We start from the raw sequence: 72,089 nt of genomic DNA on the forward strand, positions 1-72,089 counted from the left end.
AGAACATTTTTAAAAAAATAAAAAAATAGTTAATAAAAATACTGTTATAGTTTTATTTCTTTTAAAACAATTCTTTTCAATTATTCTTTATTAAAACATTTTTTATAATTAATTCAGTGAGCTTTGTAGTTATTGAAATAAGATCTTATTGTTTGTAATAATAAGAACACACTGATAAGCAGTATTTGTGTCAGTAGGTTAATTTAGGATCTGAACACGTCTTATGTTTTTCTTTTTGAATGTTTTGTTTCAATCGATTTTTAAAATTCAAATATTTAATTTTTTAATACATGGTCTGAAATCGTATTCATTCAGAGCGGCTTCAAATTAATGAAATAAATTAAGATCATTTGTCGCTATAAGAACCAACAGAAGAAGTGTGTCTATGTTTCTTTATTTAGCTTGAAACTATTATATGTTTAATCAGTTTAGCATGTTCAGTAGAACATTCTCTGAGCAGAATAGTTTCAGATATGATAGGTCACCTACAAGTTAAGCTTTGTGTATATTTGAAGTTTGGTTCTGTTACTTTAACTCCCAATGGAAAAAGTTTATCCCCGAACAAAGGCCAACTAACAAAGGACAATGCATCTATGTGAACTTCTGCAGTTAATCTAGGATGGATTTCAAAGACATTAGTCATTAATCTTACAGTTCATAAAAAAATCTTTTTTTTTTAAACACTGGACCTTAACACTTACTTAGTTTACTAATCTTAAACCATGACTTGCACTACACATAAATATCTAATATTGGCATTATATTCATGATGTTTAGTCGGAGGGGAACTGGCCCCCACAGTGAGCCTGGTTTCTCCCAAGGTTATTTTTCTTCATTAACCAACATCTTATGGAGTTTTGTTTTCCTTACCACAGTCGCCTTCAGCTTAATCACAGGGGTTCTAAATACAATTATTATTTAATTATTAATTATAAATTTGTATACACAATTCACTCTAAAATTTGTATCAAACTGCACAATGATGCCTCTAAGACTTTATAGATGTTACAGTTTCATTTTTTGTTAATGCATGATTTTCTGTAAAGCTGCTTTGAAACGATGTGTGTTGTGAAAAGCGCTATACAAATAAAAATGATGACTTTTGTTGCTCTTGCTCACACACACACGCACACACACACACACATTCTCTGGGATGGATGGTTCCGTTGCTCTGCTACTCTGATTCCAATTTTAGCTACATTCAGATGCAGACGGAACTTCCTTCCTCTGTTTGTGACTTTTTTCCACACAGGGGAGAAAACAGGGAGAGGGGAAGAGCTACGAGAGATTAGGGCAATGAGAAGAGAGAGATTGGGATCTGTCCTGACCTTATGAACGGGTTGGGATGGCTGTTGTCTTTTATTTACTTTTAAGAGCACTTCAGGTGCTCTATATAGAAATAGTTTGCTTGCCTCTGTTTTATTGTTATCTGAACAATCGAGGAATAATTTAGGCAAAGGTATTCAGGTATTATATTCTTTGTAATTCATAATTCTGTTTTGAAATGGACGATTTTTGGATTATATGAGTTCACACTGTCCACACTGAAATTCTGTGATACAAAATCTATTCTTAACATGTAATTAACAAGAAAGTTTAAAAAAATGTAATTGTTAACTTAAGAAATATTTCAGATTCCCCACTATTTCTAGGTCACTGATCAAATTAGCAAATTTGTGACATTAAGCATGTAACTCCTTTGTACGAAAGGTCAGATTTTCTTGCTTTCATTAAAGCACACAAGTAGAAAATTCTCAAATCATGCTGCAATAACATAGATCGTCAGCGTTTTGTCCATGCCAACTCAACTTTGTACTCAAATTGTTGAACTGCATGCTGCTAATATAATTTGTAGTGACAAAAATTGATAATGTTGAGTTCCCTAGTTCTCACACACCATCTGATCAGTCAGCACGTCTAACACTGATTAATTTTCTTTTTTCAGGCTGCCTCTGATCACAGCTCGGCCATGTTGACTACGGAGGGAGCAACCTACACCACTGACAATGAGGAGCTCAAGATGGACATAGAAGATGTAGACATGACAAAATGGACGGAGGCAGAGTTTGAGGAGAAATGCACATACATTGTGAAGGACCACACCTGGGAGGATCCCCCAGAGAGTGTGGACCTCACTCGGGCTGAGACGTCGTTACCCAGAAACCTGGCCTTCAAACACCCGCCGGACTCCAAAGAGGTACGACACTCGTGGCCTGAAGGCATCCTTTTTTAAATGCGCCACTTGCATGTTACAACTGCAGTTGTGTGTGCCATCTGCTAATAAAAACTGTCTTCATGTCCAGTAAATCTGCAAGCCCACCTTAAATTATCAGGTTATCAAACTGAAAAGACACTTGTTTAAGCACAACTTTAGAAGAGAGAGTTGGTTGTAATTTGTGTTTAAACAGTGTCTCCATAAAGCCACACCTACTCATCACACAAGTGTTATTAATCTTTTTTATCTACACTGTCAACAGAGCTTTTTAAACTTGTTTTCTTGGAAAAAGTCCCTGTCTGTCTCTCTCTGTGTGAGTGTGTTTAATAAGCTCTAGTCACATTGTTACTCGGCTAACGCAAACATCCATATATCAGAGTGCCACATGACAAGCTCCTCGAGCACTAGAGTGCAAAAGTTGAGAGGCGAGCACTTTGCCATTTATCACAAGCGTTTTATCTGCAGCAGACTGCCGTGTCTGTGCCCAAGACAACCCACAAACACACTACTTTCCACCTTTCCTGCAATAATGATGGTCAGTGCTTTGAATAGGATTAGCCTCTCTTATTTTGAAAGTGTTTCTAGATCAATGGGAACAGGTTTATAGATTTTCTCATCAGTCGCTCAGTCTGTCTTATCTCTTCCTGTGAGAAAAAAAGAGAGCCCCCTTTATGAGCACGTATTTATGAGGTGATAAAGAGTTTAGCCTCTTTCTTCAAGAAGCACCTGAGGTTCAAACGGGATGAGAGTGAGTGAAGTTATGTACTTGCAGAGGAAGATTATGGTGATGAGAAAGCATTGATAGGAAGTGCTTAATAAGCGCTTGTAATCACTCTTTGTGAGAGTTTGTGCAGAGGGATGTTTGTTACCGTGAGATAAAAGGGAGATTTTAGGGTGAAGTCAGATCCATTCTGCAGAATGCCACAGATTTTCCCCCAAAATTGGCACAGAAAATGTAAAAAAAAAAAAAGTCTTTATCTCAAAGAAAGCACCTGTATGATTTGATGTTTGCCGATAACTTCAGGAGTGTCTGTGCGGTTAATGAGAGGTGAGGCAGGACAAACGAGTAGTCTCTCTCAGCCTTAGGATGTGACCTTGATGACCTTTGACTTCCTGTGGTTGTTGAGAGAGGTGATGGGTGAAGAAAGGCATGGCTCCATGCCTTTCAAGTGTGCACATCTGGCTAACTAACATGCAATTCTCTCTCAGACACTTACTAATGTAAATTTCGATTAAGAACATAACATTTATCCACCTAAATCTGAACCTCAGATGAGAAAGAGCAAACTTCTGCACAGTAAACTTCCTTACAACCTGTTTTTCCACTATTTTAAGCAGGTTATTGGTGTAGTAAGCAGAGAATACATCCCCAAAGGCACTCGCTTTGGCCCCCTAGTGGGAGAAAGATACACTGCAGAAGACGTCCCTAAAGATGCTAACAGAAAGTACTTCTGGCGGGTGAGTTGTTTTGTTTCAGAAGCTTTCAATAAAGTGGGAGTAGACAAGAAAAAGAAGAAAAAATACTGTGTCACTTCCTGTTCCACTGACTGACTTCCTGTGTGACATCATGGGGTAGAAGGTTATGTGAGTTTACACTCAGAAACTGCTGAGTAAAGATCTGCTGTTTTGGGAACTGCATTACTGCATGGGTGCTGAATGACTGAGAGTGCAGAGATTCGTTCCATGAAGCGTCATCTGCATTTGACTGTGCAGCTCTCTGAGTGTGTGTGACAGGAAGTGCTGAATGACTCTGCAGTTCTGTTGCTGTGAATATACAGGTCAGGGTGTCTAAATAGAGAAAAGTATCACATTAAGGCATTACATGTGTCACTACCATTAAAATGATGCATTCTCTCACTCTAACCCCAGCTGTCATCTGCAGCTGTCATCAAGGAGAAAGTGCAAAGTCAACCAACTCTGGTTTTCAGTTGACTTATTCTCTGTCACTTCCATACTGCTGCTGAATCAAAGATTCCCAAGTGGAGCAATTCTGGTCCAATTAAATGCAGCATTGATGATCATTCTTTCCTGTAGTACCATCAGTCTCTTACTATACATTGCTCGACAGATGATTGCAGTCATTTGTGAGAGTTTAGGCAGTAGCGGAAGCATGGTATTGACATTTCAGAGGGAAACCTGGTTTGTGACGTCTTGAAAGTGTTCATGGAACTTGCGAGCTTAGTGTAAACAACTCATCGAGACAGGCGTCCCCCTAACAAATCTGAGACAACACCTCAGACTGCATCAGAGAGCTCAGAACGAGACATGGGTTTTAGTTAACAGGATGGATATACTCTGAGGCTGTGAATATTAGTGTGGGGATGTTTGCTGACTCAGTGTGTGACTTTATAAGAGCCAAACGTACTTGTCTGAGATATAAGAACCAAACTGGAGGACTCGAGAAAAGATCATTGTAATAAAGACCTCTTCTTTATTTATTTTGCAGATATACTCAAATGGAGATTTACATCATTTTGTGGACGGTCTTGATGAGGAGAAGAGCAACTGGATGCGTTATGTAAATCCAGCTCACTCCCAGCAGGAACAGAACCTTGCTGCTTGCCAAAATGGCATGAACATCTATTTCTACACAGTGAAGGCCATTCCTGCAGACCAGGAGCTGCTGGTGTGGTACTGCCCTGAATTCGCTCACCGTCTCAACTACCCTGCCTCAGGAGAGATTATGATGCAGAAACTCAGTAAGTTCACAGAAATATAAATATTTGATGTCTCTCTATGTGTGGATGTCATAGACTTGGACAGATTTCCTATTTTGTCTTATCTCAGTTAAAGTCAAGGAAAAACATGCCCACTAGAGATAGAACCTGTAAGCTATGTTCAAACACAACAGCCTCTTCTCTTTCATCTCTACTAAGATCGGAATTCTTTAAGCCACTCTTCCTCTGCTGTGTTTTTGTTCAGACTAATTACAAAGAATAGGATTCACTGTTACAGTTGAGGAGGCTCTTTAAACATGAAAGCCTAGGCAAAGGTTTATTTTGCCCAACATACTAAACCTGCAATAAAAGTCTCAAAGCTAAAGTGATGTGACAGAGGGAAAGATTGATATGGAGGAGAGTGGGAGATTATAGGTAGGTGAACAGGCCAGCCAGTGTGACTCCTCGCCCTAGTGTCATGCGCATGCCCTGGGGCCACTGGATGCAGCCGACCCCTTTGAGCTCAACACACACACACACACACACACACACACACACACACACACACACACACACACACACACAGAGAGAGAGAGAGAGAGAGAGAGAGAGAGAGAGAGAGAGAGAGAGGTCTGTGATTACACCTACTGACTCATGACTTCAGTCCATCTACCTACAACCAGAGGAAGGTTGAGCTGCCCTTGTGTCTCAAAGCAGAACAGGAGCAGCCCCAAAGAAACCAAGTGGATGACTCAATCTAATAGAATGGGCTGATATGACTGACACAACCTCCCACATGAGATTTATTTAGAAAAGCTTAGGCAGGAAAAATTTTTTCACTGGCCCTGTATCGGGTAAAATGACAGCACACTTCAGCCAACATATATCTTGAGTCCCTTCATTCTTTTATCATGCTGCCTCAGAAGGTATTGGAGTTTTTTTTTTTTTTTTTTTTTTTTTTTTTAGAGAAATTCTTTATTTGTTTGCCACTTCAAGAGACAGGAGAGGCTAGTAAGAAAAAAGAAAAAGAAAAGAAAAGAAAGAAAGAGCATCTCCATTGACTAGCTGAACTTCCTGGCGGCAGGGCTGTGCTGACAGATTGATATCTCTGTGATCTCTGGCTGTTTGTTTTTGGCAAGCTCCCTGGGGAGGAACAGAGCTGGTACTATCTGTGGAAGAGAGGTGGGAAGGGAGAACTGATAACCTCTCGGTGTGTTTACACGTAGCTGCTGGGACAGAAGGATAGGGAAGTAGAGTGTATGGTAGATCTTTGAGGGATACCTTTCATGCGCACACTTGCACTCACACTTGAATTCTACACAATTAACCCTGTGAACATTCAGTGAACAGGAAGCAGGAAGTTATTTAATTGTTTACATCCTTTTTAAGGAGATTAGCAGTGAAGTATTTAAGATAATGAATATGGGAAAGTCATTTTGTAATTAGCTTTCCACCTTTCATCAAATGTGGGTGGGTGGGAGGGTTGGGGTAGGATTGAATTATGGGTATATTTAGTGCTGAGACCCAAACTTGAGAAACATAATTCTCCATGTATGCTTCATAATGTGAACTGGCTCTAATAACAGTATACATTTGCGTTCTCATCTAAGTTATTTGAAGTGATTTCTGTAAAAGCTTTTAGGTTAAAGGCTGTGTAGAGGTTTGGTAACTTCTTTGAGATCCATTACTAAATAAAATCCCTTCCAGGTCTTTGTGGGCTCTTTGGTTGGGAGGGGGGGTCTAGGCATTTGTAAGGTCCTATTAGCAGGACACCATCAGTCCCTCCACAGCCACTCAGTGAACCCTATTAGATAGTATCAGTGCATCCATCCCACCCTGACCGGGGCGGCTGTCAGGCCTCACATCCTGTCTGTAGACCCTAATACAAGATAATTTGTCAAACTGTCACACTAATTGAACCACTGGGGTGCTTTGTTGAAACTTGGTTTGAGGAGAGCTATGTGCTCTGGGACAATATACTTGCTATGTACCTCAAAATAAAAATGACTGGAATTGGATGTATTTGTGTTCCTTGACAAGGAATAAATGTAAAACAATTCACAAACAGCGAGACCTGTAGAAATAAATGTAAGGGAATGAGGAAATCCCTGATGTTGTTTTATTGTGTGTTGACAGAACAGAGTCTGATTGAAGCCAAGCAGCAAGCAACTGAAGTGAAGAACCCAGTTAAAAGAGAGCACAGCGTTTCTGAGATTTTGAAGGATGTCCTGCAAGAACCCAGCAGACCACTTCCCACTCGTCCCCGCTGCCCCAACATCCCAGACCGACCTCTTTACCCAAGTGCTGTCTACCCACTCCGTCTCCCCCTGAACGAGGATCTCTTGAAGAGTAGCACAGCGTTCGGCCTCCCGACACGCTCTCACAGACAGTGTTCATTGACGCGATGTCCCTCAGCGCACAGCAGTCCTGTGAGCAGTCCTGAAAGCAGTCCTACACCAGCATCCCTTGAACAAAGAGACACCCTGCTCTCCTTCTCTCAAGCTCTCTACGGTCATGGCCTGGGCCACTACCCTGGCTACTCACCAGCAGGCCCGATGTCATTCTACTCCAACCCGCACTACTCACGCTACCTCATGCCCCACTACCCTGTTAATAGTTTAGCTGGGCCACCTTCTCTGGGGGGTATGTTCCCACACATGTACCCCTTTTACAGCAGCTTGGTACCCCCACATGTACCCTTCCCACCTGGAATGCTTCCATCTGAGGGTGGCCGGCAGTTTCCACTACCAGACTCTCCGGCTCCCAGAGACATCTTACTCCCAGCGGCCACCAGTGCCTTCTCTGTGGCCACTTCTCTGAAAGCCAAACCACTTCATGGACATGGGCACCCCTATGCTGCTGCCGGTGGCTCCCCAACAGCTGGTTCTGCAGCCTCTACAGGTCGTCTTCCTACCAAGCCTACCTCAGCTCTTTTGGGTACCACTCACTCAGAGGATGAGGCTATCAACCTCAGCAAGATGAAACGAGGCTCCACAGGCTATAAAAGCCTAGATTACCCATTGAAAAAGCAGAACGGGAAGATCAAATATGAGTGCAATGTCTGCAGCAAGACCTTTGGTCAACTGTCCAATCTCAAGGTATGCAGGAGAACCATGACTCTTCTTTTTCCCATGTCATAAAATGCATGTACTACATATCTGTTAAAAGTACAGCTAGTTGTTCCTTGCTTACCTGCCTTTATTTTCAGGTGCATCTGCGAGTCCATAGCGGTGAGCGACCCTTTAAGTGTCAGACCTGCAATAAAGGTTTCACCCAGCTTGCCCACCTGCAGAAACACTATTTGGTCCACACAGGAGAGAAACCCCACGAATGCCAGGTTGGCAACCTCCCTTTAGTAATAAGCAGTCTAGAACCATCTGTGAAGATCAGTGAGTTCCCTGTTCAAATGCTAAAGCTCTGCTTTTAATTCACAGGTGTGTCATAAGCGCTTCAGTAGCACCAGCAACTTGAAAACCCATTTGCGACTGCACTCCGGTGAAAAGCCCTACCAATGCAAGATCTGCCCAGCCAAGTTTACTCAGTTTGTCCATCTCAAGCTGCACAAACGCTTGCACACGCGAGAACGTCCGCACCAGTGCCCGCATTGTCACCGTAACTACATCCACCTCAGCAGCCTGCGGCTCCACGTCAAAGGCTACTGCTTAGCAAATGCTCCTTCTCCCAACTGCAGCCTGGACGAACTCAATCGTGTCAACGAGGAGATCGAGCATTTTGACATCAGCGATAATGCCGACAGGCTAGAAGAAATGGAGGGATTTGACGTGGAGAGCATGGCAGAGAAGCAGATTTTTGGGCTGCTTTGGCAGGAGATGGATTTTAAGGCCTCTTTCCACAAAGGTAGCACTAGAAGAGAACTCCACTCCCCACCACCTCCATTATCTGCGTACTGTCTGAGCGAGTCTGGCAGTGAGGCCTCTGTCATCAAGGTGCATTGTAGCAGCCCGCTCCCGCTCCTACCCATCAAGGTTAAAAAGGAGACAGAGGAGGCCATGGAAACTTAGCTAACTACAGCCTTGCTCTAGGCCAGATTATGGACAGCCACAAGTGTATATAATCCTTCACAAAGATATCAGGCTTTGACCTTTACATTCAGGGACTTGAACTACTCAGGGCTAACAGACATTGATCTTGTTCATCAGTGATCCAGTATGTCCTACACAAATGATAAAGACAATCATATTCTTTTATTAATTTTATTTTTTTCTTAATATTATTTGCTATTTTTGTGTTTACTTCAGTTCGTTATGTAACCTATTTAATTTATTGTTCACATGTCATCCTTCTAAAGCAATACATGAAAATAATGTTTACAATGACTGGTGAATTCATTGTAATTTTTATAGATTTTTCCATTCTATATTGCCATTTTTTGTGGATAGTTTCTAAGTGTAGATAGTGTCCCAGTTGACTGTGATTTCATGTGTGACTGCAATGAGCTTACCACATTCAGGTTTATTTTTAATGTGGGCTGAGGTCAGAGGTAGACCTTTTTGTTGAAGGCTTTTTGTACTCCTAAAGAGGGGGAAGAGGAGAGGTCAGAGGTTACATATCTATGTGTACATGTTTTACATAACATTTATTATCTTTGAGCTCTACACAAAATATAATGAACACAAAAGGGCATATTATATATTACCAACAACTCTTACCTCAAAATTTGTGCGCACGTGTGTGTGTGTGTGTGTGTGTGTGTGTGGGCAGGTTTGGGTGGTTTAAGAGGACTTTTTTTTAGGTTACAAACTGGTAATAACAAGGGTATTTTGCTATAAATGTGGTTTATGAAGACATTTCTTGTTTCCTCATAATTCAAATTACTTAAAAAACATACTAAACTATGTTATTTTTGAAAATGTAAAAATGCAGACATTTTTTTTGTGAGGGTTAGGTTTATGGGTAGGGTTAGGGGATAGAATCTATAGTTCATACAGTATAAAAATCATTATGTCTATGGAGAGTCCTCATAAGGATAGCACCAAAATGTGTGTGTGTGTGTGTGTGTGTGTGTGTGTTTGTGTGTGTGTTGTGTCAGAGGCACATGTGATATTTGTTTTACTACTTGAAGAGGAAACCAAATGTCCCAATGTGCAGATCTACATGTGGTCCAAAGAACAGCAGTTAAAAGTCTGGCTGTCACACACTGGCTGTGCGATTGACACTGACTCTGCATTGTCTCACTTATATGTGGCACATTACTGATACCAAAATGATAAAGAATTGAGAATGTGGGGCTGGTTACCAAAGTGATCTCTCATGTTTGTTTTCAGACTGTATGAACTACACAGAGAGATGTGTGCAGATGCAGAGTACAGTAAATCTGTTCTGTAGGTCTGTCGTGATGTTTGTAGACACACATCACCCTGCCCTTTGTATGCACTGGTTCTTTTTGTCTTATGTTTGTACTTTATTTTTGTTCATAATAAGATTTTGTCCAGCAATATAATAGGACAATAAATCAGCAACATGTGGTTGTAGCATCTCATACACTTTCTGTCCTTAAAATTTGACCAAAGTCTACCCCTCATCTTCAGCTTTAAATTAAAACAATATATAAAAAAATAAAATACTGTCTTTGTTTACATACTGGTTTACTTAGCTATTTAAGTACAACTTGAAAAATGTAAATTATAATATAAATCTTCACTGATCAAATGCATTTTTGTCACTTATGTGCTGTCTTTGATTGATTATTTGGTTGCAGTTCCATATGTAACACACCCCTGTAACTATTTTTTAGGTAATTCCACCAAAATATTTGTACTAGAGAGGTAGCCTACTTAGCATTAACATGTTGTTGCCACTTGCCAGACACTGCACTTGCTTGCATTCAGGCCAATGAGTTGAATTTTGTTCTGTAGAATATGTTTTCCTTTACAAAATATTTTACAAACCAATAAGGTCTCTCTCTCTCTCTCTCTCTCTCTCTCTCTCTCTCTCTCTCTATTTTTTTTTTTTTTTTGTTAAAATTCTCATTATTCATTATGGCATATTTTTTATGTGCCATATGTTACGGTATATTTTAAATGAAAGATTAGGCCTGATTAAAAGAATACCTAAATGAAATAAATAATATCACAAAAACAATATACTATTAAATACAATAATTAAATGAAAAATATAGGTACTTCAGAGTTCAACAAAATACTCAAACTTCTCTAATAAAACAGTAAAGATTGGATTTGACAGTAGTTTTAGCGTTTTCCACAAACGGCAAACATAAAATTATAAGATGCTTAATTTGCACTTCTGATGAATAGATCCATGACTAGGCAGACAATAAAAAGAAGCAGTCACCAAATCCAAAGTATAAAATTCCACTCTGCACAAGTCATCACACTGTTAGTAATAACGCCACAACAGGCCTATAAATACATCACACGATATAAATACATGCTTACATCACTATAACAATTAAATACATAACAGTCAATTAAAATCATGACCCAGGGAAAAAAACCTTAAATACCTCTCACAGTAGCGGTTTTGCTTCAGATTTTACAGTACATTGGACATCCAAGTGGTGACCACACAGTACCAACATCTAAACTGTATTTAACATACAGTTGTGCTCAAAAGTTTGCATACCCTGGCAGAAATTGTGAAAATTTGGCACTGATTTTGAAAATATGACTGATCATGCAGAAAAACTGTCTTTTATTTAAGGATAGTGATCATATGAAGCCATTTATTATCACATAGTTGTTTGGCTCCTTTTTAAATCATAATGATAACAGAAATCACCCAAATGGCCCTGATCAAAATTTACAAAGCTTTGAATGTTTGGCCTTGTTACAGACACACAAGGTGACACACACAGGTTTAAATGGCAATTAAAGGTTAATTTCCCACACCTGTGGCTTTTTAAATTGCAATTAGTGTCTGAGTATAAATAGTCAATGAGTTTGTTAGCTCTCACGTGGATGCACTGAGCAGGCTAGATACTGAGCCATGGGGAGCAGAAAAGAACTGTCAAAAGACCTGCGTAACAAGGTAATGGAACTTTATAAAGATGGAAAAGGATATAAAAAGATATCCAAAGCCTTGAAAATGCCAGTCAGTACTGTTCAATCACTTATTAAAAAGTGGAAAATTCAGGGATCTCTTTATACCAAGCCAAGGTCAGGTAGACCAAGAAAGATTTCAGCCACAACTGCCAGAAGAATTGTTCGGGATACAAAAAAACCCACAGGTAACCTCAGGAGAAATACAGGCTGCTCTGGAAAAAGACGATGTGGTTGTTTCAAGGAGCACAATACGACGATACTTGAACAAAAATTAGCTGCATGGTCGAGTTGCCAGAAAGAAGCCTTTACTGTGCCAATGCCACAAATGACAACACCTTGACACGCCTCACAGCTTCTGGCACACTGTAAATTAGAGTGACGAGACCAAAATAGAGCTTTATGGTCACAACCATAAGCACTATGTTTGGAGAGGGGTCAACAAGGCCTATAGTGAAAAGAATACCATCCCCACTGTGAAGAATGGTGGTGGCTCACTGAAGTTTTGGGGGTGTGTGAGCTCTAAAGGCACGGGGAATCTTGTGAAAATTGATGGCAAGATGAATGCAGCATGTTATCAGAAAATACTGGCAGACAATTTGCATTCTTCTGCACGAAAGCTGCACATGGGATGCTCTTGGACTTTCCAGCATGCCAATGACCCTAAGCACAAGGCCAAGTTGACCCTCCAGTGGTTACAGCAGAAAAAGGTGAAGGTTCTGGAGTGGCCATCACAGTCTCCTGACCTTAATATCATTGAGCCATTCTGGGGAGATCTCAGATGTGCGGTTCATGCAAGACGACCAAAGACTTTGCATGACCTGGAGGCATTTTGCCAAGACGAATGGGCAGCTATACCACCTGCAAGAATTTGGGGCCTCATAGACAACTATTACAAAACACAGTATTAAGAACTAAGGGTATGCAGACTTTTGAACAGGGGTCATTTCATTTTTTTTCTTTGTTGCCATGTTTTGTTTTATGATTGTGCCATTCTGTTATAACCTACAGTTGAATATGAATCCCTTAAGAAATAAAAGAAATGTGTGTTGCCTGCTCACTCATGTTTTCTTTAAAAATGGTGCATATATTACCAATTCTCCAAGGGTATGCAAACTTTTGGGCACAACTGTAGTCTTAACTTTTTTGAGACTATGACTAGCTTTGAGACTAGCTTTTCGGCATTGTTTTGTTCATGGTTTTTGGACTTGGGCATGTCACACAACCTGTCCATGTTGGTACCAGTCTAGTTTGGCTAGCTTTTAACCAAGTGAACGATGAATTTGTGCCAAAATACTCTAGTTTGATTGGACGCACAGCCTTAAGCATAAACAACATAAGAAATGGGAAGCATTTTCTCCTCCCTTTTAAAAAATGGTAAGCTTATGTATTTAAAAATCCTAACTATGCGTAGTTATTCAATATTATTATTTGATTCAGCATTGTTTTTTTCCCGCTGTCCACGACCCTATCAGAACAGACCTACAGCCCATCAGTTGAGAACCACTGGTCTAATCCTCCTCTAACAAGGACACCAGTCAAGTTACAACAGCCAAACCCTTCAACTACTACACATTCTGTCCACACTCACTCATTTAATCAAAACCAATGTACCATAACTATGAATGTCAAGAATCATGTGTCTAGCTGTCACCACACATACTAGAAACATGAAGTTTACGGTGTTCAGAAAATGAATGGGTCCAGAAAGAAATCCAGTGATACATACAATTTAATAGAAAGGATAAAGTGTTGGCTGTGAAAATAGGATGATGGGAAAATTTGATGATTCAATGTATTTTTATTGTTAAGCAATAAATGTGAATCATCTTCCAAATCCAGTTCCGATAACAGTGAATGCAGCAAAAGGAATTCCTTTCAGGTCTTCACAAATTGTACATTTAGGCCCCATGTGAGCATTTGGATTATGGGTGATAATTAGCTTTCTTCATTTCCTGCTGTATGCCGATGTCTGAATAATTTAAAAAACAGACACAGTTACAGAAACAAATTTGTATTCCAAAAACAAATCAGAATCTTCAGACAGGGTCAGACTTTATCATTCTGTATGAGTGTAAAAATCTGTGATTGTTCAAAAATGAAATAATATCCATATGTTGAAAATGCATAAAGAGTATCTTGAGTTCTGTGCAAAGATATAGAACAAGATATACAGTAAATATATAGCTTTTTATTGAATATTAATGAAGCAACATTATTTGTGTGAAAGTGAATGAAACACACAGTTTTTTGTAGCACCTCTAGTGTTCAGTTCACCAGGAAACTGAAACGAAATGTAGAACTCTGCGCTGCATTTGCACAAATGTAGTTATAGTAACGTTCATTCTACGAGACTAGGTTTGACATTTCATTACATCTCAAGTATTCTATAAACAAATGAATCTCCATTGTGATTGGATCAGTCAATGTGATCCCTTTTTGAACATGCTTCATATCAAATCTATTCAACCCACTTGTAAAGGAAAAATAAGTGTTTTATAGGGGCCTTTAGCCCATGCAACAGGGGGGCTTTTATCCCAAATACTGTCCTTTCACTTATTGGACAGTTACTGAAAATCTATTGATTTAATCACCTTGAACTAAACTGAAAAAAAAAAAAAAAAAAAAAAAGTATGTGATAATTTCAGAGATTTGTATTAGTTACATTAATATGCAATGTTATTAAACGTCAGGATAATTTAGCAATTTTGCTATTTAGTGTTTTGTTAAAAAATCAAATCAAAAGTGTCTTTTACCCTGAGGGGATTTAGCCCTGTTGTACTTTATGCAGTTTCAGTGATTTCTACACATGGATTTTACTGACAATTGAAACAATGAATATATATATATACACTACCTGTCAAAAGTTTTGAAACACTTATTCTTTACTATTATTTTAACATGAAAAAAAAATTATAATGAAGTCATCAAAACTATTGAATAACATAAATGGAACTATGGGAATTATGTTGTGACTAAACAAAATCCAAAATAAATCAAAACTGTGTTATATTTTAGCATCTTCACAGTAGTCACCCTTTGTCTAGAATATGCAGACATGTACTCTTGACATTTTCTCAACCAACTTCTTGAGGTATCACCCTGGGATGCTTTTTAAACAGTATTGAAGGAGTTCCCATCTATGTTGGGCACTTAATGGCTGCTTTTCTTTATTATTTAGTCCAAGTCATCAATTTCAAAAAAAAATTTTTTTTTAATTAAATTTTAGTTTTATAATGAAATAAATGAATATAGTGGCACAATTATATTTTTGTCTACAAAACTAATTTCAAACATTTAAGCATACGCCTTCAGATCAAAAGATTTTTAAGATCATGAGAAACATTTCAGTCAAGTGTTTCAAAACTTTTGACCGGTAGTGTATTTGTCAGCAAAATATTAAGAAAAGTCATTCGTGCAACAAATCGTCATGTTTCTCTTTACTCAACCAGTGTGGACCTTTACCACAAATCAGGCCTGCTGTAAATACATAGTTCAACACATCCTGTCTGTACGGTACGGTCACTGCTAAGTTACAGATGTTTGAAGGGAAAAAATAAAAGTGAAGTAAACGAAAGAAAACAATAAAAAAGAAAAGTAAAGAAAAAGTGATAAAAAGAGATGTAAGAAAAATGGAAAAATAAATGGTGGATGGGGGGGTCATCATCATTGTCCCCTAAATGACCACAGCACCTCAGGGTCCCTCAGCACCTGTCCATTAGAGGCCGAGGTTAATGACAGGTTGGCTCTATCTGCGCGAGAGTGTGAGGGGGGGTCTGAGGAAAATTAGAGGGCACCTCATGCAGGAGAAGAGAGAGTTTTGTTGTTTGTTCCTAAAGCGATCCACCAACCCCCTGCCACTCTGTTCCAGGTGTACTGGGGTACGAGAGGGTCGTTGCCATCGGACAGAGGGGAAAGTTGTCTTCTGACATCTCATGTAACTTAACAGGCCTCTGCTGAGTTACGGCCTTCACGTTTTACTTTTATATCCCAATCAGCAAGCGTCAGAGAGTGGACAACGCAAGAGTAATGTGGATAAAGTCTGTAAAACTGGGTGAAAAACACACACAACAAAGCTGAAGGAGACATTAACCCTAAGACATTAACAACTCTTCCTCATTAAATTAACTTCAAAGAGTGTTTGCAGCTTAAAATGGCCATGTCTTCACCTACTTCCCATGGAGGAAAGCAAGAAATGGAATGAGCTTACGGCATGCATCAGAACAAATGTGTGATGACAGAGGAAGAGGAGAATGGCTCCTGTGATCTTTTAGTGAGGGCTTTACTGGAATCAGAGCAGGCTGAGGATAGCTCTTTATTTAATGAACACATGAAGAGTGTTTGCCTTTACTTTGATGTCCATTCCACCACACAGGAGAGACCGCCCCCTCAGCCCTCTTCCCCAGGCAGACAAAACTAATGGTCCTAACCTTGATTCCCCCCTCCAACTGAATATATAATAAATGGGTTTTCATTAAAACATACTCTTCATGAAAATATGTAGCGAACAAAATTATACTGCAGGATAACAATGCACAAACACTGTATTTTATTGATTGATTAATTTTTCAAAGAAAGATATAGAAAGAATTGTTTGAAATAGTCCAGTCATGGTATGTTGTAGATCTCCCCGCTGAACGTTTCTAACACTTTATTTCCCTTACTCAAACACATCCTATATACAGTATGTGACAAGCTATATGCACAACATAAGCATCATATTACAAATAACATCTGCACACACAATGAAGCCAATGAACATCTGAACTTGAACTAGTCAGAATGTGTAACTTGTGTTGTGAATACATAGTTTCCTTATAAATGCGCTACACATAATGCAATATCCGGTAACACTTTATTTTGATGGGCCCCCTGCAACACACTCTCACAGCAAAATCGTCAGGATTCCTACGACTTTTCTAAATGTAACTAATTTGTATGATATCGTATGACTGCACTGGTATGAATTTGTACGACTTTCACTACAGCCAATAATGTCGCTGGACATCGTTACCATCTAATATGCAACAGTTACTTGCTTCGGTCACACACAACAGCTTCCTATCATGTTTACACACTCTACTGATTGGTAAGTTTAGATAAGGGGTTTGGGTAAGGGCATACTATTAATAAGTGCGCAAAACTCACACTTACTTCCTCATTAGACATCTGGGAATTTGCATGTGATGAAATCGTAAAAATGTATACGAACGAACTCGTACGAAATCATACGAAATAGCCAACTCATAAAACATGTACGAATTTTCATGAGACTGGGTTGAACATTCAGTAGACTTTCAGTAGACTGTATATAGATCTTTATTAATGACCTACTTACATTATTGTTGAGAACATCAGTTCATTAAAATTGCTGGACAAAACAATGAATTCTGTACATTTATATTTCTTTTACATGCAGTCTATGTGCTAGTTGCAATGTGGTGCTGCTATTCCTGTGTGTTAATATCAGTATTGGTATTTACCATCTGTTGATAGTCTGTTTAAAAAAAAAAAGGAGACATGTAGCAGTCAGTTAACCGTATTCCTTAGATGTTCACTTTATTTTGATGGTCCCTAGGTAACTATAGATGAACAGTTGATTCTACCTTGAAGTAAAATGACTGTGTACTGATAGGAAATTCAGATGCAACAAACAGTCAGTAGAGCATTTTCAGAAAACCTCTGGGTAACTAAAGGTGAAATAAGAAAATGAGCAGATAAGCAAAGAACTGTAAGTAGGTCATTAATAAAGATCTGTATACAGGCTACTGAAAGTCCACTGAATGTTTGTTGAAACACTGTTTACTAGCTATAGCAAGTCAGTTGATAAGTCACTTATAGTCAGTTGAATATCTGTAGGGGGAGCATCAAAATAAAGTGTTACCCAATCTCCTAAACTGTCTAAACGTGAGGAATTGTAAAAGTAGCTCATACTTCAGTTTATTCATTATATGTTATTATTTCAGGAATTCAGCTTTTCACCATCATTTTCTCATGTTGTTTAATCTCACATTTTTTTTAATTCATGTTTAAATAATTGTAAGTAGTTTAAACATTTGTCAAAATATTTTAATATTCAGTTAAAGTTGGATTACTGTTTGATCCATTTTTGTAATTTTGCACATTATTGTCAACTATTTATTTTTTTAAGTCGAAGTAAAATTGACAACATTTTCTGAATATGGCATGATAAAATATTGACTATTTCAAAAATTATGACTACTGTGAAACTATGAAAATTAACACTGCAGACGCATCAACTCTGGCTCTAGCAATGGCATAATTTGGGGGTGGTACTTACTGTTTTCTGACCAATGGCAGATGTGGGTTGTGGTCATGAAACCTGTTTGACAACATTGTTACAATTCCGCTTTGTGACATTAGCACAGAAATTACACACTTCACCTTTAATTCAGGCCAAACTCATTTAATTTATCTCTTCTTTGAACAATCTTTGTGTCTGTTCCCAGTAAAAATGTTTGTAATGTTAACAGAAAAAGATTGTAAAAATGGTAACCTTAACCTATACAGTGAAAAATGCATTATATTTAACAAGACAAAACAGAATTTTATGGTAAAATATTGTAAAAAAAATAAAAATAAAATAATGTTTTAAAAAATACAATGTATGATTTACCTTATAGTTCATGGTGAAAATATTATTTTGTGTTTAACACAACATTTTTAAACTACTGTTAAAATTATGGTGAATAACGTGTTTTTGTGTGAGTGACTGTGCAGTCTACACGTTTGATGCACATTGCTCCATTTCAAAAGTGCAAAGCAGATTTTTATAGTTCCAGGTTTAGTTGCCCATATTTTTTATGTTTTTTAATTTAGATATATACCGTATATACAAACGTATATGGTAGTGAACTGTAAAAAATACAGGAACCAAAATCAATGCCAGAAATGAAATTTTTTCTTGATTTCAGGGGCATTTTTAATGGGTGCATTTTTTTTCTAACCATAAAAATATGCCTTGATTCATCCTTTTATATCAAATATTTGAATTTAATCAATTCATTAGCATACATTTTCAAATGAACAATTGTGTCACCTTGAATGGAATAATAATAATAATTTAATAATTTTGAATTGATTGCCTCTTAGTTATAGAATAAGTAATAATGTTAATTCAATATGTACAATTAGGCCAAAAACAGAGTAAAATTAGAATGGAGATATATCAGATGGTACAAATAAAAACAGAGAAATTCATTTCAGGGGAATATTTTTTGCCCCAACATTTTGAATTCCAAAAAAAAAACCCGCTGTTCATTGTTCACTCATGATACCCAATGCATTAACTGATGTTAACCAATGGAACCTTATTGTAAAGTGTTACCGAGATTTTGTTTTCATGTTTATCATTGCATGTGGCACAGTGTGTTACATTCTATTAGTAAAGAAAATAGTAGACAATATACAGTTTATACTGTGCAGTATGCTAGTTATCCATTCTGAACACAGCCTTTTATTTGTAGTCATTTCTCTGACATAATTAATGAGATACTATGAGAGAGCTGATATCAGTTAATGAACACACAAATAACAGAAAGACTTAATATCTGTAAAATACTATTTATTTAAATGCATTTTAAGGTAATCTAGCAAAGACAGAAAAGTAATCACTGCATGAAAATAAATCAAGAAAATGCACATTTGAACCACGTTATTATTCAATTAACCGTGTTATTAGAAGTTTCCGCAGCATCTTTATTTCTGTAAGTTGTTCAGAGTCGTGCAGCGAACAATATAAACATCTGAGAGTTTGTACACAAACAGCAATGTTTGAGGAACAATCTGCCGAGAAGTGTCCTGGTGGTGGCGTAAGCCCTGCGGTTTTCCCCGCTGTCTCAGATCTGGGGCAAAACACTCACTGATTCCTCTAAACGAATAATCACTCTCAGCTGTGTTTCGTCTGCAGCACTGATGTTCAGCCCCCACATCCCCCCAAAAACACTAAACACAGACAGACCGTCTGCCTACAGGTCGTAAATATATACGGTAAAAAAAATACTGTAAGGTTCATTTGATGGAAGCAAATGTGATATGTGAAGATGTTTGTATGGATTGGGACTGAATATTTATACAATAAATGTCCATTTTAAAGATCAAATTTACCACTAAATGAATGAAAACTGTGATTCTCCAAGCAGATGGAAAAATATATTAGAAAGAGTGAAACCCTTTACCCTCAATGGCGCCTTGAAACGATGGCTTTCGTTTGTGCTTTCTACCACTATCAGACAAACATGTTTGAATGGGACTATGAGTAATCAGATAGTCACATCCCCTACAAGACCATACACTCTGACACATCAAACACAATGTGTATCTATATGATGTCACCGATGTATATCCCTAAAATCCAAAAGTCCTCTTCGTTCCTGATTTATGACCTCAGCTACCCCATGACTGCCTCCAAAAACCATGTTGACATTCAAGCCCCATGGCAGTTAACTAGTGCGTACAACCGTTTAGTGGGCTCATTAAACACCAAACAAGATTCCTACTAATAATTAACAGAGATCTGAGAGTCTAAGCATACACTACTCACAAATTGGAGGGTGGGAACGGGCGTGTGAAGGAGTTAATGTGGGAGTACAATCACATCAAGCTTGTGCAAATGTATGTATGTGAGAATTTCAAGGCAGCAAGTACACAGGACGGCCATAAGAGTGCTCGAAATCAACCAAGTAGGTTTGGGAGTGTCTTCTTCATGTGAAGAGCACAGGATTATGTTGTAGGATGACCTCTGCTTGATAAGGCCACTGCAGGATGAGAATGAGAGAACAGGAAGAAAAGGAGGGCTATCAGAACATCTCTGCAGATCTTTCATCCGGGATTCTCCATCACCGTTCCAAAGGATCTTCTGGAATCAGTCAGTAGGTGCTGGGATGATGCTGATGTGGAGGAAGTTGTCTGGGTGGCTCAAGTGTTCACTCAACCACTGGATGGGCGTCTCGAGCAGGGGTTCAATGCCGTGAATCATGACCTGGTATCTCTTTGGCTTGTCTGAGTATGAAAGAAAAAGAAAAGGGGACACGGTTGGAGATCAGAAGTAATTTATGTAGCTAAAAAGCTTCTACTTTCCTTTTATATTGCATATAACAAGGCCACATGTGAAAGCTTGCGGCTCAGCTACAAGACAGAGCCACACTCATTTGGAGTGGTTTTGATTCAAATGTTTATAGACAAGGACAAAAACTGCATTCTGTTGAAGTGTTTGTATGTGCTATTGTGTTTCATATCAGGTTGTCACTGGGGCTGCATAATTAATTGAGAGTTAATCTGACAACCGGTCCTAATCCGCAAGTTTTAAAGACCCCATGAAATGGCCGGGAATGAGGGAATGAACTTCAGTCCCATGAAACACCGCTGATGACGTAAATCAAATTAAAAACAATGGAAAAATAAAAAACTATTGCTTTAAAGTTGTTGATTGTTAGTATAGAAGCAATATATTTTAAGTTTATTGCAAAATATTCAGAGATATACAAATTTAAATAGTTTGAGAGGGAGAGCGGCTTGATTGCATCATTCACAGTGCATCATGGGAGTGGGCAGTTGCTGCAGAGCTCTTTTGGTGCGATTTGCCGCAATTCCCTGATTGCTGGATCTTTTCTCTTCAGGATTATGGGTAGTGTAGTTCTTTACCAGGAATGCAACTATTAAACAAGATTTTTTTCATGGACTGATGGCTTTAGCAGAAGCATATGCAATCGATGAACAACCTCGGAACTCACAGTAGGTCTGTCTTTAAAGGTTCATATGTTATTAAAAATCTATTTGCCTATGGAGAAAATGAATGGGATTTTTACTTCTGGAAACAGACTGTTGCACTCAATTTGGCAGTGTAGATAGCTTTGCTGATTATAATGGGAGCATTCTGGGTTTGTTGCGTTGTTTGAATAACTGTTTGTTTTGATGCTGCTTGGAAGACCAATGTAAAGTTGACCATTTCAATAAAGTAATTCAGGACCACAGTTCTCAGCTTGCTTTAAATGTGTACATCAAGAATATGACATGCATAAGTCCCCCACAAAATGTTGATGTAATTACCACTAATCAAAATTAATAATCATGACTACAATATCAACGGAAATAATTAACAACTATGATTTTATTTATGATGTGCAGTTCTATTTTTTTAATTACAGTAGTTCATACCAATGCAAGATATTTCATTAAAAAAATGCATGGGTGGGTAGAATTCAATGAAGCTGTCAGCTGAGGACATGTGAGGCGTCTATTTCTCAAACTAGAGACTCTGATGTACTTATCCTCTTGTTTAGTTGTACATCTGGCCTTCCACATCTCTTTCTGTCCTTGTTAGAGCCAGTTGTCCTTTGTCTTTGAAGACTGTAGTGTACACCTTTGTATGAAATCTTCAGTTTTTTGGCAATTTCAAGCATTGTATAGCCTTCGTTCCTCAAAACAATGATTGAATGATGAGTTTCTAGAGAAAGCTGATTCTTTGTTGCCATTTTTGAACTAATATTGACCTAAAGACATGCCAGTCTATTGCATGCTGTGGCAAATCAAAAACAAACACAAAGACAATGTTAAGCTTCATTTAACAAACAAAATAGCTTTCAGCTGTGTTTGATATAATGGCAAGTGATTTTCTAGTACCAAATGATCAATTTAGCATGATTACTCAAGGATAAGGTGTTAGAGTGATGGCTGCTGTCTAGATTTGCTCAAAAATGACTTTTTTCAAATAGTGATGGTGCTGTTTTTTACATCCGTAATGTCCTGATTATACTTTGTGATCAGTTGAATGCCACTTTGGTGAATTAAAATACCAATTTCCTTCCGAAACAGCAAAATCTGTACATTATTCCAAACGTTTGACCGCCAGTGTATATATTACAAAAAATAAAAATACAAGTATATTCAAATTATATGTGTATCTTCGTGCAACCCCACGTCATCATGCATAGACTGTGTGTTTTGTCTTTGCTATAAGCTATGCATAATTTTATTTAAATTAAGTATTTATAATGCTAATTTTGATTTTACCATGGTTGGCAGTGATTGGACAGTGCTGGCCATTACTTTGAATCAGAATTAATTGTTAATTTCTGATTGATGAAATGCTTCAGCACTGGCTATCACTTGTTTGTTTGACAGTGCAAAGAGAGAACATTGAGATTTTGTTGCCAAAGTAGAAAAAAAAAAAACACACTGTAACAAAAATGGTCAAAAATCAACAACAAAAAATGTTTATTAGATGCTACTAGTTACAAAGTAAAAAGGGAAATGGAAATCACACAGCGGTCACACTCGGTCTTAGGAGGATGTATACTGATATATATATATATATATATATACACACACACTGATCAGCCACAACATTAAAACCACCTGCCTAATATTGTGAAGGTCCCCCTTGTGCTGCCAAAACAGCACCAATCCGTATCTCAGAATAGCATTCTGAGATGTTATTCTTCTCACCACAATTGTACAGAGTGGTTATCTGAGTTACCGTAGACTTTGTCAGTTCGAACCAGTCTGGCCATTCTCTGTTGACCTCTCTCATCAACAAGACATTTCCGTCCACAGAACTGCCACTCACTGGATGTTTTTGGTTTTTGGCACCATTCTGAGTAAATTCTAGAGACTGTTGTGTGTGAAAATCCCAGGAGATCAGCAGTTACAGAAATACTCAAACCAGCCCATCTGGCACCAACAATCATGCCATGGTCCAAATCACTGAGATAAATTTTTTTTCCCCATTCTGATGGTTGATGTGAACATTAACTGAAGCTCCTGACCCGTATCTGCGTGATTTTATGCACTGCATTGCTGCCACATGATTGGCTGATTAGATAATCGCATGGATGATTGTTGGTGCCAGACGGGCTGATTTTAGTATTTCTGTAACTGTTTAATTTCTATAAAGACTAACCTGGTCAAATAAAGGTAAAAAAAAAAAAAAAAAAAAGTTGACCAAGTTCACACTATGTAGTTAGTTGCACATGACTGAAAAATTGAAGGAAATGCTAGAGGCCGTAACATTACCCTGATGACCTGTTGAGGTTAAATGACTAATGCAGTTTCAGTTTGACAGCAAACGATGATTCAGGCATCAGCATGGGCGCTGCTTGACCTTCTCACACTCCTGAACTATATCCTGACCTACCGCATCATTTACAAATTAACAGAGATACAGCACATAATAGCTGCCCAGCCCTTAAGAGAAATATACACAACACTGAAGATCTCCCATCACTGATCAACTTCAGAGGAAGAAGAGTTATATATGGACAGCACAAGCAAATGCGCTCTCTCTCTCTCTCTCTCTCTGAAACACACTCAATTCATCATGTTCATTCAACTTACTCCATTCATCATGAATGTGATGAGTTGTAGCTCAGGGCTGGAGAGGTTTGGGAAACAGATAATGTGGGCACAGGAAGGGACTTCACATAATAATGCATTCTTTTGTTTATTAAATGAGTGGTCAGAAAGGCATGACCTCAGCTTTCCCTTTGCCCTCTGTCAGCTTCATTATCTTTAACTTGATTCATGCATCATTTGTGCTTCAATAGGCATATCTGTCATGTTTCCATCCAAGTTACAAATTTAATTTATGTGCAAAATCAGAATATCGCAAAAAGAATTTGCGAATAAAGCAGCGTTACCATCCCTTGTGTTCAAGAGAACAAAATCATCACTTCTGGGGAAATTGGCGTAACATGTAAATGAAAATGGAAGTTGAAGCCACTGTGGCTCTTTTATTAAATGTAGTAAATTTCTTGCGGTTTAGAGTGCACAGACAAAACACTCTGATGAAAATCATGTTTGCTAGCGTTCAGTGGCAGATTTTATGTCTGGAGCGAAGGCATTTCTCACAGTTCTGGGAGGTAATAGTAGACAATTATTTTCATGATAAGCTTTGTGTCCGGCTTTTCATATGAGATGCCAGGTGATGATATTGATTATAATTTCTGAGCAAATTATGTTTTCACATGGCTTGCTGAAACAAAGTCACATGACATTTTTGACATGCATTCCCTAAATAAATTCAATAGGAATTTTCAGTAAATGTGTTTCCATTGTAGTTAATGAGCATGTTTTCTTATTGAATAAAAGTATAATCCACCTCAAGCAAGTGTATACATTTTAAATGCACATTTTATTTGCATATCCAGCATTTCCCAACATTTGCATAACAATACATGGATGGAGTCCCACCTAGTAAAGTCAATAAAAGCAAGTGTCTTTTTCTGTCAAACAACTATTCAAGTGTTCATAAACAACTTAAAATGGAATATTTGTAACTGTTAGGGTTGCATGATTATGACAAAAAATAGTAGATGGTTATTTCCCTTGATATTGTAATTGCGATTGTTAATTTTGATTAAAAGAATTTACACCTCGCAACAGGAACAGACCTCAACAAAATGCAGGAATTCACACTTTTCACAATAACTAAACTGTGGCAACAGTAACTAATCTATATTTTTTATATTTTTTATTGTGCAGCCCTAACATTTGTGCATCAACCATTTGGGAAGGGTTGGAGAAAATAATTTAGACTTGATTGCAGAACACGTTGACACTATTTATATGTATTTTTATATCAAATCATCATACTAATCATCATATTCAAGCCATTCCACTCTATGGCTGTCTATTCTGTGCTTTTTGTTGTTAGAGGTTCTGTTTTTTTTTTTTTTTTTATTGCATTGTATTGTTCTTTTTGATATTACCAATTGCTGATAAAAATAGATTATGCCCCACAGTTTGGTAGTGCTGGTTGGGTTTCATGAAAAACAAAAAACAAACATTGAATGCTGAAAGTTTCCATGAACCGTATCGCTGATGAAAATAGTCTCTTTATAACTCCCTTCGATTAAAATGAACTTAACGGGAAACAAACAAACCTTTTGGCAGGTGTTAACTGTAAACGCAATTAGTTCTTCAGCTAAACTGGTCTTTGCTCAACAGGAAAAAGTGCAACCCATGCATACTCAACTCCTACAAATACCAAGAACACAGGAGCAGCAATCAAACCTGGTGAATGACTAACCACACTGACCATTCAATCCAAACACAAGCATACACACTTTCATGAACAAGACGTCCACGTAATAACAGGAGAGGCATTTAAAAGGCTGTTTAAACTGAATTTAAGTTTAATTATATTAAAGTGTATTGTGATTTCTAGAGCCCCGAGTTTAATGGATGCAAAATTAACAGTCAAACTGGACAAAAGCTGACTGAAAGAGAGGACGTGCTGTGTTTTGAGCATTAGGAGGTAACTCATTCCTTGACGTTCTCTGTGTGTGTATCTGCCCCCGTGGAGCCTGTCAGGGTGTAATGTGGGTGCGTCCCCTGTGTCACTCTCAGTATGATAAAAGGGGAATTCAAACAACACAAACTGGTACAGTAGTTGTGCAGAAGTTGCTTTCTTTTGGCAGTTATGACGAACGCCCACAGCATGGGTCGGCTCTGGACCTCTGCTGCTCGAGTATTTTTCTTATTGTGCAATAAAAAAAAGGCCAACTACTTTTAAAGCTGGTAATGGTAATGGAAAATACATATTTTGTCAATCGTAAAGTTATCACATATTCTACGATGTGCTAAATGTATATATATATATATATATATATATATATATATATATACCCCCAAACCAGACTGAGTACTATAACACTTCTGAGAAAGTGCAGAACGATTGATATCTGTGACCAGTGAATTTCTTGGCATTTATACTCATTGATAAAGCCTGTTGAGAAGTCGACCTGTATCGAAAGGGGATTTAAATGGCATCTTGCACAAATAGCCATCAATTGGAGTTTAGATATCGGTGGCAAACTTTAAAAGACATAAATGTGACTTGCTCTCTATATTTACTACTCTGTAACACTGTAACACATATAGACACATAGATTTCAGTAATGATTTAACATGATACATATGTGACATTATAAAATAACTTTGAACTAGTGGTCTCTATTAAGATAACACCCAAACCTGTGACCTCATGTATAAAGCTTTGCGTCAATTTTATCCTAAATCTATGCATACACAGCTAAAGGCAGATTTTTGTGGACAGAAGTGGAGATGAGAGTGTTTTAACTTCATCTGTACCACCCTATGATTTCCACAATACAGAACACACAGAAAGAATCACAGAATCCAGTCTGTGAACTGAATTACCTACAAAATGCGGAACGTCACAGATTTTGACATATTTGAGATAAAATGAATGAATAAAAGCACAATTAATCAAATAAAAATTGTGATATGTCCTAGGGTGATGATTAAACCACAAAAGTCTGAGACTTAAATGAATAAACAGTTTGCATGTGAATGTGTGAAGCCAACCCCTCATACGCTGATAACGCTTCATCATATGCATCACATGTGCTCTGTGTGAAAATGAAAGCAAGCAGTGCGCTTATTCACTGTTAAGTAAGGCTGAAACAATCAGTCGATCTTATTGACAACAAAAAATTGTCGACAATTTTTTCATTGTCGAATAGTCGTTTGACCTCATTTAACGTATCATGAGATCACATTAAACTCTTATGATGACGCGCGAGAGGAGCACTGTAGTTCACGACTGACTGAGGAGAGATAGAATTACACAGATCACAGTCCAGATGCACTCTAAACGTTCCAAACAGCTTATGTAGATTGCAAAGTATGAGGGAAAAATACCAAATAAGTAAATACAGAAGCACTGTCATTGTGGAATAAGTGGAGCCGGAGCTCTTTAATGGAAACACTCCGGCGTTACATCTTTAATGCAGTTATATTTAATGCATTATAGCTTTAATAGCAGATCATGTAAATAACTACAAACTCCGAAACTGGCATTTCTCTGTGCGGTCAGCGCCTCTTCTATGAGTTGCGTGAATGTCCCGATCTAAGGGGGAGAGACTGAAACTGCACCGGCTGAGGCACACTCTGTCGGGGGGACACTCATCCCTCGAGCGCACACGCTTAATGCAGCTAGATTATAACGTGATGACTCGTGACTTATTGAATCATAATATATGTGTGACTGTGTGTTTCTTATCGTGAAGAACATTGGCAATACGCAGCTTTATTAATAAGACAGAGTTTGTTTTTTTGTGAGTTAAAGATGGATTGAAGTGAACAGAAAGGTGAGAGAGGGTAGTCTTCACCACATTATACACGTTTTTGTTTTGGCTTGTTTTCCAATATAAATATCTAAAACTCCTTTAAAACAATGTACATTTACTTCAGCAGCTATACTGCAGAAGAAAAAATTGATATCTAAGAATGTTGAATATAATATTAAAAATACAAATATTTAAAATATCTAAAAATCCTTTAAAAAAAAGATGCACTCACCTGAGAGCAGCATATCAGATATTTAGACTTGCTTTTAGAGAATAGATCTTGAATATAAGTATATTTTGTCTTTACTGCACTCGTAGAAATATAACCAAAATGATATACAAAATACACTTATATTTAAGATACGTTCTCTTAAAGCAAGTCTAAATATCTTATATGTTGTTTCTCAAGTAAATGTTTCTTGTTTTAAGATAAAAACACTTGATAACGATAGGATTTTTTACTGAATTTAACTTAATAAAAAGTATATTTTTACTCCTTTAATTCAATGAATGTCATTTAGAGGTATTTTAAAAGATGATTTTGTCCTCTTTATTGTTAGTAAGCACGTTTAATACAACCTTTTAAGTCGAGGCACAAGCTGAATAGTCGGTTAAGAGCTAATGATTAATTGTTGCAATAATCGCTGAATAGTTGAATAATCATTCTAATAATCGTTAGATTAATCGATTATCAAAATAATAGTTAGTTGCAGCCCTAGTGTTAAGCACATGGTACATAAAGACTATATAGTTATAGAATTAAAATGCAGCTTTTTGCGGTTTAATAAGCACATTAAGCCATAGAGCATACTGCTTATACTGAAGTAAGAAGCTTTTGTCAAAAACATACGTTTGTATGTTTGTTTGGAATTGCTTCATTTGGTTTCCAGACAAAATAAAAGCTCTATTTAAATAGCAGGGGTGGAAAGTAACAAATTACAAATACTCATATTACTGTAATTAAGTAGTTTTCCCCAAGAATTGTACTTTTTAAAGTAGTTTAAAAATTGTATACTTTTACTTGAGTACATTTTAAGTGCTGTAATTGTACTTTTAATGCGCTATTTTCCCACTGTCTGTGTTCGCTACTTCCCTGTCCTGATTTTATTTTTATCTATCATCATGATTGGCTAGGGAGAGTCTCGTGACTCCCGTCAAATCAAATCACACGTAAAAAACTTGAACGGCAGCTGTAGATCAGGCGCCAACTGTTATGGATGTGGAGGATGCCTCAAACACATTTTCAACACCTGAATATCATGGCCGCACCTGAAAGGGCTTTTTGTAGTGAAAAAGGCCAATTGCTTGATCGTGTCATGTGAGGTTAACTTGCTCAAGCCAGATATCAGCATTAATCCTGCCTCTAATTTTAAGAAACATATCAAGGTAAATTTCATATTTCTGCTTACAAGATTCTGTGTCTATATCGTAGCCTGTAATTTAGCTATCTATCACTGAGATTATTGGGTTGATGTGAGAGATTAAAGCAATGTAATCAATAGGGCTGGATGATAAAACAATCTTGATGTTTATCTGGAAAAAAAAAAAGAGAGAGATGTCCTCTATATCGATGATAAACTTTTGAGTAATTTCTATTCTTAGTCTGTGTTCTACATCTAGAACAGGGGTGTTCATTACATCGATCACGATAGCAAGACAACTACTGGTTGGTTGATCTAGATAAAATATAAAAGACTGACTTTTTTCTGATGTCTGTAGCTGTGCGCTGTTTGATTGACTGGTGTACATGCCTAAATGGTCAAATACAGTTCATAATTACGCCAATTCCTATATTGATGAGGCACTAACGTAAACGCAGTCGGTTTGGTCTAAAGTGAACATAAACAGTGGGACAAAAAGCATATTTGCATCAAAATATCAGACTTGAAGTGTACATGTAACCAAATTGAGCAATGTCTAGTAGGCTATGTCATATAAAGGCTATTAATCAAACAACAATAACAAAGAAACAAGAAAACCCCTCACTACTTTTGGCTGAATAACTGGAGTATAGCTTTAAAAGTATTAATGTAATAAAATAAAACAGTGCCATTTTTAATAATAATATTTTTTTAATAATATTGTTAGTTTTTTTTGTTTTTTTTATAATACCGACCCCTTATGTAGAGAGTGTGTTAATTTGTATAACAAATTACCAGGAAAGTAGAGATGATAAAATAATTTATAATTATGCTTAGCCTTTATCAAGTTTTTCTAATGCCTGATAGAAAAGTATCAACCTTTGTAGAGCAATAATTCAGGCAGAACATTCCACCGGTCACAAACTTCAGAAAATTGTGTATCATGCATGAGAATGAGAACACAACTATTTCTGGGCTTAAAAGATACAAGAACTAAATCAATGTGGAACACTGTATCTCAAAAGAAGGGCAAAGTTTTTCATCAAAAATGAAAATTCTCTCATCATTTCCTCACCCTCATTCCATCCCAGATGTCGTATGACTTTCTTTCTTCAGCTGAACATAAATTAAGATTTTCAGAAGAATATTTCAGCTCTGTAGATCCATACAGTACAAGTAAATGGATGCCAAAATTTTGACGCTCCAAAAAGCACATTAATGCAGAATAAAAGTAATCTGTAAGACTCCAGTGTTTAAATCCATGTCTTCAGAAGTGATATGATAGGTGTGGGCGAGAAACAGATCAACATTTAAGTCAATTTTTGATAGAAATGCTTCTCCCTGCCCAGTAGATGGCGATATGCATGAAGAATGTGAATCACCAAAAACAAAAGAAGAAGAAAGTGAAAGTTAAAGTGGAGATTGACTGAGCAGGGAGGAGAATTTATAATAAAAATGGACTTAAATATTGATCTGTTTCTCACACAACCTATCATATCTCTTCTGAAGACATGGATATAACCACTGGAGTCACATGGATTAGGCTACTTTTATGCTGACTTGTGTGATTTTTGGAGCTTCAACATTTTGGCACCCATTCACTTGTATTTTATGGACCAAAAGAGATGAGATATTCTTCTAAAAATCTTAATTTGTTTTCTGCTGAAGAAAGAAAGTCATACACATCTGAGATGGCATAAGGGTGAGTAAATGATGAGAGAATTTTCATTTTTGTGTGAATTAATCCTTTAAAGCCCGATGTGGCCCCTGTACCAAACAATTGCTCTACCGACTCTATTGTGCGGGACATGACGCGCCAAGTGACCCTGCTTTTTTAGTTTTTTTTTTTTTTTTTTTTTTGCATTCCTTGCATTGTTTTGAACATGTTTTATGTGCAACAATAACTCTCTCAGTCGGCATTAAGGGAAATTTAGACCCAACACATAAACTGATTTTAATGCAATTGTTTCATACACTATGATATTGAAAATAACTTTTTCATCTTTTCATTTCTGTAATTATGTCGCCCTTTTATTTATTTTTTTAAATTAGATTCATGTAGTGTTTATAGTATCATAGATAAGTGATGTATTTTAAAAGCTGTCAATCACAAACACCTATAAAATACCTATATTTTTCATTCTTTCTGGCAAAAAGACATAAAAGGAAATGTAAATTACGGTATGTGTGCTACATTTTTAAATTGCAGCATAGAGTTTTTATTATAAAGGGGCATAGATTTTGCAACTCAGTACTGAATACTCACTACTCATGAGTACTTTTAAATGAGCTACTCTTTTACTCTTACTTGAGTAGTTTTTAGGACAGCTACATTTACTCTACTCAAAACCCAATTTTTTAAGAAGTAACAGTACTTTTACTTGAGTATTATTTTTCAGTACTCTTTCCACCCCTGTTAAATAGACATGTAAAATGAAAGAAATAGCAACAGAAATATAGTACTGCCCTAGAGTAAAATGCAATATTCAATGTAGAATAATAATAATTATTACATTCTTTTTCACATTTTTAAGCAATATCTCAAAAGTATGCTGTTGTACTGTGAAAGTTTTCATAAATGCATTGCTGTGCACTGTGTGCAGTACTGTATTTGACAAAACATAACTCCAATGTTGTGCTGTAAGGATCAGTATAGAAGCACTTCATTTGATAAAAATAATGCAATGGTATTTTGAAAAGTAACTGTTCTGTAATTCATTTAATTAGACAGTTTTTTGATGATAAAATTTAATGAAATTTTAAAACAGAGTGGAAAACACGGAATTTGGAAAAAAAATAATAAAACGGATAAAATAACATTTGGAATGACGTGCACAATCAAAGACTGTTGTCAACTCAACTTTACACAGAAACTTAAATGTCTTCCTGCAGTTTTCCACCAAAATAAAGTAGGTTGAGGGTAGTTATTATAATAATAATAATAATTGTTGTTGTTGTTATTATGATTATTATACAACTGTAATATATTTCTGGAATTTCATTTCTAACTATTGTTAAGTACTATTTATTGCACTTTAGAAGCAGAATTCTGTAGAAAACACTGCACTACTCTATAAAATTAAAATAGTTGTGTGTGCTAGAAACAAACAAATGATGCCGAAAACACATTTTATTACTGTCCTCTACATAAAACATCATGCGGCGGTTAAGAATTGCTCTATAGACGTTCTAAATATTGACTGTCCTTGCTCAAGCAGTTTATTAGTTCTACATTTTACAAATATTTTCAAATACAAATCCTATGTTTCCACCAGATTTTCTTGGCTGAGAGTTGTCTTAAGTAACTCAACAGAGACTATGTACAGTAAGAGAGTAACACTGTTCTTAATTACATTAATGTAGTTCTATTTAATTAAGACCCAAACAAAGTTAAAACTGTGTTTGGGCAACCCCAGTTTAACGGGGCACAAATGTTTGTCAGTGCTTTTTTATGAGTTCCAGGTAAGATTAGAAACATGGAGAAATAACCATGCCTCTATATATCACAAATCAAACACAATCTACAAAACAGATTCAAGCACAAATTCTTTTACAAAAAAGCCCTAGTTCTAAATTCAAAATCAATCTGTATGAAGAGTTTAATCATAACTGAGTCACTGACCCCCTTTTCCCACTTTCACAGTTTAAGACGACCACTGAAAGTGAGCTCACACAGAGTTGAGAAGTGAGACAGGCTGGTGGTGGTGGATGTGGGTGGGCAAGAGGTTTCCCACCTCATGGCGTGGGTTGACATGAAGGGCTGATAGGTGGGGGTTTTCTATGCAATTCATTTATTTGAAATAATACCACCACACACCCTCTTATTCACTATAAAACCTCTCACTATTCAGACAGACTTCTAAAGCTTAACATGGGGAAATTTTCAAGTATGGTTTATTGCTGTTTCGATATATATAAAATCTTTATCTTATCATGAAAAGCGTAGGAGACGCCGCACAACTTGATCAGTCTCCACTTTTCAAGAAAAAGGGCCAAAAATACAGCAGACTGATTCCACTTGGCATCTGAGACGTGCAGATGGCTACAACACGATGATGACGTTCCACAAATCTGGGTAAAGCATTCTTGCATGCGTATATTTAGTTTTTTTTTTTTTTTTTTTTTTTTTGTGGGAATCCCCATTTTATTGCAAATGTAAGATTACTGTAAGTCATCTGTGACATAACACCATCAAAGCCTTTTCATGAACTTCATAAACAGAAAAACTCATAACTGCTCATAAAATAAGACATTTTGAAATTTGAAGTCCTAAACTGCATGTTTCATTGATAAATCATTGATCAAGCCAACACTCTCATAGGTTCAGATCATTTGAGATCATCCTGAGACAGAAAAAAAGGTATTTCCCAGGTTTTGTTAAACTGTCATTTCAGATATTCAAACAATTATTCATACTTGTCATTAAAAAAATTTACTTTCAATTTAAATATTCAGACAAATATTTAAACTGTCCTTCATATACTTAAATATTTAAACTAGCCATTCAGATATTTAAATTGCCAGCTGAAATATTCAAACTTTAAATGTTTATTTTCAGACTTTGAATTCAAATATTTAGATAAATATTCAAGCTGGCAATTCAAATATTAAAACTGTGAATTTAAATATTTAAACTGCCAGTTCAAATATTCAAACAGTAAATATATATTTTTAGGCTTTGAATTCAAATATTTAGACAAATATTCAAGTTGGAAATTTAAATATTCAAAGAATCAAATTGTGAATTCAAATATTCAATTCAAATATCCTTCCAATTAACATCTTTTTATTGATTCATAAATACACAACACATATACATCTAATCAACATTTAACCCCTACTAATATCCCTCCCCAATCATCAACCCCACCCTGACCCCCAACGAACACACCTGTGGTCACATATCATAATACACACACACACACACACACACACAAAAGAAAACAAAAAAGAAAATATAATAAAACATTCATAATTAAACTAAATAATTGCCCCATTTCCTAACAAACAAGTCCCAAAACCCCTTCTACATGCCACCTCCTCGAAAGCTGCCACCCTCCCCATCTCTGCACACCACTCCAGAAATGAGGGCGCTCCTTCCAACTTCCATCCCCTTTAAATAATTTGCCTGCCAATCCTGATACTGGTCAGAACCCAATTTATTATGTGTTTATCCCCCAAATTTATGACTGCCCCATCACCCAAAATACAGAGTCTGGGGCAAAGTAAAATTTGAGTACCCAAAACATCACACATACATCTCTGAACCTTCAACCAGAATTCTTTGATCTTAACACCCAAAAAACATAGGTTGTCTTTAAGACCAAGCCTTTACAATCTAGAGGGGGTCCAATAGAATCTATGTAAAATCTTGAATTGCATAAGGCGCACCCTTATATCTCTAGATGCAGACTTGACGTTTTTTAGAATCCTAGACCACACTCCCTCCTCCAATACCAAGTTTAGATCTTTCTCCCATAATCTCTTGATAGAAGTTAAAGCTCCAACCCCCAGACTCTGAATTAGCAGGGAGTAATACATTGATGCCTCATGACCTTTTCCAAAAGAAGTAATCACCTCTCCCAGAGTATCTGCCACTTTTGGGGGGGGGGGGGGGGGGGGTTGCTACTCCCAAAAACAATACAGAGCAGGTGGCGCAGCTGTAAATACCTATAGAACTGAGATCTGGGAATCCCAAAATGTTGAACCAAATTTTCAAAAGATCTCAGTACTCCACTCTCATATAGGTCACCGAGTGTAGTAACCCCCCTCACAATCCACTCTGACCAGCAGAAAGGGGACTTATTAATACATAATTTAGGGTTCAGCCATATGCTTGAGGCAACATTTAAATAAATGTCAGAATTAAACACTCTGGACACTTTTGTCCATACCGAGTGCAAATGCGAGATAACAGGGTGTAACTTAACTTCTCTGATTAGTTTGATAGAAAGGCTTTGCAATGGCAAAATAGGGGCAAGAACTTCCTATGCCAAATGTCTGAGACCGAATGCATAATAATAAAACAATATCTTGGGTAGGTCTAGCCCACCTTTGTCAATCGGCCTATGTAACTTATTAAAATGTAATCTAGGACGCTTATCATTCCAAATGAAGGACTTCGCTATGCTAACAAATTGCTTGAAATAACAGAGGGGGACATCTACAGGGAGAGATTGTAACAGGTAGTTACATTTTGGAATACATTTTTTTTTAAGAACATTAACCTTCCCAATCATAGATAAATGTAATGAAGCCCACCTGCCCACATTGGTCGAAAACCTTTTTATTAAGGGGTCAAAATTAACTGACTAAATCAGACAAATTTGCTGGGAATAAAATGCCCAAATACTTAATGCCCTGTTTGGGCCACTGGACGGCGCCTGGCTGGAAAGCCGTTACTGGGTAGTACTCTGTCAGAGCCAAAGCTTTGGATTTGGACCAATTGATTCTCTAGGGCAAGGCATAGATCTAATGGGGTCGGAGACGAATAATAAAATATCATCTGCGTAAAGCAAACGCTTATGCGCCACACCTCCCGCCACCACCCCTGGAAAATCATCTTCCCTTCTTATCGCAAATGCTAATGGTTCCAGGGCAAGACAGAAAAATAATGGGGAAAGAGGGCAACCCTGCTGGATGCTCTTATCCAGAGTAAAATAATCTGAAATGAATCAATTTGTTTGTACCGCTGCTACAAACAAATAGGGGCGCATGGTGAGTTGTGCGTGGATGCCACGGTGGATGGCATGAAGCCTCCATATGCGCTATATCTCTGTGGCAACGCGCTCAACAAGCCACGTGATAAGATGCGTGGGTTGACGGTCTCAGATGCGGAGGCAGCTGGGATTCGTCCTCCGCCACCCGGATTGAGGTGAGTCACTAGGCCATCATGAGGGTTTAGAGTACATTGGGAATTGGGCATTCCAAAATTGGGAGAAAAAAAAAAAAGATAATCCCATTCTACCATATCAAATGCCTTTTCAGCATCAAGTGAGATGGCAGTGATCAGAGTCTGATCATTCGCCACTGACCACATAATATTGATGAAACGCCTAATGTTATCAGAAGAGATGCGGCCCCGAATAAACCCCACCTGATCTATATGTATAAGACATGTCATAACTTTACTAAATCGGTTAGCCAGAATTTTTAACAATATTTTTACGTCTAGCTGGATCAGGGAAATTGGACGGTAACCGCTTGGATCTTTGTCCTTTTTAAGAATCAGACTGATCCGGGCTTGTGTCATGGTTGGCGGAAGCTTTCCATTCTTTAATGATTCCGTATAAACACAAAAGTGGAGCCAGTTCTGTAGCATAAGATCAAAAAAATTCAGTGGCAAAGCCATCTGGCCCCAGAGCCCTGCCTGTAGGCAAGACCTTAATTACCTCGCCAAGCTCCTCCAAGTTTATCTCAGAATCAAGATAATTTTTTTGCTCAGTCATCAATTTAGGAAGTTCTAATAGTTTCACAAAGTTTCTAATATCTTCATCAGTAGACAAAGACGTGGAACTATAGAGATCAAGATAGAATTCTTTAAAAAGCATTATTAATATCAATGGCTGAGATAAGTATTTCACCACCAGCAGATTTCACTGAGGGAATGGTAGAAAAAGACTCTCTCTGCTTTGTATATCTAGCCAAAAGCTTCCCTTCTTTGTCCCCCGACTCAAAATATGACTGTCTTGTCCTGAATAGCCAAAACTCCACCTTCCGCAACAAAACAGTATTACATCTGTATTTCAATCAGGTCAATTCTCTGCTTTGTATTTTTTGATGAATGAGGCATACTGTATGATCCGACCCCTAAGAACTGCCTTAATTGCCTCCCGAGTCACGCCCACAGAGGATACTGAGGACCAGTTGGTCTCCATATAGACATTGATTTCAGCCTTTAACAATTGTTGGAATTCAGGATTTTGCAAAAGGGATACATTAAAGCACCAACTATATGATTAGACCACAAATAACTTATTCAGTCATTGACTTTATGAAGGACATTGTTTGCTGCGGGCATGTAAATATTTTGCGGCCATCCTTAGTATCTTTTCTCAATTTGTCCGGGAACATCAGTGCAAAAGCGACCTTCTGTTGATGTAAGAGTTTCTTGCATTCCTTGAATCAATCACATTTCTCTCGTTGAATTCGCAAAGTCTGGGAACAAGAAAATGCTGTGGTTCTTCCAAAAAAGCCTTCCTTTACTACTCGCCTCGCGTAACACGAGATCTTTATCAGATGATCTCAGAAATTTGGCCAGAAATGATCGGGGCCTGTCTCCCTCCGTGGATCTCCGAGCTGGAACACTGTGAGCTCGCTCGATTTCCAGCTTATGGCCTGTTATGTCGAGCAGACTCGGGAAGACCTCATCTAGGAATTTCACCATATCTCTGCCTACTTCGTCTTCAGGTATTCCAACAATTCGGACGTTGTTTCACCGGTTATGATTCTCAAGGTCTTCCAACTTTTCCCAAATGCACTCCAAGTCCACCTTGGTCGCTAGCGGGTTAGCAGCTAATTCCCTCTCCGATGACTCCAGATAATTGATCCGTTTCTCAACATACAACACTCCTGTAACTAATTCAGTGAATTTCATCTCCATGGCAGTGATCGTTCGACGTATTACAGCAAGATCCTCCAAGTCAGCAATGACCTTCATCAGCATTGCCATCATGTTCAACAGTTGAACCTCTTTCACCTCACTGGCCAAATTGAGTCCCTGGTCTGCAGCCTTGTCAGGGGTACCAGCTTGAGAACGTAAGTGTCTTTTAATGTCTCCAGAGCCCGAGGATTTTGAATTTTTTGACATATTGTCTTCATAGAACAGTTATGGAACAGAGTGTATCGAATCTCACCGGTTTATGACACAAAAAGTATTAAAACTAGCAAAGTGCGCAGAGCTCGCCGTTCATGCGTCCGAAACTCGCATGGCGCCACGTGACTCTCCAATTAAAATACCCTTGAATACATTTATTAAGATGGACAGTATTAATTGGAAGTTGTTTTGAGTTATATGAATAAACTTTGCTCTCCTGCTTTATCAAAGCACATCTCACAGATCTGGAAAAGGCAGAATAATAACAAACAGGAGAAGGACAAAGTGCCACTTTCTCTTGAAGCATACTACCAGTTGTTCAGACAAAGCAGGCAGGTCTTGAGTCAGCCTGAAAGCGGCACATATGTGCTCTGTCATGCAGGTGCTCCGTTTGTCACTGCTATTGTTTGCTTATCTACTTCCTCTCAGGACAGACCCAGACCGCCCTGTTTTGGCTGTGGATTTCATTCATGCAACCCTGATCATTTTTTTCCCTCTCTCTTTCGCTTTCTTTCTTTCTTTGTTTCATCCTTTCCTTTTCTCATCACTTCTGTTAATCTTTAGATGTAAAAGATGTCTTTTCCTCTCATCTTTGATTTCTACCTCCTGTGAGACATAAATCTGCTTTCTCATCAAATAATTTTCTTTCAGGTGTGTTTGTGGGTCACAACTTACCCTCCACGCATATGGCAGCAGGAAACAGCTCCTTCAGTAGGTCTCCCAGTGTGAGCGGGTGGCCCTCAGGAGAAACGGGGCGGAAGAGCTTCTGGATGAACGGTCTGTCACTCACTGTCTAAAATGAGACAGAAACCTATTAGAATGATCATCACAGTATGTTTACATGCACTTTAAAAGTTAAATTTCAGTCAGACTAAAACAATACTTGCAAAGTTGGACTAACAGACCAAGATGATTGTGATTGTAGCTCGACTTTGTCCAACATAAATACACTTTATTGCACCACAACTGGACTGTCCACATATTAAATATGATGAACAAGTCATTTTATTTTCACAACACACATCGTTTCAAAGCTGCTTTACAGAAACTCATGCATTAACAAAAAATGAAACTGTAATATCTATAAGTCTTAGAGTGATCATTGTGTAGTTTGGTTAAATATGATTTAAATATTAATTAAACTGTGTATAGAAATTAAATAATTAAATAATAATTGTATTTAGAACCCCTGTGATTAAGCTGAAGTTGACTGTGGCAAGGAACACACAACTCCATAAGATGTTGGTTAATGGAGAAAAATAACCTTGGGAGAAACCAGACTCACTGTGGGGGCCAGTTCCCCTCTGGCTAAACAACATGAATATAATGCCAATATTAGATATTTATGTGCAGTGCAGGCCATGGTTTAAGTGTCAAGGGCCAGTGAACAAAATGGTCTACCTTCTTTACTGTAAATGCCCATAATAATGTGTTACAGACGTGACAGTTATGGACATTTCATATCAAATCAAAATGATTCTTTTACCATGATGATTCAGTTAGGTCGCTGACTATTGCTTTGATCTGTGACATGTTTCAAGCTTACAGCATCTATACTGTAGCCAACATTTGGGAGGCGATCCTTTTGACAAAATTCACTCATACCTGGTAGATTAAAACGCAGCCTTCTGTTTAGAAATCACTCAAGGCCATATTGTAATTTCAGTCCTGATTCAATAAACCGTGCAGCCTTATTGGATACCATACCGATGTCACAGAGGTCAAAGTCTACAGGTTTTGAAGCGTTTTGGATGGGTTTTCCTTTGTCATGTCCATAATTTAAGTTATTTTCATGATTTAAACTGGGGGGGGGGGGGGGGCGATTAGTCTAGCTTGAACATTTTTAGATGTTTGGAGGACTTTATCTGCAGGGTCTATTATTATACACACAAATGGTTTGATTTAGTGGTAATAAGTACTTTTTGTCAGAAGTTAAATTTCACATTTATACTACAAATGTCATGTCTGTAACTTTGGAATTGCTCACAGGTGACGCACAACCTCAATTATTCGGTTAGGCATTGTGTCTTGTGTACTTGGACAGAGAGATGAAGACTGTAGCTAACCCGCTGTAGCTCAAACGGTGCACATTAACTTACGGACTGTGAAGCTTTCAAACAAGGGTGAATCTCACAAAGGACATGTCTGGATTTAACTCCAAAATCAAAGGGAAAAAAAAGAAATTATATATTGTATAAGTTAAAAGAAAAACTTTAAACATTTCCCAGCGAGGTAAATTATGTATTTATAAAGTTACGCTTCATAGCTATAATAAAATTAAGTCACTTTGGATAAAAGCGTCTGCTAAATGACTAAATGTACATGTAAATGTAAAATTACAATGACAAGCAACACTATACAGTCACATTTCAGAACTCACACCGGGACAGCGACTTTTAAAGGGATAGTTCACCCAAAAATGAAAATTCTCTCATCATTTACTCATCCTCATGCCATCTCAGATGAGTATGACTTTCTTTCTTCAGCAGAACACAAATATGGGTGACATATTCTTCAAAAAAATCTTAAAAGAATAAAATCATTGGTATTTCAGACATGAAAAATAATCAAGTAGTTTATCGAGTTGTAGACAAAGAAACAAGAACAGGTGTTGAGGATAATACAACGCAGTGGCAGAAATGCTGTAAAGCTCTATGACACAGAAATAAACAGACAGAAACAACCACAAGCAGAGCCTGTGAAGCAGACATGTCCATACTAATACACTGACCACTTACACTCAGTGACTACACTTTTCCTCTGACATTTTCATCAAGACCAAATATGTTACCAAAATAAGGAAACACTGACAGCTTCACTAAAACCTAACTGACATGTCTCTTAGTAAATATGTTATATCACAGTACAACTTATATCCAGTTTTCACTTCATGGATATAGCTAACAACAAATAATATCTTGTCATTTAGCAGCTGTTTTATAGCTACACTTGTTGATTTTATAGCCAGACTGGTTGCTGAATGAGATATTGAGTGGATTAACAGCCGGTAGTCACGGCGTAGTCTTTCCTTCAGCCTTGAGTGAGCAGGTCAAGGTGTCGAATGCTGGACAGGATCCAGTTTTCACACACAACTTGTATGCGGTCGGTGACAGAGGATATCGTTCTTTAAGATCTGGACCCATGGTGACAAACAGCGGCCTGACAAACAATAGGAGTCAATCTTGGTTCTGTGAAAAGGAAGCTGGTGACACAACGGCTCAAGTAGAGCAGCTGACACCGACACCGTCAGGTCTCAGGAAGAGAAGGTGTCTCAGGATGCTACAGTCACGATCTGGTTACCAGAAAAACTGACTCACTGCTCACTGGCTCCAGGATTATCTCTGGATTCACAGAGGAGAGAGTGTGAGAAGTGACAGCTACTTCGTTGCATTTTTTAAAGGCAGCATGAATTATTGAGGCCCGCATTATCCAAAAGGCCCCTGATCCTGATGAGAAGTGTGATACTCTGGGTGCCGACACTTTCTTTTCAACTCCCCTGACACTCTATCTGGCAGAGCAGCACATGAACCACAGCACAGGCATCATTAGCCTTTCACCAAAAGCAAGAGGCCAGAGAAAAGAGACGCTCTCAGGTCTCAGCTCATGATCACAGGCTGTCTCTGCTCTTTACTGGATGGAGATAATTGTAGGTTCTTTCAGCAAAAATCAGGGTGTAAAACACAAAATGAGTCACTCAGCACAGGCAATACCCCAGAGCCTGGTCTTAATCCAGGAATAATCCAGCTATTTTTTTCCTTCGAAATGTAGACAATGATGCGAGAAAAAAGGAGATGAGTAACAACTGCGATTCAAAACAAATACACCAAACTTTCGATCCAAAATGTAAAACAAATATTAAACTTTCAATTCATATGTGAGTTCAAATATTCAGATAAACATTCAAACTATTCATTTAAATATTCCAACAAATATTCATCCCAGCAATTCAAATATTCAGACAAATATTAAAAACTGTCAATTCAAATATGTACACTTCATATTAAATACATTTAAACATTTAAACAAATATTGAAACTGGCAATTCAAAATTGAATTATTTGATATTTAATATTTAAATATTTGAATTTGAAGTGTTTTAAATATATATATTTTTTTAAATATACAAACTATCAACTGAAATATTCAAATTAGAAATTAAAAATATTAAACTGTCAATTAAAATATTCAGATAAATATTCAAACTAAATACGTATTTATTCAAACTAAACAAAATAACCAAACTGTCAAATACTTAAATATTTAAACAATATACAGACAAATATTATAACTGTGAAATCAAATATTTTCACATATGTATTTCTACTGGCAATTCAAATATTCAAAATAATAAAATAAAAATAAAAATACTGAATTTTGTCTGCATATTTAAATTGATAATGTAAACATTAGAATATTTGAAATATTTTATTTCTAAATATTTGATATTTACACATTTGAAATTAAAATATTGTAAAAATTTGAATTTCGAATATTTAGAACAATATTCAAACTCTAAATTTTAAAAAATAAACTGTCAATTTAAATGTTCAGAAAAATATTCAAACTGTCAATTTAATTACTTTGATAAATGTTCAAATGTTCAGTTAAAATACTCAAACAAAATATTAAAATGTTCAAATGTGCATCAAGTAGTCAGACTGTCATTCAAATACTTAAATAGTCAAACTAGCAATTCAAGCTTTCAAACTGCCAATTAAAATATTCAAACTGTCAATTCATGTATTCAAACTGTAAATTGAAATATTTAGAAAAACATTCAAACAGTAATTTAAATGTTCTTTGAACTTTCAAATATCTTTGTATAAATGGTCATTTATTAAGGTGTCCAATATTCAAATGTTGTTTTTTTTTTTATAAATTTTTGAAAGTATAAATTTCATAAACAGACAACTGGATAGAGTCAATCAGTCAGTATTACAACATCAATTAACAACGCACTATGAGTTCTGTCTGGGCCGCCACAGACAGAAGATACAAGAGCTACAAGAGTCCAAATGGACCCTTTTTCCGCATCCGAGTTTGGAATGTTAGCAGGGTAAACTTGTTTAGCGGTGAATAAGAGACCACAGCACATATAATATTTGCTTACCTGTTTGCTCCAACAGCAAAATAAAAAAATATAAATACTACACTTTCACAGCTTTCCAAAAGAAGACAAATATAGAGAGTAGTTGATTAAGCAGACAGAAGAGAGCAAGAGACCAAATTTTCTGTCACTACCTCAGCAGCTGTATTTGAAACCTCATCACAGCCGTGGTATTCATTTGTTTCTTTTTTTATCCCAGGGTAATATAATACAAATTATAATGTTATAAATTGACACTAAATAAAATAAGAAAAAGCAAATATAAAAATTGTTGCTAGATAGTGCGCTGCTAAATAAGACAGAAACATGTCACCATCTGTGAAAAGGGTCCACTGAATTAAATCCCTGATGCCGTTTATTGTGTAGCCAAAATACCAATAATAACCAGAAAAAAAAAGATTTGATACATAACGCAGGACTTATATATACAAGCAGGAAATCCACAGGGGACATTTATTTTGAAATGTATGTGTTTAACTGCTTTCAGCTGCTCATTCAAACAGATAATAGAAATAACATATGAACTGTTACAGCCATCTACAACATATTACAATATAAACACTTTAAAGTAAACACTGTCATAAACAGTAGGTCATCAGCGATTGCTTGTCATAAATGTCTGGTACTCATTGATTGCATTGCTCCGAAACTGCTGGAAACACTGTATTATGATCCCCCCATGTAATGGGAGAATGTGCAAAAGTGCCGCATCTTTACTTTGAAGCATGCAGCACATGCATACAGTATACACTACCAGTCAAAAGTTTTGGGTCACTTATTCTTTATTTTTCTTTTTTTTTTTTTTTTCACATTTTAGAATAATAGTGAAGTCATCAAAACTATGGAATAACATAAATGGAACTATGGGAATTATGTTGTGACTAAACAAAATCCAAAATAAATCAAAACTGTGTTCTATTTTAGCATCTTCAGAGTAGTCACCCTTTGCCTAGAATTTGCAGACATGTACTCTTGACATTTTCTCAACCAACTTCTTGAGGTATCACCCTGGGATGCTTTTTAAACAGTATTGAAGGAGTTCCCATCTATGTTGGGCACTTATTGGCTGCTTTTCTTTATTATTTAGTCCAAGTCATCAATTTCAAAAACTAAATTTTAGTTTTATAATGAAATAAATTAATATGGTGGCACAATTATACTTTTGTCAACAAAACTAATTTCAAACATTTAAGCATACACCTTCAGATCAAAAGATTTTTAAGATCATGAGAAACATTTCAGTCAAGTTTTCAAAACTTTTGAACAGCAGTGTACATGTATATATATATAATTTGTTTGTAGCCTTTTGAAGTTTAATAATCATATTAGGCCATATCGTGATTCCTGTCTTTCCATCCCCAAATTTAAGACCTCTGCAAATGATAATTAAGACTTTTGTTATCCCACTAAAGAAATGTAAGACAGCTTATGATAATACATTTTAGAAAACTAAATTTATGACACTAAGAATTTTTAAGGACCTGCGGGAACCCCGATTTATTTTGACAAGCTGCTTGTGATCTATTGTCTATAGTTCATGCTATTGAGTACATGTATAAAGATGAATAAATGATGAAATACCTGATATATTCTAAAGGGAATATATCGAAAACCTTCCTCTTCTGTGGGATACTCCATGAGTTTACGGTTCATGGCCCAGAACTGGTCAAACTTATCTGAAGGAAGAAAGAAATTGATTTAGTGACAGTAACTCAGCATTCATATCAAATAGAGTGGTTATTTGGCCTTTTTTATCCAACTCTGTGTAAAATGTTAATGTCTTAAACCATTCCAATCAAATAGTGAGTCAAGAAAGAGATGATGAAAACTGCATTGCACAGTGAAGTTCACACTATTCTACACAGTATGCTCTGTTGTATACAGTACTGCACATTTTGGAAAATCTAGAAGGCCATCACGGTGTACAGAAAATGTGCATACTGAACACAGTATATCTAAGTTGTAACGGAATCAAAAATAATAACTTGAAGTCGGGCAGAGAAAGAAGGGACACATGCATGAGAGTTAACTTATGTGTATGTTCTGTTACTGCAGCTGAATTCTCACATGTGCAGCTGAAAATCAAGATCTGCTTAGAAATTGTTCCTTTCTCTCAGACTCTAATCAGAGCAGAGGACAACTGTGTTACCATCAAAACATGCTGACTTCTGAAACTCACACCTCTCTCAGTTTATCTCCACAACTTCAAGCTTCCACCTTCAAATTACTACTGAAACCACTCAACTCACACAATTCTGTCTTTCTCATTACACACAAGAACAGATGATTTTGAAGGTACTGAGGGTATCATGTTTAAGACCAGGGCTAGGTAAAAATATCGATTTTCCTATTAAATACAATCTTTATTTGAACAATCCTGATATAAAATCCTAAGATCGATCTTTTACACTACAATGTGAGTAAATAATTTGCATATGCGACCACATTTCAAGCTATGCCATTAAAAATGGCTGGTAAATGTTCAGATTTCACTCAGAAGTGACTGAGTGGTATAGCGGAGAAGTTCAGCAGTGAGGATCCTTTCACTGCGTGTTGAGAGTAAAAGTTTGGTTTGACTCGATCCGTGTACTGTGTTTCCAAAGACAAGATCCACACAATCCATTTGTCATTGAATAATGTCTCTTTCAATACCCTTTCTGTTCTTTACAGTGAGTTGTTGATCAAAAGCAACAAAAAAATAAACATTTAATTGTAATCACACATAGCGCAGATGTGGTAAAGAAGCCTTTTGACTCCACTCTCATTAATATGTGCATTAAAACACTTCTGTGAGATGCTGGCTGAACTGCCGCTATTCTTAAAGAGACAGTACTGTTTTAACACGTGTTCTACATATTAATGGAAATTCTTGTAAACAGTACAAAGTATGCATGTAAACAATAAACATGTCGCTGATTCTTGTGATAAGGAACAAAACATGTCTTACATACAAAAGTCATCCTTATTTTAAAAATCAAGAAATTCATAATAAAAATACTGGAAAAGATCAATCTAAAGGCAATGTGTATATTTAGGGCATGTATTACTTAATTTTTTTGAAATATTTTAATTAGAATTTTTTAATGCATACTCTATACTTGGAAACATGTACCTTAACCTGTCCTCAGTGTGAGGTCACAATGTTAAACTTCCAAACAAAGTGTTTACAAATGCAACAAATTCATAAATATACATTTCAAATGAAACGTAGGGATCTGTAAGATATCAAACAGTACGTAAAGTCAACTCTACTGCCTATTAAAGTTGTGTCCTCACATTGCGTCAACTCGATTTTTTTATAATCCTGAATAAATCAGACAATGTCATGGTCAGCTATAACTCTGAGGACCCCTTTCACACTTCCTGCTCATGGTGGATGCAACAGTAGGACACGTGGTCTGGTAAGATATATGTATATATACATTTTTAAGTCTCTGCAGTCACAGCTTCAACATGTCAACTCCGTCATTCCCATTATGATAATTTCTGTTAGAATAGGTAAATTTTGTCATTTTAGTTTAGGTTATAGAGGCAGCTTCAACTGAGGAAAAATCATATTTTTCCATCAGATTTTTCTGAATAGTGTGAAAACAGAAAAAAAAGAAAAAAAAACTCCTTTAATGAACACTATTATTAGATAATTAAAGACTTTACACTCTCGCGTGTCGGACGGAGCTTACACAAATTACAGTAAGATGTAAGTTATGAAGTGAATAAATGTACACCTTTCTCTACAAATATATCCATTTCAAATTAATTTTGTATAAAATTTTTAAAAAAAAACTCAGATTTAAAGCTGCACTACATAACTTTGTGCTCTCTAGCGGCATCTGTTGTTAAAATTTTAAATTGCAAGCAATTTGCGGAAGAATATATCACGTCAGTCCTGTCCTGGCGGATGAATCTCCCAATTTGAGCTTTTCTGGACATCGACTGTTTGTGATCATGACTGGAGCCGGAGTCATAACGTGCTATTTTTATGTTGATATTATGTTATACGATTAAACATTTAAAATGGAAATATTACTTACTTGCTTTTGAAGATAGACAACACTCTTATTTACATTTTTGAATGAATTTTACAGTTAAATCGCTTTTCTGACCCTACATTCAAAGCACTTTTAAATAGAGAACAGGGGACTCTCCTCAGCCACCACCAGTATATCATAATGATTGTTCTAGTGTTTTATCTACTATTAATGTTTGAATTGTACTACAGTTTTCAATTTAAGAGGTGATATTCCTGATTTGGCTGATACAAGTTCAATAGAAGACTTTATTATTTTTATACTATATTGTCCAGCCTCAGTTAATACAATATCATGTCTATGCACTGCACACAATAACACCGTAAACTTAAAACGAGGATTCATTAACGATGGGGATAAAATATACTTTATTAAATGTAAAAATAATATGCTTAAATATGCAATATAACAATTACAAGAAGTCAATTTCAGAAGTCATCCATATTAAACATGTCACAGTAATTCACCGGACAACATAGACACATCATGATCTGTTAACACACGAGTAATGTTCGATTTATAAAAGCATGACAAACGATATATACTTCAACAAACCTAACAGAAAACATACCCAAGCATTATAGCAGCTAAACAACTTCATCAAGTGGATAACAGATATACATCCATCTATACTGCAGTGATGCTGTCCTGAACTGTGTGAGTGTGACAGACTGAACTGAACATTGTAGTTAGTTTCTCCAGCCGGAACATGAGACAGCCGGCACTTTTTTCTGTGTGTGTGGACATGACATAATGATGCAAAGATGAACGTCATAAACCAGCGATTTCTCACCAAATTGAACCCGACAGCTCAAAATACAAATCACTTTTATAGGCTTAACGTAGTGAATCGGGGTAAGGACATTGTTTTGAACATTGATTGTTTATGTACTCAATCAATAATGCCAATTTGTTCATTTTTAAACAAAAAATCTTTCATAGTGCACCTTTAAAACATATTTTGTGCCTTATTTCAAGAATCAGTGATGTAACAAAAAACTATATATATATATATATATATATATATATACGTACACTGCTGTTCAAAAGTTTTGAAACACTTGACTGAAATGTTTCTTGTGATCTTAAAAATCTTTTGATCTGAAGACATATGCTTAAATGTTTGAAATTAGTTTTGTAGACACAAATATAATTGTGCCAACATACTAATTTCATTACAAAACTAAAATTTAATTTAAAAAAAAAGTTTTTGAAATTGATGACTTGGACTAAATAATAAAGAAAAGCATCCAATAAGTGCCCAACATAGATGGGAACTCCTTCAATACTGTTTAAAAAGCATCCCAGAGTGATACCTCAAGAAGTTGGTTGAGAAAATGTCAAGAGTACATGTCTGCAAATTCTAGGTAAAGGGTGACTACTGTGAAGATGCTAAAATACTGTATAACACAGTTTTGATTTATTTTGGATTTTGTTTAGTCACAACATAATTCCCATAGTTCCATTTATATTATTCCATAGTTTTGATGACTTTACTATTATTCTAAAATGTGAAAAAAAATTATAATAAAGAATGAGTAAGTGTTTCAAAACGTTTGACCGGTAGTGTATATATACACACACAGGATACTGTATATGCGATACATTATATGCAATTTCAAGACATCATATTAAAAGCTTAAATGTGACCAAAATGGTAAAACTTAATGATAGTAAAAATGTGTAAAATGAATATTTTTTATAATGTGCCAAGTTAGAAGGTCCCCTGTATAATTACTAACATTAGCTGAAAGAACAATTTCTTTTGTATGCAAGCAAAATGGACGTTTTAATTTAAACATACCCAAACAAATCAGAATCAAATCGAGAGCGTGAATAAGAAACGAATCAAATCAGGAACTCTGTACCAATACCCAGCCCTATTTAAACCTAGCATCTAGAGTCGAGATAATGCATATAAAGCAATGGTTCTCACAGGTATGATCTGATAGGGACTGAACAACATGGGGAAAAAACACAATTAAAAAATGCAATTAATTGAATAATTGTGCATATTAAGGATAGCTCAATAAATAGGCTTATCAACTTTTAGGGAAGGAGAAAACACTTGCCAGATACTCAGTTAATGACAAACAAATTTTCATGTATTTTAACAATATTTGGTCCAGTGTTTGTCCCATGTGTTATGCTGGTACACCTTTTTTTTTTTTTTTTTTGCTGTCTAGGAATTTTTAATTTTCTTGTTTTCTCTGGCGTATTATTAGTTTCGCATTTTGTTGGGCTAATGCAGTTCATGGTAATTCTAATAAATGTCAATGTTTGATTTTAAGGACATTTCTATTTAAACAATATTGGTACTGTAAAAAAAAAATTGTAGAGAGAAGAGAGTGCCACAAAAGTAGGTATAAAGTTAAGGTCATGGGTTCAAATTAGTCCAAAAAAGCAAAATAACCATGGTACTCTTATAACATTACAAAGTCTTTGTTATCACATGGCTGCATACAAAATGTTAAAATAACTTGAACTTAAATGCATCTTTTTGCATACACTTTTTGTAAAAGCCTTTTTAATGTACACGGCACATACTGGTACAGTGTTGGCCCGCCACTTCATGTCTACAGTTAAACCTGAAGCAAAACCGTTTGAGAACCACAGGTATAAAGAATACAGGTAAAGGGTCAATTACACAAGGGAACATGAAGGCAGTTCTTACCATTTTGCAGGCCCATCCACAGCTGCTTATGGTCTTTCTTCTGCATGTCGTTGATGACCTGACTTTTGTGCTTGAGGGCATCTGCCTCTTTAATGCACGACATGAAATGTGCTTCTATCACAGAGTTTGACAGGCAGTGAAGTAAATCTTGTTCTGGAAAGTTCTACAAAACAAAGTCAATTACAACTGTGACACATTAATAAGTGCACGATGAATGATAAATAACTGAAGTGGGCTAGACACCTTAAAGTGCACGGTCACATTCCAGGGGAGAGCTGAGTTTGAAGCATGGAGGTCAAACAACACGCCAATAGGGTAGTGCCTATAAAACAATGAAGAGAACTGTCGCAACACATGTATAGTTCATACAGTGACCCACTTAACAGTTGATGTTTTTCAGGGTTGGCATAGCTGAAATAAAGTTATCTAGGCAAATGTAAGTTGTCATCTGCTGTATAAGTCTTGATCTCTCCTGCCACCTTGTGGTTAATGCAACCTTAAAGCTAGAACTGGACAACACTATTTATCCTCAACAGACACACAGCTGCCAGGACTGGAGTGTGTAAAGGTTTTGGAATAAAAAAATGAATAAATTACATCTAATTAAAGGTGCTGTTAATGATGTTTGGAATAGCATGCATAAAATGTCCCCACTAACTGACAGCCAGGTCACCGAAATAGGTGTCCTAAAATATCACACCTGTCTCTGTGACAGACCTACAAGAAGCCTCTTGAGAGGACAAGGAAGGATTTTGTTTCTAGTGTTTGTGTTCCCTTGTGTGTGTGTGTGTTTTAAATCATTTTAAAAATCATACTTGTACCACAAATTAACCATTGTGTTAATATAGTAAAACTGTCATTTTTTTCAATTCTTTATAAATGTTATATATACAGTATGTATTTTTATTTTATATATAATTTTTATTACCATAGTTTTGGTTTTCCTGTATTATTACTATGGTTTTACTACAAATATCATGGCTTAAATATTTTTACTAAAGAATGTGAACCCTTTGGAATTACCTGCATTTATGTATAAATTTGTCTTAAAATCTGGTTTGATCTTCATCTAAGTTGCTTTGCATAAAGCTGAAAAAGGGTTAAAAAGTTATCTTGAAGAGCTTAGATATTCATCTTTCCACAGTTAGACAAATAGTCTATAAATGGAGATGATTTAGTACTGTGGCTACTCTCTCTAGAAGTGGCCGTCCAGCCAAGATGTCTCAAAGGACACACCGCAGAATGCTCAATGAGGTAAAAAAGAACTCTAGAGTGACAGCTAAAGACTTGAAGGAATCACTGGAACTGGTTAACATCTCTGTTCATGAGTGTACTATATGGAAAACATTAAACAGGCACGGTGAACGTGGCAGGACACCACGAAGGAAGCCGCTGCTTTCCAACAAAAAACATGGCTGCAAGCCTGAAGTTTGCCACGTTGACCAACTGGATACTCCACAACGCTACTGGGAAAATGTTCTGTGGACTAATAAAACTAAGGTTGAACTGTTTGGGAAGAACATGCAGCACTATGTGTGGCGTAAAGACAGCACATAATGTCAGGGTGGCTGAAAACTGTAGTAAAACCATTTTTAATTTTCGTAATGGATGTATAAAGCTATGGTGAAGCAAAACTTTTTTCTGAATATAAAAAAAATCCCTCCCTGTCCTCTAGTGGGATCTGTAGCCATAGACTCTGTAAATGGCAAAAGAAAATATGGGAGTGGCCCACATTTTCTTAGCCAACCAGAAACTTGTGTGTTTAGGTCTATTGGGTTCTGGAAAGTGAGTGTGGTCAAATTCAGATGTTTGTCTTATAGAAATTAGCATAACAGCTAAATTCACTAACAGCACTTTTATTATAAGCATATGTATGTATTGATGGATTACTGTATTCGATGTATTGATTGTATAATATACCATATATTTTCTTATTTATTATTTCATTTATAACAAAGAAATGTTGTAACTAAGGCTTGCATCTCCAGAAGAACCAACAAAAAACCCTAAAGCAACGTTTTCAAGTTTGGATCAAACATGTTGACACACCATATTTTTCACCATACAAAGCAAGCAGCAGACATACTGGCAGCATACTATCATCAAAACACACCATTTGAGAGGCGTTCCTTCATATTCAAACCACATCTCCTCCACGTCTTCTGCCTTCATGACTCGGAGAAAATGTTTCTTGACCTTATCAGTGACCAGCATCAGGTAGCTGACCCGTGGGAGGAGCAGCTGATGGAAGAGAAGAAAACAGGTCAGGTGACATCAAATAAACCATTATACAGAAGAAAGAAAGTGTCCATTGTCTTAACCCTTGTGTGACCTTCGGGACATTTTTGTCTTTTTCATTTTTGTTTTTTCGATCATTTTGGCTGTGTTAATGCCAACGGCATAAATTTTGCCAAAGGTGTATATTTTTGGGGGAATTTTGATATTTCAACCTCAGTTCCTATAATACATCTATAATACACTATGTACACAAAATAGTTACACTCAGGACCTTCAGGACAAAAATGAAATTGAAACCCATTAAAACTGCAATATTTGATCCCAGTGCCATTAAAGCATAAACTCATGAATTCTATGATATTATGCTTTCATTACAGAGCCCTGGCTTAAAATGTCATTTTTTTATATTTTCCACCAGATGGCGCCATTCTTCTCATGTTTAGCCTATGGAGCAAATACATGCTTTTTTCCTATTTTCTGTTTGCTGTATTATAGAGCACTGCAGGCCAACTAAATAACTGAATAAATGATGCAGCTAAAATTGTGTGGGTGTGTGTTCTGTGTGTGTGTGTGTGTGTGTGTGTGTGTGTGTGTGTGTGTGTGTGTGTGTGTGTGTGTGTGTGAAAAACAACAGTGGCATTATGTAAACAAACTGGCATTTAAAGGGTTAAAATCCTGAAAATGAATGAATATTTGGTAGTTATGATCAAGACTGATGTTGGTTAAAAAACAATTACTCATTGAAAGTGGAAAATAATATTAATATATAATATTATTATGGCAGTTTTGACGCGGACATTTCTGTCCTCGAAGGACCTCTGAGTAACTTTTTTTTTATTGACGCACAAGGGTTAACTTACATAGTACGGTTCTGCTTCTCTCTCCGTGATCTCCTCTGGAGACAGCGTGAAGCAGGCAGGTATCCTTCCAAACCAAACATCTCGGAGGACATCCTTGTCATCGGCCATGATCTTCTTTCTCCAGGTGACACATATAATGTCTTCAGTTATTGATCTGTTCAGGACATATACAGCGAGCATTGTGTTAAAAGCACTGAAATCTCATAAGATCAGGATATCAAGATGAATTGGCATAAACTTAAATAAGCTTGACATATAATACAACACAAAACAGCAGAGATACACATTTAACCTATATATAAATGCTTTATTTTTTGAATTTGTTGATTTATTTTAATACAGCAAATTCCTGCATTACAATAATGAGAAACTAATGATTTATTACTGTCTAAAAATAGGCAGTAATATCTGCACTAGATGGAAGAGGGAAAAAAACGTATTTTTTCTAACAACTTCTTACTATTTTACTTACTGTAACAAACAGGAAATGGACTGACATGAACTGTAAACACAAATATTAGCAGCAGACGAACTCTTTCATATCTCTTCAAGAGCTCTATGAAATACACACACCTTTTTAAGAACTGAATGCAGCAATAATAGAGTGTTTCTAGAGATCATGAGTATTATATTCATCAACAATAAACATCAGATTCACATGAAGTCAAAGATAATCTCTGCTAGTCTACTGTCAGCATTTCAACTATTTATGAAAAATAGGATAACACTGACAGACTAAACGAAAGATTAAACTCACGGTTACATGATATCATGATATTTATTCATGTTTATGAAGCTGTAAATAAATATATTCATGTATGTTAATAAAGCTAACACTGATAGCACACTATTAGACGCGTACAAACACCCTTGAAGCGATAAAACAGCCACGTCCTACAAATCATATCACCTTCTGCGTCTGAACACGAAAACAGATAGAAAACAGATGAATAAATGACATTCATTAGGCGTCGACAGTGAACATTACAGTTGAGCTCATCTTCACAACCAGCGATGATATGCAGCAGAGCCCTTCTATCAAGCGGCCTAAAGCTTAACATAGAATAGCATAACGCGGCGATGCTGAATAAATTGCTTTTGTGAAGAATTAACTGACATTCCACTAATCTTCAATATGTTTTACACTAAACAATCCTATTGGAATGAACTATGTGTGGAGTTTACTATGATAAAAGGTATGTTTTATAAGAGAAAACACGAACAATTTTGCGACAGCCAGGTATGGTTTACGGCTCTCCCTATTCAATTGTATGGTATCCGCAAACTGTGACTTACTGTCGTGACACGCTAGTTAACCGATAAACTCTCTCATATGGTATAAACGCCAAGGTGTTCCGGGTATAGAAGATCTCTGAAATGCAGCCTTGTGATGGCAATAACCTTCCAAATAAATGTATGTCCCAAAGGGTTAAATTACTTTCTAAATAAACGTTTCATCCCGTTAATTTCTTCCAGCTTCAAACATGCCCAGTGCAATGAATGCTTATATATATATATATATAGATACTGGTGGCCAAAAGTTTGGAATAATGTACAGATTTTGCTGTTTCGGAAGGAAATTGGTACTTTAATTCACCAAAGTGGCAAAAGGTTAGAATGGGCAAAAAAACACAGACATTGGACAACAGATAATTGGAAAAGAGTGTTATGGATCTTAACCCCATTGAGCTTTTGTGGGATCAGCTAGACTGTAAGGTGTGTGAGAAGTGCCCAACAAGACAGTCACATCTATGGCAAGTGCTACAGGAAGTGTGGGGTGAAATGTCACCTGAGTATCTGGACAAACTGACAGCTAGAATGCCAAGGATCTGCAAAGCTGTCATTACTGCACGTGGAGGATTTTTTGATGAGAACTCTTTGAAGTAGTCAAATTGTAATGGTAATTTTTCACGTAATTAATGTCCTGACTATACACTGTGATCAGTTGAATGCCACTTTGGTGAATAAAAGTAACAATTTCTTTCCATAAGAGCAAAATCTGTACATTATTCCAAACTTTTGGCCGTCAGTATATATATATATATATATATATATATATATATATATATATATATATATATATATATATATATATACACACACATTTCATGTCCATTTAGATTAATCATGTAATATTTACACGCATGTTGAATTTTATATTAATTCTTTCATATGATACAGAGTTTAGATGACAGCAGTGCAGTAGATGGCGCTAGTCACACTGCAACCATTCGTGTATGAACAGAAGAAACACTGCGCATGTGCGCTACTTTCCATGGGCAACTGCGCGTGCGCGGTCTACACATGGAGGCGGCCGTATTTTACACAAATATAATAGCTGTGTTAATTTGACTTTTGCCTTTTTATGTCAAGTAAATTATGTTGTTTTGCTATTATTCCATCCAATCCTTGTTATATTGACAGACTTTGTTTTGCAGTAAAACTCTCACAGTCTCTGCACGTCTTTTGTTGTTCATGTTGATCAGTTTGTGGTTTAGATTTGTTTGATCAGAGAGTGATCGGGTGATGGAGGCTCCGCCGGTCACTGTGATGCCCGTCACGGGTGGAACCATCAATATGATGGAGTATCTGCTGCAAGGTAAACTCCATCACTTTACCATTTAAACCTCAACCTGCTTATATATTTATGGAGATTTCGGCTTCATAGCTTTGACGTCTCACTCTTAAAAAATTGTTCTATGCTAAAGTACCATGGTAAAATACAATTAGCTTTATTTTAGACATGTGCCACAGTATTACTGTGGTAATCTTTTATCTTTATTTGAGTACCATATAAATACCTTGGTACATGAATAAACGTAATTATTCAGTATCGTTACGGTCATGGAAACCCCGGAAATAAAAGGGAATTTTAAGATTTTCAGGCCAGTAAAAGTCATAGTAATATAGCAGCTGTAATTTTTCTAGCCATCCTCAGCTGTAAAATAATTAATAAGTGAGAGATTGCTGTAAGTCGTGCAACCTGTATCAAGTGATTTTATTTTTTTATTTTTCTCCTGTAAAAATTATTGTCCAGTATTCATGAATAACTGAAAAAGCCAAAAGAACTGGGAAAACTGTCCAGAGAGGGAAAGGTCCCATAAAAAAAGGGATAGTTCACCCCAAAATTAAAATTGTCTCATCATTTACTCACCCTTATGCCATCCCAGAGGTGTTTGACTTTCTTTCTTCTGCAGAACACAAATTAAGATTTTTAGAATATTTCAGCTCTGTAGGTCCATTCAATGCAAGTGAATGGGTGCCAAACTTTTGAAGCTCCAAAAAGCACATAAGGGCAGCATAAAAGTAAACCATATGACTCCAGTGCTTTAATCCATGTGTTCTGAAGTGATATGATAGGTTTGTGTGAGAAACAGATCGATATTTAAGTACTTAATTTTACTATAAATTCTCCTCCCTGCCCAGTAGGTGGCAATATGCACGAAGAATGTGAATCTAAACGTAAGAACTCTTAAGGAGAGAAGACAGTTTGAAAGTGAAGATTTAGAGTAAAAAAAATGACTTAAATATTGATCTGTTTCTCACACACACCTATCATATCACTTCTGAAGACATGGATTAAACCACTGGAGTCTTATAGATTACTTTTATATTGCCTTTATGTGACTTTTGGAGCTTCAAACTGTTGGTCACCATTCACTTGCATTGTATGGATCTGCAGAGCTGAAATATTCTAAAAATCAAATTCAAATTTTCTGCTGAAGAAAGAATACACATCTGTGATATCATGAGAGTGAGAAAATGATGAGATAATTTTCATTTTTGGGTTAACTAGGCAATTCCATTAAGAAAGGCTGATATTAGTGAAAAAATAAATATTGGTAAGTTATTTGACATGACCTTTTATTAAAATTCTTAAAAAAACAAAAAAAAAAAAAACAAACAAACAAACACTGAAGTAGTTTAATTTTAAACCATTGTTAGTATTTGAAAAAGTTTACGTTTCCACCAAATCAAAGTTAGTGTGGCGAAACCAACATCCAGGTAAGCAATACTAGCCATTTTGTTGTCGTGTGTCAAGAAAACCATAAAACAGACAGGACCCATTTAGACACTCATGACTACTGTATGTCGAGGTCATAAGGATTATTTATGTACTCATTTATTTAGATATTTTGACAGTTTATGACAAGGCAAGAAAATGTCTTTCTTCATGACTCAAATTGTCATATTTGTGTAAAAATATCTTGAAAAACATTTTCTTGAAAACTTGTTTTTTGAAATCATTAAGTTATTATTAATATTTTAGTAGATTTAAAAGTGCATTCAGTCATTTTTCCTCATTAAAAAAGTCTTTCTCCTAAACAAAATGAATAGTAATTTTGAAACAAATGTATAAAATCTTGACTATTCACAAGAGATGAGGACTTTAGTCATATCAGTAACCTTATAAAAGCTGTTTTATTCTACTTGTGGCAGGGGTTCCCTCATGGGGGCTGCCATTTTAAAATCACATTTGTTATTGGACACTTTCACTCTTGTATTAAATTAATCATGGCTGATTGTGAATAGTGAATTTCTACAATGGCATCTGTAACTGAAAACTATTGATTTTGAATAATGCTGCATCCGCACCACTAGGTGTCACTGTAAGTCCAAGATGACACGAACAAAAATTTACTGAGTGCACCTCAAACCACTTGACATTTTCATGTGTCATGAGTCATGACAATGAGTTTTATTAGCCATCAAAACACGTTTTTCAAAAATGTATGACACCAACATGAATGCAAAGATTATTTTTCATCCTTATTTGTCAGTAACCCTAAGACATCTGATTGTAACTTTCTGATGTTTACTTTGTTGATTTATGTCCTCTTTCTGTTACAGGCAGTGTACTGGACCAGTCTCTGGAGAGTCTCTTACATCGACTCAGAGGTTTGTGCGATAACATGGAGCCCGAGAGCTTTGCTGATTATGAGCTTGTGTATCTCCTGAAGGGTCAACAGGGCAACCCGTTCCTCCTGCGCGCCCGCCGCTCGCTGCTTCACCCCACCGCGCCCTGGCACCTGCGCTACCTGGGCCAGCCTGAGGTGGGCGACAAGAGCCGTCACGCCCTGGTGCGCAACTGCGTGGACGTGGCTGCCTCGCACAGCTTGCCGGAATTTCTCAACGAGATGGGCTTCCGCATGGACCACGAGTTTGTGGCCAAGGGTCAGGTGTTCCGCAAGGGCGCCATGAAGGTGGTGGTGAGCAAACTGTCCCGCGTGCTGGTGCCCGGAAACACGGAGAACACGGAGCCGCTGTCTCTGTCCTATCTGGTTGAGCTGAGTGTGCTGGCGCCTGCGGGACAAGACACTGTCTCTGAAGACATGAGGAGCTTCGCAGAGCAGCTGAAACCTCTGGTGCATCTGGAGAAGATCGACCCCAAGAGACTCATGTAGATTCAGAGACTTGATTTCATTAGAGATTTCGATTTAAGAGAGGATGTTTTTGTGAAGTTAGACCTCAAATGTAATTCGTAATGTTTTTGAGTTTCATTGTTATAAGGCTACTTACAAAGTGATGAAGATAATACAAAACATTTACTTTTGTGCCTATTTTCTCTAAATAAATGAAAATCATCCATACTTGAAGTGTGTAATTTCTGTGCCACAGAACAGAATTGCAAAAATAATCATTGTTTTCAAACAGCCTTCCGAATACCCCCAGCTTCTGTAGGGATGTGCATGGATTTGGTTAACTGTTCAATGCCAAAATCACTATTCGATTAGTCTTCATGTACAATAGAGGTCTTCAGCCTGAACTGAACTCGACGAGTGCTGACAAACCATCTGGTTTGGGTCAGTTTTCTCAAAACACCTGCGTTGTGTTTCATTTGTTGTGCTGGTTTTTAAAGGGATATTCTGGGTTCAATACAAGTTAAGCTCAATCGACAGCATTTGTGGCAAAATATTGATGACCAAAAAAAATAGTTTCGACTCATCCTTCCTTTTCGAGTTCCAGTGAGACACTTACAATGGAAGTGAATGGGGCCAATTTTGTACCATTTAAAGCAGAAGAAATATGAAGCTTATAATTTTATAAAAACACTTACTTTATGCTGAAACTCATTAATTAATTGAGCTGTAAAGTTGTTCAAATTGACATTTTTACAGTCATTTTAGGGCTTTAGGGTATGCTGACATTACATCATCATGGCAACGAAGTTGTAAAATTGGCTATAACAAAAGTCTTTCTAGCAAGTCATTCCATTGTCGGCCATCTTTGGAACGCTCTCTGGAGACTATTTCCAGTCGTGCAAGAGCAGCTTCAATCTACTTGAATGGGGAAACAGCAAAATCTCAAAAATGGTTGAAGTTTACAATCAAAGAGCATATTTTAAATCTGCAGTAAAATCTGACAAAACTGTTATCATAAATTGTGGTTCATTAACTCAGATTATGCTAAAAAACGCAATTTTCCAGGCTTGTATAGCTCATGTGCATTGTCAGGTTGATTGATAGGTGTTGTCTGTATCTAAAAGGTGATTGGTTCTTTTACCTGTAAGGCAGGATTTCCTTTTTACATCAGTTGACCGTTGGGCGTTCCAATTTCTCCTGTTCATTTTAATAGAAGTGGCCCATCTCTGCTAAATAGTTTCTGCTATAACTTTACACAGAAAATGTTAGTAAGTGATTTTATAACACAAACTTTTGAAACAGTGAGTATTTTAATTTTTACGGATTGGCCCCATTGACTTACATTGTAAGTGCCTCACTGGAACCCATATTTTTGCTATTCTTTTTAAAGAAAAGGAGGGGCAAGTCAAATGTATTTTTATGGTCATCAATAGTATGCCACAAATGCTGTGATTAAGCTTCTCTTGTATTGAACCTGGAATGTTCCTTTAAGTTCATGTTGCAAAGAGGACTTCATGTGACTGTCACAGCATTAAACATGATTCCAGGTTGTTTTTCTATGGAGTTAGAATTGTTTCTAATTCAGAGACAAATGGAAAGAGATTCACAAAAATTAAGTGAATTCACAAATAGATAAAATGAGATTTGCAAATAAAAAAAAAAATATTTACAAATATATTTCTTTAACTCACAAACACAACTCTGTCCATAATTTATTTGTGGATAGCTTGCTGTGCAATTGTGGATGGCAGCTCACATTTGTGAATTCTGAAACATTTCTTGCGCTAGAGCTGTGGGCAATCCACAAATAGGTGGACTCCACCCATCGTCTAATGAAGCCAATCAGATAACGGCCACATTATTCGGACCAATCGTAGCACGTTCTATCTTCAATCAATCATGCTTCGTTTATTATCAGGGTGGGACCAGAGTCACAGAGCTCTCATGAGAATGGAATGAAGTGCTTACAGATATGCTTTAAGGCCGCAAACTTTTAAAGAAACGGACGTCATCAGAGGAACACTGTGATTTAAGGTTTGTATAATTTTCTCAGTTATAAACATGTGTAGTGTCTTGTTAAATGTCGACAGCTGAAAATTGCCTATTTGTAGAGTGTTCTGATCATTAGCTTTATAGCTAACCTGGCTGACTGTATGAGTCTGCTATTTTAATTTTAACCAGGTTTCTTGACTGAAACTCCTAGCTACATAATGGAAAAGGTATGTATGTGTCGTCAAAACCTTTACTCTTAATGTTACATGGCAGATCCAAACAGACATGCTACTAGACACTACAAAAGATAAGTAGTACAGATAGTGTCTTTATAAAACATGAATCATATTAGATGATCTTAGGAGCACAAACCATAAATTAATACCCTATATTACACAGTGTACAAGATCTGCTATGCCAATCATTTGGTTTCAAATTATTTTAATGTATTTAATAAAAGCAGTTGTAAGGTAATATTTATTAGAATTTTGCATTTGAGCACTTTTGTGTGAATGTTTTAGGAGTTTCTATTACGGGGTCCCTTCATAAATACAGCATCATGTTCTGACAGTGATAATTGACTCACTGATTATTGCCATCTTTTTCAGATATTTCCCCTGTGTACTGCCCATCAACTTTAAGCGTTTGACTCACCTGCTCCAATACAGGACACCTTTTAAAATGTGATTATTATGAGATTGTTTATTTTTCTGTTATGTCAGATTTCTTTGAAGTTACAATGTCATGTCTTGAAATGAAAGTGCAATACAAAATTTAAATAAACCGTAACATTGTCTTTGGGTTGACTTACCTAAAAATGAAAATTCTGTCATTCACTTACCCTCATGTTTTTTTAAAACCTGTACTATTTAGTTTCTTCTGTGGAATATAAGAATACATTGTAAGGCTGTCAGTCCCTATCATAATTCCTCACATCTCCTTTTGAGTTCATCCCATAGAAGAAAGTCAGTCGTTTGGGTTTGGAACAACATGAATATGAGTATAAATGAACTCATATAAATAAACTAATTTGACAAAATATATTTTGTCTTTTAATTGACAAATCTTTTTTTCTATCAAGGCTAAAAGGTATGTGTATGTATGTATATGTATGCTGAATATATACACTATATTGCCAAAAGTATTCGCTCACCCATCCAAATAATTGAATTCAGGTGTTCCAATCACTTCCATGGCCACAGGTGTATAAAATGAAGCACCTAGGCATGCAGACTGCTTCTACAAACATTTGTGAAAGAATGGGCCGCTCTCAGGAGCTCAGTGAATTCCAGCGTGGTACTGTGATAGGATGCCACCTGTGCAACAAGTCCAGTCGTGAAATTTCCTCGCTACTAAATATTCCACAGTCAACTGTCAGTGGTATTATAACAAAGTGGAAGTGATTGGGAATGACAGCAACTCAGCCACGAAGTGGTAGGCCACGTAAAATGACTGAGCGGGGTCAGCGGATGCTGAGGCGCATAGTGCGCAGAGGTCGCCAACTTTCTGCAGAGTCAATCGCTACAGACCTCCAAAGTTCATGTGGCCTTCAGATTAGGTCAAGAACAGTGCGTAGAGAGCTTCATGGAATGGGTTTCCATGGCCGAGCAGCTGCATCCAAGCCATACATCATCAAGTGCAATGCAAAGCGTCGGATGCAGTGGTGTAAAGCACGCCGCCACTGGACTCTAGAGCAGTGGAGACGCGTTCTCTGGAGTGACGAATCACGCTTCTCCATCTGGCAATCTGATGGACGAGTCTGGGTTTGGCGGTTGCCAGGAGAACGGTACTTGTCTGACTGCATTGTGCCAACTGTGAAGTTTAGTGGAGGGGGGATTATGGTGTGGGGCTATTTTTCAGGAGCTGGGCATGTCCCCTTATTTCAAGTGAAAGGAACTCTGAATGCTTCAGCATACCAAGAGATTTTGGACAATTCCATGCTCCAAACTTTGTGGGAACAGTTTGGGGATGGCCCCTTCCTGTTCCAACATGACTGCGCACCAGTGCACAAAGCAAGGTCCATAAAGACATGGATGAGCGAGTTTGGTGTGGAAGAACTTGACTGGCCTGCACAGAGTCCTGACCTCAACCCAACAGAGCACCTTTGGGATGAATTAGAGCGAAGACTGCGAGCCAGGCCTTCTCGTTCAACATCAGTGTCTGACCTCACAAATGCGCTTCTGGAAGAATGGTCAAAAATTCCCATAAACACACTCCTAAATCTTGTGGAAAGCCTTCCCAGAAGAGTTGAAGCTGTTATAGCTGCAAAGGGTGGGCTGACGTCATATTAAACCCTATGGATTAAGAATGGGATGTCACTTAAGTTCATATGTGTCTAAAGGCAGATGAGCGAATACTTTTGGCAATATAGTGTATATATATTTGGTTACAGATTACAGGTTGTCATGCATGTAATTACAAAAGACAATACATTTGAGTACATGTATTTACACACCAACACTGGAATTGAACATTACAACTGGAGTGCTTGCATTTTGCTCGAGTTTGTTGTACATGAACATCCTCATTGCCATGTCATGGTGTTGTATTAGTTGTTTGGGATGGACACTCCTAGTCAGGGTAAGAGCATTCTGCACAAATGTTTGGAAAAAATAACACTTACACTGTAACAGTTAAAAGGACATGCAAGGAGGAGGCGGGAAACGGCTTAACAGTCAAAGTAAGTTTAATGTCAAAACTCAAAAAAACATAAGGACACATATGCAGCACGGCCGTGTGCAACTCTCTCTCTCAAACTGCCGTCTCCAGGCTCTCCTATATCTCGCTCTCCTGCTGATCATCTGATTCAGTGCCGTGCACCCTCACGGCCCGGCCACACCCTCCTCCTCGTCACACTCCACCTCCCTGCCCGATTCAGGCCGGGCCGCCACCGGACTGACTTGCTCACCGGTTTTTGGACACGCTGTCGTCCGGTCCTCAACCGCTCCTCTGCCCTCTGGCAGACGACAGCTTGCTTCTCCCCCAGCGGACAGCAGCGAGCCCTCCGACCCTGGCGTACAGAACCACTCCTCCCCTTCTTGGCTGGCAGCGACCCCTTCGTCCCCAGGCAGACGGCCACGGCTGCTCCCCTGGCGGATGGCAGTGGCGAGGACTCTGCGACAGCGCATCCCTCCTCCCTCCCAGGTTTCAGCACCACAGTAGCAGTTAAAAGGATGGGCAAGGTGGAATAGTTAATGTAAGTTTAATGTCAAAACTCAAACTTAAAACAACATAAAACATAAGGACACACAGACACTCATGCAGCGCTGCCACATGCGTCTCTCTCTCTCCTGAACTGGCATCTCCGGCTCCCCTTTATCTCGCTCTCCCACTGATCATCTGATTCAGCGCCGGCCATGCACCCTCACAGCCCGGCCACGCCCTCCTCCTCATCACATACACATTAAAAATAAGTCCATTACTGTACAGAAAAGAACATGTTACACAAACAAGATTGGGGCATGGCACTTTGTGATGTCTTACCACCAGTAGCACAAAAGTCCCACAACTGTTTCCATCGTTTTGTGATGTGGAGCAGAGAGCACCAGTTCTCCAGTATCCTCGCATCTCTTTTATTATTATTATTATTATTACTATTATTATTATTATTATTGTCCTCCTGTATCTCACAGCCCATATACTTCTTGAGTAAATAAGTAAAACATGCATTGATTTACAGGGTTAACATAATTATTTCTTGTGAGTAACACTGGACTGGTCTGCCATAACACTAAGTGCTAAAATATAAATGCTTTGAAATATTACTTAAATATTTATTTTTTTAGATATATATACATTAACATAATGTGAAACCAAAATACTGGTGTAGCAGATCTTGTATGCTGTGTAATATAGGGTATTAATTTATGGTTTGTGCTCCTAAGATCATCTAATATGATTCATGTTTTATAAAGGCACTATCTGTACTACTTTTGTAGTGTCTAGTAGCATGTCTGTTTGGATCTGCCATGTAACATTAAGAGTAAAGGTTTTGATGACACATACCTTTTCCATTATATAGCTAGGAGTTTCAGTCAAGAAAAAATTTAATTAAAATAGACTCATACAGTCAGCTAGGTTAGCTATAAAGCTAATGATCAGAACACTCTACAAATGGGCAATTTTCAGCTGTCGACATTTAACAAGACACTACACATGTTTATAACTGAGAAAATTATACAAACCTTAAATCACAGTGTTCCTCTGATGACGTCTGTTTCTTTAAAAGTTTGACGTCCGTTTCTTCCTTCCAGACATTACAGAACAACTGACCACAAAATGGATCTAGCGGCGTACTTCGTACAACTAAGCCAGGCGGATTTATCAATAAGAGAGCTTTCCCATTTCTTCTCCACCATTGCCGTCCACACTGGATTTGATGATGATACCCTGAAATCCATTTACAGGATCGGACTATCAACACGCCGGTGGAGGTAATTTCTGGAGACCAGAGATTGCACGTGGGAGGAATATGTGAGGCTAATCTTAGAGACACTCACTACAGAGGATCCTCCTCTCTCAATTCCAGTTCCGGCTTCCGAGTCTTCCACGCTTGAGTCTGCTCCACGCCTTGTCACAGCCACGCCTCTGTCTGCTCCGTGCCATGTCACTTCCACATTTTAGTCTGCTCCACGCCATTTCACAGCCATGTCTGAGTCTGCTCCACACCATGTCACAGCCACGTCTGAATCTGCTCCACGCCATGTCAGAGCCACGTCTGAGTCTGCTCCATGCCATGTCACAGCCACGTCTGTGTCTGCACCATGCCATGTCACAGCCACGTCTGAGTCTGCTCCAGGACATGTCACAGCCACGTCTGAGTCTGCACCATGCCATGTCACAGCCACGTCTGAGTCTGCTCCACACCATGTCACAGCCATGTCTGAGTCTGCACCACACCATGTCACAGCCATGTCTGAGTCTGCTCCACACCAAGTCACAGCCACTCCTGAGTCTGTTCCACGCCATGTCACATCCACGTCTGAGTCCGCTTCATGCCATGTCACAGTCCAGCCTTCCACGACTCATTGCTCCAAGCATTCCATGGCCCCGGTCCCGGTCTCTTCGGCCCTTGTCTCCCTGACCAGCTTTCGTTGGGCATCAAGAGCCGCCCATTAGAGAGGGGGGTTCTGTCATGATTCACTGTTGTTTGCCTTGTGTTTCTCCCCGTCATCTGTTCCTCCCGGACTACACTTCCCATAATTCCCTGCCCTCATCAATGCCACCTGTCCTTGATTGTCCTCACCTGTGTTTCTTTAACTTATTACCCACTGTGTATATAATGCCCTGTTGTTTGCTTAGTCTTTGTCAGTTGTTATGTGTTTTGACCTCTTGTTTATTGACCCGTTCCCTTCGTAGATGTCACATCATGGATGTTTCTTTTGTTCCTGTGTTTATCCCGTTATCCTATACTTTGTTTATTTTATTAAAGACTGTTTCGCTGCACCTAGATCCAGCTCTCGTGACTTCCTTCCAGACGTTACACTAAGGGACAGGTCCCTTAATAACCAAAGATTACATTTGTTTTTTTATCTTTTCAATGGCAGGATTAAAATTCAAAGAAACTCCATCTTATTCACTTTACGAGACAACAACGCCTAAATAATTAACAGCTTCTTTAACAGGAATACCATCCACAGATAAAAGGGAGGAGCTTTTCAAGGCTAATATTTCACATTTTTAATATTAAGGTACAAACCTGAAGCATTTGAAAATAATTGAATAATTTTTATTGCCTTGTGAATCTGGCTAGAATTTTTTAAATACAAGGCTGTGTCATCCGCTAGTTGACTAATCAGAATACTTCTACCAGCAATATGAAGTCCTTCTAACTTACTATCCTTAATAACATGACAAAAGGCCTGAGCTACAATAAGATAGAGATATACAGAGACTGGGCAGCCTTGCCGAATTCCACTAAAACAAATCTGTGTTGTACCATGTCCTAATTTCACTGAACTATTTCCTCCAGCATACAGAATTTTCATAGCATTACAAAAGTAGGGCCCAAAACCAAAATGCTTTAAACAAATATATAAATAAATAAATAAAAATGAAAGGATGCTCAATAGTGTCAAAGGCCTTGAAAAAGTCTAAAAAAAAAAAAAAAAAAAGTATTAAACTATCATCCACAATAAGATCTGAGTAATCAATAAGGTCGAAGACAAGTCTAATATTTTTAAAAATATGATGGTTTTTCATAAAGCCTGCTTGATTCTCATCAATAATGGAGTTCAAAACCAGCTTGAATCGCCTTGAGAAAATAAGGTCAAACAATTTATAGTTATAATTAAGAAGGCTGATAGGTCTCCAATTGTCTAGGAAAAGAGTATCCTTTTTAGGTTTAGGTATTAAACAAATGACACCTTTCTGCATACTAGCTGTGAGCTCAGAACAATTTAGGCTCTCTGAATACACTTTTAAAAGGAAAGGGGAAAGGAGTTCAGAAAAAAACTTAAAAAATTCAGCTGTTATCCCATCATTACCAGGTGACTTATTATTTTTTAAGAGAGAAATTGCTTCCTTAACTTCATCAACAGTAACAGGAGAGTCACACATGTTTTTTTTCATCGTGATTAATAGAGTTAACAGTACCAAGGTGCTTACAGAAAGTATCCAAATCAGCTACATTAAAATTAGATTTATACAAACTCAAATAAAAGTTATGACAAAATTGGGAAATTTCTTTAGAGTTTTCTGAGACAGACCCCCCAATATTTAATTGACAAATAGAATTGTGTTTAGCCCTATTTTTCTCAAGTTTAAAAAAATAGGTAGACATCTGTTCTCCATATTCTAGCCACATTTGCCTTGACCTAATAAAAGCACCTTCTGCTCTTAATTTATACAAATCATTAATTTGCAGGTCAACAACTTAATTTGCAGGTCAACTAAATATGCTAAATATAATAACTGATCATTATCAGATTTAAGATTATACCCATAAAAATTAACTACAATAAGATTCACATTGTAACACTTTAGGATTAATAAAATAAAGTGTCAATACTCATCACAGTATGAATGTAAAACATCACCTGCAAAGTTATTTTTCAAACAGGAAACCCCTGCTGAATGTTCCGAACCATGAGATAGCCATATCTCGCTGCCCCACTGCGATTTCCAAAAATTACTATCATTGTCTTTAGAATGAGACTCTTGAAAAAATACAAAGTCAGAACCAAACTGTCTGGTAAACAAAAACAAGGCATTGCGTTTAACAGCATCTCTTAGACCCCTGGCATTAAAAGACACAACAGAAAAAGACATTTAAAAGAACTCACAAACACTATAACCTGTTATAAGAAAGATCCCTAAAGAATCAAAAAGAGTCGAAAATAGGTCACATAACATCAGCAACATATTATACCTCACATTATGCAAAAAGTACTACTAAAAAAAAAAACTAGTAAAAAAGAACTGGTGGCAGTCTCTAAAGAGTACAAAATTCACATTCAGAACCTGTGTCATTATCTGTATAGTGTACCTGACATATCAAATAGTCAAAGTCAGATTTGGCATCGTCAGGTATTTAAATGAAAACAGCTTATGTAGACAGAATGATTTCACCCTGCCCTTGAATGAAAGCTCTGCCTTCGACGAAGTATGCCGTCTTCCCCTCTGCATGTGCCTTTTGGACCTCCGGCCACAGCTTCCTTCTCCTTTCATGATCTCCAGCCGAAAAATCCTTCATGAACCGCAAACCATTATCTTTCAGATATGAAGAATTCTTCACAGCCTTCCAAACAGCATCTCTGTAAGAGCGAATGGAAATTGCATAATGGTCGCTCTGGGTCGTTCCATACCACCTTGCTGAATCTTCCCGAGATGATGAACCACATCAATAACATCTGGGAGTTTGACCTGTGCACTAGGAATAACCCTCTGGCAGATTTTAACCACTTCAAGCTGAATGCCTTCGCTCACAGATTCTGGAATCCTGACTATCCTCAGATTACGTCTTCTCATGTATGTTTCCATGTCATCCATCCTCTGTTGCATCTGAGCTACGGGCTGTTCAACATCAACCATACGCCGTTCAAGACTTGTGACCTTCTCAACAACAGCCCTCAATTCAGCTGACAAGTCAGGGTTCTTTTTTCCTATCGTATCAGAGCGTTTGTTGATCAACTGTGTTATGCCTAACAGCTGCGACGAGATATCAGCTCAAGCATCTTCACTTGCTCTTTTATTTGAGATCGGCGATTAAGTTGGGGTGATAAGCAATGCAGGAAACTCCTCTTCAGCTGAACCAAACATATCTTCCTCGCTCGCACATGAGACTACTTAATCATGGCCACCACTGGCTAGTGAGCACATGCTATCACTGTCCTGCTTAGCATCAACCGAAGAGTAATTCGAATAGCCACATTTACGCCCCATGGCGATGCAGTACAAAGGCACACTTTAAGTATAAGATGTTACAAAATAGCAAACACAGTGTACAGATGACCAAAAGCCCTTTTTGCACTATGTAAGTACAGTTGGTGCGAGAGCTCAAACAAACACATCTGATCAGGCAGCCATCTTGGCTAACCTGCTCCATAGCAGGTTTTGTTCTGGATTACAGATCGCTAACAGATGCTGAACCAATCAGCTGTGAGTTAAATAACATCTCTGACGCAATCAAGTCACTCCCCCGTGTCTCTTAAAGCACACTCAACTCTTCATAATAAATTATTTATTTGAGAATCTCAATGTAGATTTTCAGCAGATACAGTGTTGTATTATATTTCAAATTGTATTGCTTTTCATTTACCCTCTTTAACCATAGCAAAACATATCTTTGAAAATATAAACATAATATATTAGGCTAACTATAAAACAGCCAGTAACATGGATTAATATGATACCTGTAAAAAATAATCGTTTTTAAAATATTAAAAGCTCAAGATTGCTATGGAAAGGGGTGAATGCCACCCAAACCCCTTCTTACTTTCATGGACTGGAGATGAACATACAGTATTCTACTTGACAGTTAGAATAATATAAGCAATAAGCAATATAAACAGTACACAAAATACATCTTTTATAAAATTAACAAATAAGTCTTATTATTGCATACCAATTTTTTTTTGCATACAGTATTCCAAGTACTCATTTTAATTAATCAATAGTAGCATTTTCCCGAGTACACACTGTACATCAAGAAAGAGAAATAAAAAAACACGATGTTATTTTGAATAACCATATCAAATAACCATTCACAACATATTCTATAAATAACATGTATAATTCATTCATTTACATGTTATATTTTATTTCAAATAAAGTGGAAATAAAGTTAAGACATCACCTTTTTTTAATATTAAATGAGATATGACATCATACCTCGTATTTTAACTAATTTTGTTCAAAATTCAAGAATCTGAAGGAAATAATCCATCTAAATTAATTTATAATATTTTTAAGCAAATCCCATTTATGTTCACATTCCAGACTTTTATTATTAATTATAAATGTTATTTGGTATATTTCCAAAATCATTTCTCTCCGTCTTTGAAATTGTGCCAGTTTTTTGTAATCTGTTTCAAAGCTGCTATTCTGATTACCCTAAATATATATTTTCAGTTTTATTTCTTAAGGATAATGGCATTTTACCCAAAATAATGTTTTCTGGATGTATTTCTATTTTGCAGTTAAATATTAAAGTAATCTGTCTAATCACTTCATTCCAAGAAGTTGTCAGTTTAGAGCACTCATATACAGGTGCATCTCAATAAATTAGAATGTCGTGGAAAAGTTCATTTATTTCAGTAATTCAACTCAAATTGTGAAACATGTGTATTAAATAAATTCAATTCACACAGACTGAAGTAGTTTAAGTCTTTGGTTCTTTTAATTGTGATGATTTTGGCTCACATTTAACAAAAACCCACCAATTCACTATCTCAAAAAATTAGAATATGGTGACATGCCAATCAGCTAATCAACCCAAAACACCTGCAAAGGTTTCCTGAGCCTTCAAAATGGTCTCTCAGTTTGGTTCACTAGGCTACACAATCATGGGGAAGACTGCTGATCTGACAGTTGTCCAGAAGACAATCACTGACACCCTTCACAAGGAGGGTAAGCCACAAACATTCATTGCCAAAGAAGCTGGCTGTTCACAGAGTGCTGTGTCCAAGCATGTTAACAGAAAGTTGAGTGGAAGGAAAAAGTGTGGAAGAAAAAGATACACAACCAACCGAGAGAACCGCAGCCTTATGAGGATTGTCAAGCAAAATCGATTCAAGAATTTGGGTGAACTTCACAAGGAATGGACTGAGGCTGGGGTCAAGGCATCAAGAGCCACCACACACAGACGTGTCAAGGAATTTGGCTACAGTTGTCGTATTCCTCTTGTTAAGCCACTCCTGAACCACAGACAACGTCAGAGGCGTCTTACCTGGGCTAAGGAGAAGAAGAACTGGACTGTTGCCCAGTGGTCCAAAGTCCTCTTTTCAGATGAGAGCAAGTTTTGTATTTCATTTGGAAACCAAGGTCCTAGAGTCTGGAGGAAGGGTGGAGAAGCTCATAGCCCAAGTTGCTTGAAGTCCAGTGTTACGTTTCCACAGTCTGTGATGATTTGGGGTGCAATGTCATCTGCTGGTGTTGGTCCATTGTGTTTTTTGAAAACCAAAGTCACTGCACCCGTTTACCAAGAAATTTTGGAGCACTTCATGCTTCCTTCTGCTGACCAGCTTTTTAAAGATGCTGATTTCATTTTCCAGCAGGATTTGGCACCTGCCCACACTGCCAAAAGCACCAAAAGTTGGTTAAATGACCATGGTGTCTGTGTGCTTGACTGGCCAGCAAACTCACCAGACCTGAACCCCATAGAGAATCTATGGGGTATTGTCAAGAGGAAAATGAGAAACAAGAGACCAAAAAATGCAGATGAGCTGAAGGCCACTGTCAAAGAAACCTGGGCTTCCATACCACCTCAGCAGTGCCACAAACTGATCACCTCCATGCCACGCCGAATTGAGGCAGTAATTAAAGCAAAAGGAGCCCCTACCAAGTATTGAGTACATATACAGTAAATGAACATACTTTCCAGAAGGCCAACAATTCACTAAAAATGTTTTTTTTTTATTGGTCTTATGATGTATTCTAATTTTTTGAGATAGTGAATTGGTGGGTTTTTGTTAAATGTGAGCCAAAATCATCACAATTAAAAGAACCAAAGACTTAAACTACTTCAGTCTGTGTGCACTGAATTTATTTAATACACGAGTTTCACAATTTGAGTTGAATTACTGAAATAAATGAACTTTTCCATGACATTCTAATTTATTGAGATGCACCTGTATAATTTGACTGTAATGAACCTTTTTCTCCACAATTTCTCCAACAATCCCCTTTTACCAGCTATTGTATTTACTTTGAATAACAGGTGTTATAAAAAAAAAAAAAAAATTCAAATTTTTATCTTCCAAGCATATTCCCTCCAAACACTGGATTGAATAGTATGGAATATATTATATGATATTTCTTCCAGTCTTGCTGACTAATTTTTTTTTTTTTTTCAGTCTCCCACCTACATATAATTTTATTCAGAGTGTTCTGTCTCTTTCAAGGGCACTCTTTAAAATTCCTAACATTGTATTGGATTAGTTGAATTGTATGTATCAATTATATAATTTATAATGGATGCATTTCCTTTT

The 72,089-nt window shown here is 37.0% G+C and overlaps 3 protein-coding genes across 6 annotated transcripts in view; 2 read left to right on the top strand and 1 right to left on the bottom strand.

Annotated features, from left to right (window-relative positions):
• The window catches only part of LOC127452527 (PR domain zinc finger protein 1-like), a 10,075-nt gene extending 740 nt beyond the window's left edge, over window positions 1-9,335 (top strand). Inside the window, exons 2-7 of one of the 2 annotated variants that reach the window (XM_051718039.1) lie at window positions 1,946-2,197; window positions 3,551-3,673; window positions 4,662-4,914; window positions 7,009-7,970; window positions 8,081-8,209; window positions 8,307-9,335. In XM_051718039.1, coding sequence (XP_051573999.1) covers window positions 1,946-2,197; window positions 3,551-3,673; window positions 4,662-4,914; window positions 7,009-7,970; window positions 8,081-8,209; window positions 8,307-8,894 — 2,307 coding nt within the window. In that variant the 3' untranslated portion in view covers window positions 8,895-9,335. The remainder of the gene's footprint in view (window positions 1-1,945; window positions 2,198-3,550; window positions 3,674-4,661; window positions 4,915-7,008; window positions 7,971-8,080; window positions 8,210-8,306) is intronic. The other variant, XM_051718041.1, reaches the window with a different exon arrangement.
• A 10,120-nt stretch (window positions 9,336-19,455) lies between these two features.
• LOC127452542 (autophagy protein 5-like) lies at window positions 19,456-54,321 on the bottom strand. Of its 2 annotated transcripts, none has more exons than XM_051718068.1 (8): window positions 53,997-54,321; window positions 53,087-53,240; window positions 52,102-52,229; window positions 50,232-50,310; window positions 49,989-50,151; window positions 44,868-44,962; window positions 38,855-38,972; window positions 19,456-20,912 (listed from the first exon to the last, which is right to left on the bottom strand). In XM_051718068.1, the coding sequence occupies exons 2-8, from the start codon at window positions 53,192-53,194 to the stop codon at window positions 20,776-20,778; spliced, it is 828 nt and encodes a 275-aa protein (XP_051574028.1). In that variant the 5' UTR covers window positions 53,195-53,240; window positions 53,997-54,321; the 3' UTR covers window positions 19,456-20,775. The 2 variants fall into 2 exon arrangements, with proteins under 2 accessions (XP_051574028.1, XP_051574029.1); XM_051718069.1 differs by lacking the exon at window positions 53,997-54,321 and adding an exon at window positions 53,559-53,966.
• Window positions 54,322-55,350: 1,029 nt separating this feature from the next.
• On the top strand, window positions 55,351-58,675 carry med18 (mediator of RNA polymerase II transcription, subunit 18 homolog (yeast)). Of its 2 annotated transcripts, XM_051718086.1 has the most exons (3): window positions 55,368-55,458; window positions 55,573-55,685; window positions 57,938-58,675. In XM_051718086.1, exons 2-3 carry the CDS (start codon window positions 55,613-55,615, stop codon window positions 58,489-58,491), a joined length of 627 nt encoding a protein of 208 aa, XP_051574046.1. In that variant the 5' UTR covers window positions 55,368-55,458; window positions 55,573-55,612; the 3' UTR covers window positions 58,492-58,675. The 2 variants fall into 2 exon arrangements, with proteins under 2 accessions (XP_051574045.1, XP_051574046.1); XM_051718085.1 differs by having other exon boundaries at window positions 55,351-55,685.
• Window positions 58,676-72,089: the final 13,414 nt, after the last annotated feature.

This window comes from Myxocyprinus asiaticus, chromosome 15 (genome assembly GCF_019703515.2).
Source record: "Myxocyprinus asiaticus isolate MX2 ecotype Aquarium Trade chromosome 15, UBuf_Myxa_2, whole genome shotgun sequence".
NCBI lineage: Eukaryota > Metazoa > Chordata > Actinopteri > Cypriniformes > Catostomidae > Myxocyprinus > Myxocyprinus asiaticus.

Coding starts and splice junctions, on each gene's coding strand:
- LOC127452542 (XM_051718068.1), bottom strand. CDS start 53,194: ATGGCCGATGACAAGGATGTCCTCCGAGATGTTTGGTTTGGAAGGATA. Junction 50,152..50,231: donor ATGTGACCGTGCACTTTAAG/GTGTCTAGCCCA, acceptor TTTGTTTTGTAG/AACTTTCCAGAACAAGATTT. Junction 44,963..49,988: donor GTGGATGGGCCTGCAAAATG/GTAAGAACTGCC, acceptor TTCTTCCTTCAG/ATAAGTTTGACCAGTTCTGG.
- med18 (XM_051718085.1), top strand. CDS start 55,613: ATGGAGGCTCCGCCGGTCACTGTGATGCCCGTCACGGGTGGAACCATC. Junction 55,686..57,937: donor GATGGAGTATCTGCTGCAAG/GTAAACTCCATC, acceptor TTTCTGTTACAG/GCAGTGTACTGGACCAGTCT.